Source organism: Hordeum vulgare, chromosome 3H, assembly GCF_904849725.1.
Source record: "Hordeum vulgare subsp. vulgare chromosome 3H, MorexV3_pseudomolecules_assembly, whole genome shotgun sequence".
NCBI classification, from domain to species: domain Eukaryota; kingdom Viridiplantae; phylum Streptophyta; class Magnoliopsida; order Poales; family Poaceae; genus Hordeum; species Hordeum vulgare.
Window position 1 is genome coordinate 99390939 of NC_058520.1, and position 72089 is coordinate 99463027.

The window sequence follows — 72089 nt, forward strand, 5'->3', positions numbered from 1 at the left end:
CTGGTGTCGTTTTCTTCAACTTTAGTTGAATTAGATTTGATCCAGGCGGTCCTTGAAGAGATGTTAAATAGCAATTTGCACACCTCTGTTGTGGTTTTTGCGTAAGTAAGATGCAATCATACTAGATACCCATAGTAACCACGTAAAACATGCAACAAAAAATTAGAGGACGTCTAACTTCTTTTTGCAAGGTATGCTTGTGATATGATATGGCCAAAGACATGATGTGATATATTGGATGTATGAGATGATCATGTTGTAATAGTTAATATCGACTTGCACGTCGATGGTACGGTAACTGGCGGGAGCCATAGGGTTGTCTTTAAACTAACGTTTCTGTTTGCAGATGCGTTTACTATATTGCTAGGTTGTAGCTTTAGTAGTAATAGCATAGATAGCACGACAACCTCGATGGCAGCACGATGATGGAAATCATAATGATGGAGATCAAGGTGTGGCGCCGGCGACAAGAAGATCATGCCGGTGCTTTGGTGATGGATATCAAGAAGCACAAGATCATGGCCATATCATGTCACTTATGAATTGCATGTGATGTTAATCCTTTTATGCACCTTATCTTGCTTAGAACGGCGGTAGCATTATAAGGTGACCCCTCACTAAAATTTCAAGATAAAATTGCGTTCTCCCTGATTGTGCACTATTGCGACAGTTTGTCGTTTCGAGACACCACATGATGATCTGGTGTGATATACTCAACGTTCACATAGAACGGGTGCAAAACAGTTGCACACGCGGAACACTCGAGTTAAACTTGACGAGCCTAGCATGTGCAGACATGGCCTCAGAACGCAAGAGACCGAAAGGTCGAGCATGAATCATATAGTTGATAGGATTAGCATAGAGATGCTTACAACTGAAACTATACTCAACTCACGTGATGATCGGACTTGAGTTAGTGGATTTGGATCATGTACCACTCAAATGACTTGAGGGATGTATTTTTTGAGTGGGAGTTCTTAAGTAATATGATTAATTGAACTAATTATCATGAACATAGTCAATAGGTCTTTGCGAATTATGATGTAGCTTGCGCTATAGCTCTATTGTTTTTATGTTCCTAGAGAAAATTTAGTTGAAAGATGATAGTAGCAACTTTGCGGACTGACTCCGTAAAAGTGAGGATTGTCCTCATTGCTGCGCAGAAGGCTTATGTTCTTAATGCACCATTCGGTGTGCTGCACCTCGAGCGTCGTCTGTGGATGTTGCGACCATCTGACATACACGTTTTTGATGACTACATGATAGTTCAGTGCGTAATACTTAATGGCTTAGAAGCAAGGCGCCGAAGACGTTTATGAAACGTCACGGAACATAAGAGATGTTCTAAGAGATGAAATTGAGATTTCATGCTCGTGCCCTTGTTGAGAGGTATGAGACCTCCGACAAGATTCTTTGTCTACAAAGTAAAGGAGAAAAGCTCAATCGTTGAGCATGTGCTCAGATTGTCTGAGTACAACAATCGCTTGAATCAAGTGGGAGTTAATCTTCGAGATGAGATAGTGATGTTTCTCCAAAGTCACTGTCACCAAGATGCTAGAGATTCGTGATGAACTATAACATATCAAGGATAGATATGATGATCCTTGAGTGATTCGCAATGTTTGACACTGCGAAAGTAGAAATCAAGTAGGAGCATCAGTTGTTGATGGTTAGTAAAACCACTTGTTTCAAGAAGGGCAAGGGATAAAAGGGATACTTCATAAAACGACAAACCAGTTGCTGCTCTAATGAAGAAACTCAAGATTGAACCCAAAACCCAAGACTAAATGCTTCTGTTATGAGGGGAACGGTCACTGAGGCGGAGCTACCCTAGATACTTGGTATATAAGAAGGCTGGCAAAGTCGATGGAAGTATATTTGATATACATGATATTGATGTGTACTTTACTAGTACTCCTAGTAGCACGAGGGTATTAGATACCGGTTCGGTTGCTAAGTGATAAGTAACTCGAAATAAAAGCTATGGAATAAACAGATACTAGCTAAAGGCGGGGTGACGATACCTGTTGAAAGTGTTTCCAAGGTTGATGTGATCAAAACATCGCACGCTCCCTCTGCCATCGGGATTGGTGTTAAACCTAAATAATTGTTATTTGGCGTTTGCATTGGGCATGAACATGATTGGATCGTGTTTATTTCAATACGATTATTCATTTAAAGAAAATAATATTTATTCTATTTGCTTCAATAATTACCCTTAATGGTTTATTGAATCTCGACCGTAGTGTTACACATGTTCATAATATTGGTGCCAAAAGATACAAAGTAATAATGATAGTTCCACTTACTTGTGGCACTGCCACTTGAGTCATGTTGGTGTAAAATGCATGAAGAAGATCCATGCTAATGGATCTTTGTACTCACTCATTTTTGAAACATTTGAGACATGCAAACCATACCTGTTGGTATAAACGCATGAAGGAACTCCATGCGGATGGATCGTTTGGATTCACTTGATTTTTAATCACTTGAGACATGCAAAATCATACCACGTGGAACAAGAAAGTAACTTGTTGGAAGCAATACATTTTTGACGTGTGCAGTCCAATGAGTGTTGAGGCACGCAGTGGATATCGTTATGTTCTTACTTCACTGACGATTTGAGTAGATACAGGAGTATTTACTTGATGAATCACAAGTCTGAAATATTGAAAAGTTCAAAGCTATTCCAGAGTGAAGGTCGTCGTGACAAGAGGATAAATTGTATACGATATGATCATAGAGATGAATATCTGAGTTGCGAGTTTTTGGTACACAGTTAAGACAATGTGGAACTTTTTTCGCAGTTCATGCCACCTAGAACACCATAGTGTGATGGTGTGTCCGAACGTCATAGCCGCGCCCTATTTAACATGGTGCATACTATGATGTCTCTTATCAAATTACCACTATCGTTTATGGGTTATGCATTAGAGACAACCACATTCACTTTAAATAGGGCACCACATATTTCCGTTGAGTTGACACGGTATGAACTATGGTTTGGAGAAACCTGAGCTGTCGTTTCTTGAAAGTTTGGGGCTACGACGCTTATGTGGAAATTTTTTAGTCTGATAAGCTTGAACCCAAAGCGGATAAATGCATCTTCATAGGATATCCAAAACACACTACTGGAAAACAATTTTTTGCCATCTGCCTAGTCTTTGCCGTCTGCTAGCTGATGGCAAAGAGTGTCTTTGCCGTCAGCTTCAGCAACACAGACGACAGAGTACTGGCTGATGGCAAAGAGTCTTTTTGCCATCTGTCACCTCTTTGCCGTCTGCTAGCGGACGACAAATAGTCCAGGGGCAGACGGCAAAGATATAGATAGGCCCACCTGACCGCGGGGTGGCTAGGTCAAACAGGAGTCGGACCTTTGCCGTCTGCTAGCGGACGACAAAGAGTCTGGAGGCAGACGACAAAGCGCTAACTCCGTTAACGGCTCCTCCCCCCCACCCCGCCCCTCTCTCTCTCTCTCTGTAATGGCTCACCCCGCGCGCCCCTCGCTCTCTCTCCCCACCCCGCGCGCTCCTCTCTCTGTAACGGCCGCCAGGACCACCGTCGCCCGGCCGCCCCCGTCGCGTCGCCGCCCCTATCGCTGCCCCTGCCGCGCCCCACTGCCGCCCCTATCGTCCCTGTCAGCCCCGCCGCCGCCCTCTCTCTCTCTCCACCTCGCCCCCGCTGCCGCTGCCGCTGCCCCACCATCGTCGCGCCGCCGCCCCTGGCGCCCCCGGCGCCGCCCCGCCACCCCCAACACCCCGGCCCCTCCACAGCCGCCCCTCTCGGTGAGCCCCCACATCCCCACCCCCACCCCCACCCGCATTATTTTTTAGTAGTTTTAGTAGTTGTTATTGTTAGTAGTTTTAGTGGTAGATTAAGTTAGGTTAGTAGTTTTAGTTAGGTTAGTTAGTTAGCTTGGTTAGTTAGGTGGAGGAGGAGAAGAGGAGAAGAGGAGGAGGAGGAGGAAAAGAAGAGGAGGAGAAGAAGAGGAGTAGGAGGAGGAGGAGGAGAAGAAAAATAAGAAGAAGAAGAAGAAGAAGAGGAGAAGAAAAAATAAGAAGGAGAAGAAGAAGAAAAAGAAGAAGAAGAGAAGAAAAAAATAAGAAGGAGAAGAAGTAAAGAAGAAGAGAAGAAGAGAATAAGAAAAACATAAGAAGGAGAAGAAGAGAAAAAAGAAGAAGATGTTGATTTTTTATTGTTTTGGTATTTAGTGGTAGCTAGATTCTTTTTTAGTTACTTAGTGGTAGATTCTGTTTTTGTTATAGTGGTAGATTCTGTTTTTGTTATTTTTTTGCTATTTAGTGCTATCTAGGTTTAGCGATAGGTTTAGTTAGCTTGGTTAGTTAGGTTAGTTAGTTAGTTAGCTTACTAGAAAGAATAGGAAGAAGAAGAAGAGGAGGAGGAGGAGAAGAGGAGAAGAGGAGGAGGAGAAGAAGAAGAAGAAGAAGAATAGGAGGAGGAGAAGACAAAAAGAAGATCACATGTTTGGTATTTAGTTTTTTGGAATTAATTAGTAGTTTTAGTGGTAGATTCTATTAGTTAATTAGTAGATTTAGTGGTAGATTCTGTTAGTTTATTCGCCCATCATTATTGCTTAGGTTCAAGACTACTTCAAAGAAGATCACATGTTCTTTTGTTGAAATCAAGTCTGTCAAAATAATGTATCGTCTATATTTATTGGTACCGGAGCAAAACAGGACAACTTAAATAATATTGCCATCCTCAAATGTAGAAAATATCGAAAAGTTTTATATAAACTGAAAAGTAGTATAGGTAACCTGGAAAGTCCTCTAGTTTTCCTCTAAAATGGGATAATTAGCCCATTTAGCTCAAAAAAGACATAATTAGGTAATTTAGCTCCAACAAGAGGAGAAGAGGACAAGAAATAGGCAAAATGAAAAGAAAGAAGAAGAAGAAGAAGAAGAGAAGAAGGAGAAGAAGGAGGAGGAGGAGGTGGAGAAGGCCAAGGACCTTCTATCCTTCTCATCCTCCTCCTCCTTCTTCTTGATTTCTTCTTCTTCTCCTCCTCCTCCTCTTTCTTCTCCTCTTTCATATTATCCTTGCTTTAATTAACCCAACAATGACATAATTAGCCCATTTAGCTCCAAAAATACCATAATAAGCTCAAAATGGCATAAGAACCTTGGTTAGCTCATTAATATTATATACTTAGCTTGTTTTCCTCTAAAATGGCATAATTAGCCCATTTAGCTCAAAAAATACATAATTAGGTAATTTAGCTCCAACAAGAGGAGAAGAGGAGAAGAAATAGGCAAAATGAAAAGAAAGAAGAAGAAGAAGAAGAAGAAGAGAAGAAGGAGAAGGAGGAGGAGGAGGAGGAGGAGGAGGAGAAGGCCAAGGACCTTCTATCCTTCTCCTCCTCCTCCTCCTTCTTCTTGATTTCTTCTTCTTCTTCTCCTCCTCCTCTTTCTTCTCCTCTTTCATATTATCCTTGCTTTAATTAACCCAACAATGACATAATTAGCCCATTTAGTTCCAAAATACCATAATAAGCTCAAAATGGCATAAGAACCTTGGTTAGCTCATTAATATTATATACTTAGCTTGTTTTCATCTAAAATGGGATAATTAGCCCATTTAGCTCAAAAAAGACATAATTAGGTAATTTAGCTCCAACAAGAGGAGAAGAGGAGAAGAAATAGGCAAAATGAAAAGAAAGAAGAAGAAGAAGAAGAAGAAGAGAAGAAGGAGAAGGAGGAGGAGGAGGAGGAGGAGGAGGAGGAGAAGGCCAAGGACCTTCTATCCTTCTCCTCCTCCTACACCTTCTTATTTCTTCTTTTTCTCCTCCTCCTCCTCTTTATTCTCCTCTTTCATATTATCCTTGCTTTAATTAACCAAACAATGACATAATTAGCCCATTTAGCTCCAAAATACCATAATAAGCTCAAAATGGCATAAGAACCTTGGTTAGCTCATTAATATTATATACTTAGCTTGTTTTCCTCTAAAATAGGATAATTAGCCCATTTAGCTCAACAAAGACATAATTAGGTAATTTAGCTCCAACAAGAGGAGAAGAGGAGAAGAAATAGGAAAAATGAAAAGAAAGAAGAAGAAGAAGAAGAAGAAGAAGAAGAGAAGAAGGAGAAGGAGGAGGAGGAGGAGAAGGCCAAGGACCTTCTAGTCCTTCTCCTCCTCCTCCTTCTCCTCCTTCTCCTCCTTCTTCTTGATTTCTTCTTCTTCTCCTCCTCCTCCTCTTTCTTCTCCTCTTTCATATTATCCTTGCTTTAATTTCCGCAACAATGACATAATTAGTCCATTTAGCTCCAAAATGCCATAATAACCTCAAAATGGCATAAGAACCTTGGTTAGCTCATGAATATTATATACCTAGCTTGTTTTCCTCTAAAATGACATAATTAGCCCATTTAGCTCAAAAAAGACATAATTAGGTAATTTAGCTCCAACAAATGATATATAGTTCACCACACATATACTTAGCTTGTTTTCCGCTAAAAATGACATAATTAGCTGAAAAACATCATATTTTGTTCTTCTTCTAACTTTCTTATTCACATTTTTGCAGATTGGATATACTACATGCATGGAAGCTGGCATTCATGGAGTTGAACAATGTCGATGGATGAACTTTATATGTATATCATCTAGTTTTCATTTGAGTTGATGAACAATGTCGAACTATATGTATATGTATATATGGATAAACAGTGCAATACTTGGTATGTTGGTTCTTTGGATATATGGGGATGTACATTGGTGAATCATATATGTGTGGTGAATTATATATATGTGTTGGCAAGTATATGTGTGGTGAACTATATATCATATATGTGTGCTGAATTATATAAATGTGCTGTCAAATATATATATATATATATATATATATATATATATATGCTGTGAAATAATATAAAACAAACAAAACAGGAACTATATGGTCTCTTTGCCGTCTGCCAGCTGATGGCAAAGACCTGTGCCATCAGCTGGCAGACGGCAAAGGTGCCACATGGCACCCAGTTGTGCATTCTGGTGTGTCTATGTAGTCTCTTTGCCGTCAGCCTCCAGGGTGGGCAGACGGCAAAGAAGAGGGAACAGGGGAGGGGGGAGGAGGAGGCAGACGGCAAAGAGTGGAGGGGGAGGGGAGGGGACGAGAAGGCAGACGGCAAAGATGGACGGGGAGGCAGACGGCAAAGATGGAGGGGGAGGGGAGGGGAAGAGAAGGCAGACGGCAAAGATGGACGGGGAGGCAGACGGCAAAGATGGACGGGGAGGCAGACGGCAAAGCCTCCGTTAACCCCTAAAGGAGGCAACGCCTGTCGGCTGTCGTCCCGAGCACTTTGCCGACTGCTCCTAAGGAAAGCTGATGGCAAAGAGCTTTGCCGTCCGCTTTGGTGGGGCAGACGGCAAAGAAGGTCCTATGCCGTCGTAGGCTGACACAGAAATTTTGCCGGCCGTGAGAATCTTTGCCGTCTGTGATATTGTCTTTGCCGTCCGGGATATTGTCTTTGCCGTCTGTGATGGCAGACGGCAAAGAAGCTGATTCCTGTAGTGACAGTTGGGTACATCTCCTATCTCAGATCTGGAATCAAAGTGTTTTGTTTCTAGAAACGGCTCCTTTCTCGAGGAAAGGTTTCTCTTGAAAGAATTGAGTGGGAGGGTGGTGGAACTTGATGAGGTTATTGAACCATCACTTCAACCAGTGTGTAGCAGGGCGCACGAAGTTGTTCCTGTGGCGCCTAGACCACTTGAAGTGGAAACTGATGATGGTGATCATTAAGCTTCGGATCAAGTTACTACAAACCTCGTAGGTCGACAAGGACGCATACTACTAACAGAGTGGTACGGTAACCATGTCTTGGAGGTCATGTTGTGGAACAACAATGAACCTACGACCTATGGAGAAGCGATGGTGGGCCTGGATTCCGACAAATGGCTGGAGGCCATGAAATTCGAGAGCGGATCCGTGTATGAAAACAAAGTGTGGACTTTGGAAGAACTACTTGATGGTCGTAAGACTATTAAGTAAAAGATGGATCTTTTAAAGGAATACAGAAGATGATGGTGAAAAGTCACCATTAAGAAAAGCTTGACTTATCACAAAGATGTTTCTGACAAGTTCAAGGAGTTGAGTATCATGAGACTTTCTCACTCGTAGCAATGCTAAAAGTCTGTTGGAATTATGTTAGAAGTTGTTGCATTATTTATGAAATATTGCACATAGGATGTCAAAACATTGTTTCCCCGACGGTTTCCTTGAGGAAAGGTTGTATGTGATACAACCAGAAGGTTTTTTTGATCCTAAAGATACTAACAAGTATGCAAGCTCCAGCGATCCTTCTATGGACTGATGCAAGCATCTCGGAGTTGTAATATACGCTTTGATAAGATGATCAAAGCTTTTGGGTTTATACAAGGTTTATGAGAAACTTGTATTTCCAAAGAAGTGAGTGGGAGCACTATAGAATTTCTGATAAGTATGTGTGGTTGACATATTGTTGATCAGAAGTAATGTAGAATTTCTGTAAAGCATAAAGGGTTGTTTGAAAGGAGTTTTTCAAAGGAAAACCTGGATAGAGCTACTTGAACATTGAGCGTCAAGATCTATAGAGATAGATCAAAACGCTTAATAGAACTTTCAATAAAATGCATGCCTTGACAAGTTTTTGAAGGAGTTCAAAATAGATCAGCAAAGAAGGAGTTCTTGGTTGTGTTGTAAGGTGTGAATTTAGTAAGACTCAAAAGCCCCACCACGGCAGAAGAAAGAGAAAGGACGAAGGTCGTCCCCTATGCCTTAGCTGTAGGCTCTAAAGTATGCCAAGCCGTGTACCGTACCTGATATGTGCCTTGCCATGAGTCTATCAAGGGGTACAAAGAGTGATCTAGGATTGAATAACTAAACATCGGTCAAAGTTGTCCTTAGTAACAAGTGGACTAAGGAATTTTTATCGATTATGGAGGTGATTAAAGAGTTCATCATTTTCCGATGATGCAAGCCTTGACACTAATCCGAATAACTCTGAGTAGTAAACCGGATTCGTATAGAAGAGTAGTCATTTGGAATATTTCCAAATAGAACGTAGTAGCAGCATCTATAGGATGACATAAAGATTTGTAAAGCACACACGGATTGGAAAGGTTCGGAACCGTTGACTAAAACCTCTCTCACAATCAAGACGTGATCAAACCCTAGAACTGTATGGGTGTTGGATTCGTTAAAATAACATAGTGATGTGAACTAGATTATTGACTCTAGTCCAAGTGGGAGACTATTGGAAATATGCCCTAGAGGCAATAATAAACTAGTTATTATTATAATTCTTTTCCATGATAATCTTTTATTATCCATGTTATAATTGTATTGATTGGAAACACAAATACATGTGTGGATACATAGACAAAACACTGTCCCTAGTAACCCTCTAGTTGACTAGCTCATTGATCAATTATGGTCAAGGTTTCCTGACCATAGACAAGTGTTGTCACTTGATAATGGGATCACATCATTAGGAGAGTCATGTGATGGGCAAGACCCAAATTATAAACGTAGCATGTGATCGTGTCATTTTGTTGCTATTGTTTTTTGTGTGTCAAGTATTCATTCATCTGGCCATGAGATCATGTAACTCACTACCACCGGAGAAATACATTGTGTGTATCAAACATCACAACGTTGATGGGTGACTATAAAGGAGCTCTACATTTATCTCCGAAGGTGTCCTTTGAGTTAGCATGGATCAAGACTGCGATTTGTCACTCCGTGTGACGGAGAGGTATCTCGGGGGCCCACTCAGTAATACAACATCACATACAAGCCTTGCAAGCAATGTGACTCAAGTATGAGTCACGAGATCTTGTATTACGAAACGAGTTAAGAGAGTTGTCGGTAACGAGATTGAAATAGGTATAGGGATACCGACGATCAAATCTCAGGCAAGTAACATACCGAAGGACGAAGGGAATGATATACGGGATTATATGAATCCTTGACACAGAGGTTCAACCAATAAGATGTTCGTAGAATATGTAGGATCCAATGTGGACATCCAGGTCCCGCTATTGGATATTGACCGAGGAGAGTCTTGGGTCATGTCTACATAGTTCTCGAACCCGCAGGGTCTGCACACTTAAGGTTCAATGATGTTTTAGTATAGTTGAGTTATATGTGTTGGTGATCGAAGGTTGTTCGGAGTCCCAGATGAGATCACATACGTTACGAGGGTTTCCGGAATGGTCCGAAAACGAAGATTGATATATAGGATGGTTTCATTTGGTCACCACAAAGATTTCGGGCATTACCGGCAGTGTACCGGGAGTGACGAATGGGTTCCGGGTATTCATCGGGAGGGGCCCACCCATCCGGGAGTGAGCCCAGTAACCCTAGGGTGGCGCACCCGCCCTTGGTGGGCTTGTGAGGCCATCCCAAGAGGGATATGGCGCCAAAAGATAAAAATACCAAAGGAAAAGGAAAAACAAGGAAAGAGGGAGGTGGGAAGGAAGGAGTGGACTCCTTCCCCCAAACCGAATTGGGGTGGCAGTCCACCTCCTCCTCCTTGGCCGGTGCCCTTGAGGTTCCCTTGAGCCTCAAGGCTATCCCCTCCCCTCCTCCTATATATATTGGTGGTTTTAGGGTTTCTGAGATATAACTTTTGCCACGTGCAACTCAAACCTATACCACATAGTTCGTCTTCTAGATCGAATTTCTGCGGAGCTCGCGCGGAGCCCTGCAGGAGTAGATCATCACCACCACTGGCGTGCCGTCATGCTGCCGGAGAACTCATCTACTTCTCCGTCTCTCTTGCTGGATCAAGGAGGCCGAGATCATCATCAAGTTGTACGTGTGCTGAACGCGGAGGTGTCGTCCGTTCGGCGCTAGATCGGAACGGATCGTGGGACGACAGTGATTTGAATCACGAAGCTGTACCACTACATCAACCGCGTTTCTAAACGCATCTCGCTTAGTGATCTACAAGGGTATGTGGGTCTAATCTCCTCTCATAGATGAACATCACCATGATAGGTCTTCGTGTGTGTAGGAAATTTTTTATTTCCCATGCAACGTTCCCCAATAGGACGCACCTCTCCGGAGCGATGCATAACCGTCGAGGATGTGCCAAAAGTCCTCGAAGCCCCAACACACACTACAGAAAAAACATTCCCCCCCCCGGAAGTGTCGCGTCGCCACCAAAGGTGTGCTCGGGGGCTCCGTCAGCACGACCAGGCAAAAGAGAAAAAGGAGTTGCACCCCGACGACCCCCCCTTTCCTATGGGATAGTCAAAGACTATTGGCAAGGACCTTGTCGGCGAAGGGGCTGCCGGGGGCAACGTCCATCTTGCCGGGGACATGAGGCCCCGGAAAAAGTTTCAGATGCCATGAGAAGAAATGACGGGGCGCATGATACGTCTCTAGCGTATCTATAATTTTTGATGGTTCCATGCTATTGTCATGTCAACTTTGGGTATTTTATGTGCATGAATATGCTATTTTTGGGACTAACCTATTAACTCAGTGCCAACACTACAAGGAATATGCTAGTACACGACGCTATTTTTTCGTCGCTACATCGTCACGGTTTTTCATTTACGACGATCGCACGACGAAAAACCAAGCGTTGGAAACGGAGCGTCAGAAATGAACAACAGCGACGTTTTGGTCAAAATCGTCGTAACTTTACGACGATTCCTGGATTGTCGTAACCTTTACGACGATCCTAAATCATCGCTGACAATCAAACCCAGTCCTACGTGGCAGTCTTATGTGGCAAAATTACGACGAAATCAAAACGTCATGGCTGGAATCAGCCCAACCCATTTCAATTGATCACATGGGCTCGTTTTACTTTTTTTAGGCTATTCTTATTGGGATTCTTTTGGGCCTTGCCTATTTTCAGCCACTTTATTTTTTTTCCGAATTTTTTTTATCATTCTAATTTGGGGCTGGCCTTTTAATGCCCAAATACATTTGATCGAGTTTAAGTTTTTGTCTTTTTTATTTTTAAATTCAACAACTTCTTGTTCCAAAACTTGGTTCCATTTCTATTTGTTGGGCCTTTTCAACCCAATTATTTGTCCAATATTAAATCCAACACTATTTCATATTCAAATGAAGAAAACTCCAAGTCGAATCAAAATGACCCATCATATAATATCACATAATACATCTTCCATGTTTACATAACACAATAACTCATCTCATGAATACATTTCCTTACGCATGAGTATAGCAAGAATGGACAGAATTACACAATAGAACAATGGCACATCTGCTAACAATGGAGTTTATTCCACTCTCCTATGAGCAATCAGGCTAACATCTTTTCAGTTTCAGTCTTTGCTCTTGCAATCAGGTCACGGCCCTCAAATACTGGAATCAATACAGCCCTCTGGAGGAAACAAGAAAAAACAGTAAACGACCAGGCAAATGAGCACCTCATATAGAGTAAAACAAGCAAAGTGAAAACATGTGTTACATAGTACAGAATAGTTACACGGAGAACTAATTCGTACAACTAACATCATCTTTTTACATGTTACATTATGCATTTCCTTAACGGGCATGACATAGACAATGTGTTATCATAACTTCCATAGACTTAGAAATACAAATGGAACATGCTATCTTCTGTTCAAGAAAAAAAGGTAATAAATGGCACACTGCCCCCAAGTCCCGCGCCAACTGACAATTTTTTTCCTATACTTTGTGCTATTTGTGAGAACAGGACAAGATGAATTACAATGAAATGCTACAACATAGGCGTTGTCAAATCTCACTGCAAAGCGCAGCCAACACTACAACATGACTTACAATTGAGCATCCACGCAATTAAGCGGCTCCAAAACACGACACAAATCTAGGTGCTCCGTCTTATCTACTAACTGTACAACTGAAATCTGAGGAGTATATGCTAACTGTACAACTGGCATTCAGATTTCAGAGGGAACAGATTAGCAAGTGCTATACCTTAGGGTGTCAGCCTATGAGATGATCTCCTTGATCTCTTTGGTATCATGCATTCCCTTTTCCTTCAAGGCTTGCTCGAGCTCATCTCTTGTTATGTACCTGCAAGATTTGTGAGGTAAAGCACCAGATGTAGTAAAATATATCCAAACTACAGAATTCAGCTACGTAATATGTTGATTTTGTTGCTCAGCTTGCCCACTGCAATCCTTGTCGAAGAACTGGAATGCTGTGTATAGGTGCTCCTCTCTGTCCATCTTGTTCATGTGCACCGTCGTGGTGACAAACTCCTCGTAGTCAATCAATCCATTGACATAGTCATCAGCCTGGAGAAAGTTGAAGTAGAGATGAAAACATGTCTGTGCAACGGAATCGTGTTACGTATCGATAGCTCGCTGGGGTTGAACAATATGAAATCCATGAAGACATTATGTGCCCGTCCACGAAAAAATCCATGGACAAAAAAGTATGTCCGTGTCCAAACCCGATGCATATCCATCGGGTATGGATATCCACTGGATTCTCTCAACACACACATATATAAGACATAGCACAACATTCAGATAAACACTGACATTCTCACAAAATTAAGATACATAATGTCTAAACTGTACAGATTTGAAATATTATGATCTCTAAATTATAGTGAATAGTAACTATCAAAAGAAAATATATTTTCAGTCTTTCTTCTTGTAGGGTAGATCTGCCCAGAATACAAGTGAGATTGTAATGAATCTTAATCATTCACAGCACTATCGAGAGAGAAATACACCGATGTGGTAAAACCTAATTACCGATCAGCGAACAAAAAATTACTACCTCTCTCATTACTACAGTAAACTGAAAATAATACTCAACTGCAGTCTGCAGACATACATGCAAGAGATTCAGGGAACAAGCACGTATTTAACATCCATGTACACATGCTCTAAACCCATGTACGGGAACACCCGATTTAGATGAAAGGGATTCAGGGGGCAAGAATACAATGAATACTAGGAACACCAGATTTACATGTGGTCCTCACCTTCTCAGCATACTCATGCTCCTCTTCTTGGTCTACGACCGCCTCGCTGAACTCAGTACTGCCGTGCTCGTAGTCCTACGTGGAGGAGCGCTCCCCGCGCCGGGTCGGGTTTGGATAATGTCTACCTGAATGGCGGGTTGCAGGCCCAGAATGGCGGGACGCCGGCGAGGAAGATGTAGAGCATGACTGAAGATGGCGGTAATGTTTCCTGAATCCTGAAGAAAAAGGTACAGACAGAACTCAGGCCTATGTGCTTGATTATTCAGAAAGCAGAGGTGAAAAACATTGTGAAAGTCTATTACTCTGTTTTTTTGGATCAGAAGGAAGTTGGATGGAATTTTTAACAAAGCGTTGCAATGGAATTTTTAACAAAGCGACATTCAGCAAGTGCCAAGAGAGACGCTTCCCCTGCCCTACATATAGCAAAGATAAGCAATTTCGAGAGATGTTTCTATCACATGCATATATCAGCTGTAACAATAAACATGCATATAACAGTTGATGCACCCAGGGCCAGCCCTGGCTTTATAGAGGTCCTTGTGCGAACTGCTTATAATGGGCCCTGCCATGCCCTATAAAATAGATTAAAAAAATGCTTCGGCGCCTATCATGTACTGTGAAAAGTCATTATAAAATCTGATGATACACCATGGATATATCATATATGATTCTAGGGTGTACATGCTCCAACAACCCAGAAGTGTTTTCCATCCTCATTTGGATTTTCAGTATTAGACACATTCCCATGGCAACCCAAATTTGTAGAATCATCAATGGTAACATATTCCTCAACAAAGTTTTCATCAGGTTGTTGTTCGTCAACACTATGAACAACTAATACCTCTGGATTCTCTGCAGTGGCACTTCTAAAAACGTATTTATTCATAGCACCGTTTTGAGATCCAATAAACTCATCTACAAGTTTCTTCTTTCTTCTTTTCTCACAACCAGAATCTAGGTATCCAGTGAATGAAGGAGAAGGAACATTCTTAAAAAGGAGAGGGAACACCTGAATTCTTGAATCCTGGTCATGGGAGTGAATTAGAAGAAATAGCACGCTGCTCTACGCATCCAGTTATCCAAATTCAAGCAATGCCACAACCCGAAAATCTACTGCAATGTTGTACAACAAGTGAGTGATGATGCACGTCAAACATCAATTCATCATAAGAGGAATAGATAGACAAGGGTAAAAAATTCAGATCCAAAACATTACAAGGAACTCCCTGGACACCCAGTCCCGGACCGCCTATCATCGGATAGTCAGACTCTGGCCACTTCCCACGCTGGGAGCTGCTGCTAATCTTTGCATTCATGCGAGAGCACAGGGTGCATCGTCGCTGGCCGGCTCGCCTCTATGGCTTCGTTCGCCGCCCTTGGGAATATTTAGAGGATCCAAAGAAACCCTAACCCAACCCGCCCCAATCACAAGCGCAAACAACCGAGCATCGATCTACACTGAGGGATGCGGAGGCGAACCTTGTGCTGGCGAGCATATTGACGAAGAACTCGTCGAGCTGTCAGTAATGGCTGGTGCGGCTCTTGTTTGTCTTCAAAGGCCAATTTACCATCCATGTTGTTTTTTGTTAATTAAAGTAATTAAATGGTACATTACCACACAGAAAATTAAAATACGGACATCAGGCAATGAAAAGGAAGGTTGAAAATATCTTCCCAGGATTATAGCATTGCGCCAAAACTCATAGCCACGTACAATGCGGAGCCAAACCAAGGTTCCATGAGGCGGCGCCGTGCTACGTCCACACGTTTCTCTAAGTTGAGCCCTCTTATTGCACAATATAGAGGTCGGAGCACAGTTTCCAAGTCTTGGCATTCTCTAAGGATGTGTCAAATACACGCATGAATATACTAACAAAAAAGCATCAACATGGATCTGCTATTTTTCCCAGGATTATAGCATTGCACCAAAACTCATAGCTACGTCCATTCTCATACGATGCGGAGCCAAACCAAAGGTTCTATGACGTGGCAGCGCGCTGCGCCCATACGTTGCCCTAAACCTAGCCCTCTTATTGCACAATATAGCGATCGAAAATACAGTTTCCAAGTCTTGGCATTCTCTAAGGACTAAGGAGTGTGTCAAATACACGCAAGAATATACCAACAAGAAGCATCAACATCGATCTGCTTATTTCCTTTGTCCGTTTTTGCGACTACAAAGCTGCTTCAGAAGATAGGCACTGGTACCACAAAGTAGGGAGCTGGGATAAACATTATTCCTCTTCTATTTTTGCATGTTTCCCGTCATTTATAAATCCTACACCATCAATAAGGAGGGAGGGGATAAACTATAAAGAGGCGGCAAGAAACACTCCATCCTAATGCAGTTGCGCCCAAATCCATAGCCCCCATCCCAAGTACCCGGCCCGCCATCGCCATGAGACCAGGCGGACAAGCAGATTTCTGCTTCCCCGACGCTCCTGCGCCCTTCGGAAGCGGACCCTAGCTTGCTCGAAACAGATCAGAACAAGGAATCGCATCTAGACCCAAATGCCGCAACTGGCTACTAAGTTAGGTAGGATAGCGCTATGCTCTGCAACTTGAGATCTACTAATAGCTATCTAACAACCCGCACGGTAGGTAGGGGGGACGGGAGGGAGGGACTTGGTGGAGAGAGATCCTTACGGCTTTGCTCTGGGCCCCGAGTGCGCGAGGTCGCTGAGCTCGCCGACGAACATCGCGGGGCAGGTCTCGGCGCCGTTGGAGATGAGGCCGCACCACCTGTCGCCCCGGGACGTGCCCCTGCCGTGGACGTTGACGCAGCGCAGCTTGAAGACCTAGACGATGGGCCTAAGGTTCGTGTCCCCCGCCAGGGCTGCCCCCACGCCGTTCGGGGTCAGCATTAGCCTCGCCGACGCCATCGCCGAGCGGTGGACCGGATCCGCGGAAGGGTGGGAGGGAAGCACACAGAAGAGAGGCCACTGGCAGCGAGGTTCGGGAGGGAGGAGGTGATCGGTGAGTGGCGGCGGCGATGTGGGAGACGAGGGGAGGAGTGGATTGTTCTGGTGGGATGAGATGAGGGGTGGATCGGTCTGGGTGGGACTACCCTAGGGTTTGCTTTTTTTCTTCTTTTGATTCATTGAGAGACGTTGGATCATTGGCTTTGACGGCTTAGATTAGCTAGAGTGGGTCTAGCTGCCCTCCCATGTCATTGATCCGAGAGAATGAGGTTTTAGCCAATAGGAAATCATCAAACAAAATTGTGTTTGTTTACCCTATTGCTTTTGATAAAATAAACATGTTAATATTTAGGAATTTTTCTCAAATATTTTTCCACACCTTCTAAAAATATGAGGGTAATAAAAGAAATAGAAATAGCACTTCCTTCTCAAAGGGTGCGGCGTTTTGGCTCTCGGGTGCATCTGCACCCGGGCCGACGGAAAAAATCAAAACAAATACAAAAAAAATTCAAAAAAATCCATCTTTTTTATGTGGTAGATAATTAGATGCACGAGGCCCGCTCCAATTTTGAGTTCATTTGGGGATCTGAGGCGCTCTCAACAAAAAAGACAAAATCTGGGTCTGTGAAAAAGGTTAACTGTTTACAATTTTTTTGACTCAGTTTGTGTTTTTTGCTGAGAGATGCTCGAATGTCCAAATGATATGAGATTTGGAGCGGACCTTGCGCATCAAATTGTCTACTACTAAAAAAAATTGGATTTTTTTGGTTTTTTTTAGTATTTGTTTCATCAACGGGAGCATCTGAGCCCGTGCTCAGAAGCGAATTACTCTGTGCTATTCTGAACAGAATAAAAAAATCAATATTGCTGAATTATTTTTGAACTATGGAAGGAAGTGTTTTCACATATTTGAGGAATATATGATCCAAAGTATTTATGAGAATTTTTCAAATTTTTTTGGAATGACAGAATAGTAGGTTGCTTCACAAATCAGGCGGGTTTGACGCGTGACATAGAATACACCCACGAGTGACATGTCAACATAGTTACAACATGTTACGACATTTTTATAACCGTCGTAAAAGTTATGACGATCTCATCTTATGCGGTTACGACGTTTTTGACTCACATCGTCGTAATTTATATGTATATTTGATCGCCTCAAACGGTTTACGACAGTCTTAGATGAAATCGTCATAGATTTATGACGAACTCATCAACGACGTCTTAAAAAACATCATGTATGAGCATATTTCTTGTAGTGCAAGTGCCAATTTCTGTTTTTTCCGTGTTTTTGACCTTTTTCAGAGAAGAATTTTGAACGGAGTCCAAACAGAATAAAACATGCGGGATGATTTTTTTCCATAACAAAAGATACGTAGGGGACTTGAGAACCAAGGCAGAAGACCTCGGGGGAGGTCACAAGCCCCCTAGCCACGGATTGGGGGGGCGCCAACAGGCTTGTGGGCCCCACGTGGCTCCTTTGCCCTACCTCTTTCGCCTATAAATTGTCTAAAAATCCAAAACCACAAAAGAGAGCCACAAAAATACTTTTCCGCCACCGCAAGCTTCTGTCTCCTCAAGATCCCATCTGGGGACCGTTCTGGTGCCCTGTCGGAGGGGAATTCGGACATGGAGGGCTTCTTCATCAACACCATCGCCTCTCCGATGATGCATGAGTACTTGACCACACACCTTCGGGTCCTTAGCTAGTAGCTAGATGGCTTCTTCTCTCTCTTGGATCTTCAATACAAAGTTCTCCATGATCTTCATGGAGATCTATCCGATGTAACTTTCTTTTATGGTGTGTTTGTCGAGATCCGATGAATTGTGGATTTATGATCAGATTATCTATGAATGTTATTTGAGTCTCCTCTGATCTCTAATATGCATGATTTCGTATCCTTGTAATTCTCTTCGAGTTATGGGTTTCGTTTGGCCAAGTTGATCTATAATTCTTGCAATGGGAGAAGTGCTTGGTTTTGCGTTCATACCGTGCGGTGTCCTCACCTAATGACAGAAGGGGTAGCGAGGCACGCATCGTGTTGTTGCCATCAAGGGTAAAAAGATGGGGTTTATGTCATATTGCATCAATTTATCCCTCTACATCATGTCATCTTGCTTAAGGCGTTACTATGTTATGAACTCAATACACTAGATGCATGCTGGATAGCGGTTGATGTGTGGAGTAATAGTAGTAGATGCAGACAGTATCGGTCTACTTGTCTCAGACGTGATGCCTATATGTATGATCATTGCCTTAGATATCGTCATGACTTGGCGTGATTCTATCAATTGTTCAACAATAATTTGTTCACCCACCGTAATACTTGCTATGGTGAGAGAAGCCTCTAGTGAACACTATGGCCCCCGGTTCTACTTCACATCCTATATTCAGATCTACAAAATTACTTTGTTGCACTTTTCACCTTCAGATCTCACCTTGCAAATAATTGTGAAGGGATTGACAACACCTTTATAGCGTTGGGTGCAAGTTTTTTTGTTTTTGCGCAGGTACATTGGTGCCTCATATTGATACTCCTACAAGATTGATACCTCTGTTCTAAAACTGAGGGAAATACTTTTCGCTACTGTACTGCATCACCCTTTCCTCTTCAAGGGAAAAACCAACGCAAGCTCAAGAGGTAGCAAGAAGGATTTCTGGCGCCGTTGCCGGGGAGTATTCAAAGTGGAGCATATCCAAGTAACTATCGCAAACTCATCTCTTGCATTTACATTATTTGCCTTTTGCCTCTCGTTTTCCTCTCCCCCACTTCTGAAAAAACAAAATTTACAATTTTTTTTGCCTTTTTCGTTCGCCCTTTCCTTTCGCTTGCTTTCTGTTCGCTTGTGTGGGTTAGTCTACCTATCCTTATGGCTAGTCCTATCACTTTGAATGATACTCCCGAGAGCAAAGTTCTTAATTTCAAACAAAATGAGGGAGAAAACTTATTGGATGCTTGGTATAGGATTTGCAATGCTCAGAATAGATCTACTCGTAAGCAATCTACGACCGTTCTTCTTCGCAACTTTTATGTGGGTATTTCCCCTTGGAATAGGTATGTTCTTGACACCATCATAGGCGGAAACTTCTTGGGTAGCCATACCGTTGATTCTTACGGTGCTTTAATAAATTTGGTAGGCTCACCCCCACTCATGGTTAATGGAACTGCCTTAACTTTGGAACATGTGATGCGTAGGCTGGATATCATTGAAAATAAAGTTGCTACAATAGAACTCACTAAAATATTGGATAAAAAGATCCACAATCAAATCGCTCAATACGGATCCAAGGTGGGAATGACTTTGAAAAATTTAAAGGAGAAGGAACCCACAGTTAACTAAAAACTAGGTCATGATTCCGCTAGAATTGGCAAACTAGAGGATGTTATAATCAACTTGGGTTCCGCTTTTCCTCCTGTTCAGAACGTTCCAAATTTTTCCCACAATAAAGACACTAAGTTTGTTTTTTTTCCTAAAAATAGTGGTGAACCATCTAGTAAGAGAGATGCAGACCTTAAAATGTTGAGTGTTCACCCTACTTATGGTTTGAGCACTAAAGACAACGATACTTGATTCTATCGCCTTATGCCTAGCTAAGGGCGTTAAACGATAGCGCTTCTTGGGAGGCAACCTAATGAATAAATTTATTTTTGCTTTTTGCTTTATGTTTTGTTGTGTGCACACCATTATAATTCTGTTATGATTGTGTTTTTGATGTTTATTTTAGTGTTTGTGCCAAGTAGAACCTTTATGATCAGTTTTGGTGATGGTTATTTGATCATGCTGAAAAAGACATAAACTTTGTGATCACGAAATTATTTTTAATTCCTATCCAAAAAGAGATTTTGAGTTTATTCTTTTTTTTGATGGTTGATATGCGAATTTCCCCAATTGTCAAAATTTGTCAGAATTTTTGGGATACCAGAGGTATAGGAAGTATACATATTGCTACAGACTGGTCTATTTTTGACAGATTCTTTTTTGGTGTGCTGATTGCGTATTTTGATGAAACTATGGTTAGTATCGGGGCGTACTAGACATGGAAAAGTGAGAATACAGTAATCTAACATCAATCTAAATAGAAACCAAGTTTACTACAGTACCTACAAAGTATGGTGGTTTGTTTTCTTATGCTAATGATATCACGAGTTTCTGTTTAAGTTTTGTGTTGTGAAGTTTTCAAGTTTTGGGTGATGCTCTTATGGACAATGGAACAAAGAGTGGAAGGAGCTTAAGCTTGGGGATGCCCATGTCATCCCAAGCAAAATTCAAGGACACCAAATAGACTAAGCTTGGGGATGCCCCGGGAAGGAATCCCCTCTTTCGTCTTCAATCCATTGGTAACGTTACTTGGAGCTATATTTTTATTGACCACATGATATGTGTTTTGCATGGAGCGTCGTGTATTATAGGAGTCTTTGATTTTTGTTTTGTCACAATCATCCTTGCTGCACACCTTTTTGAGAATGCACTCATCGTGAATTTTTTAGAATGCTCAATGAGCTTCACTTATATCTTTTGAGTTAGGCAATTTAGCTCATATGTGCTTCACTTATATATTTTGAGCTAGATAACTTTTCTCTAGTGCTTCAGCACGGCGGTGTCATATTTTGTAGAAACAAAAACTATCGATCTTCAATTATATCTTTTTGGGAGTGCTCTCTCTAAGTAACTTGGTAATTGGCGTGTGCTATGAAATTAGTCCTAAAAATGATAGGCATCCAAAGAGGATACAATAAAAAACTTCCATATTCAAGTGCATTGATTAGTAAGAGAAGTTTGATTCCTCATAATTAGTTTTGAAGATATGGATATGGTAATATTAGAGTTATGTTATTAGGGTGTTGTGAATCTAGAAATACTTGTGTTGAGGTTAGTGATTCCCGTAGCATGCACATATGGTGAACCGCTATGTTAGGAAGTCAGAGCATAATTGATTTATTGATTGTCATCCTTTGTGTGGCGGTCGGGATGTCGGATGGTTAACACCTACCAACCCTTCCCCTAGGAGTATGCGTTTAGCACTTGGCTTCGATTACTAATAAAACTTCCACAATAGGTATAGATGAGTTCTTCATGACTAATGTGAGTCCATGGTATAGAGGCACTTTCACCTTCCACCATTGCTAGCCTCTCTAGTGCCGCGCAACTTTTGCTAGTGCATGCACCCACCGTATACCTTCCTCGAAACAGCCACCATACCTTCCTATTATGGCATTTTCATAGCCATTCCGAGATATATTGCCATGCAACTCCCACCGTTCTGTCTCATGACATGTGTTGTCACTTCCATATTGCCATTGCATGATCGTAAGATAGCTAGCGAGATGTTTCAAAGTCATATGCTAAGCTAGATCGTTGCACATCCCGGTACACTGCTGGAGGCATTTCCTATAGACTCGTCATTTTTCTAAGTACTGAGTTGTAAGTAAATAAAAGTGTGATGATCATCATTATTAGAACATTGTCCCATGTGAGGAAATAAAAAAAGGAAAAAGAGGCCAAAGAGCCCAAACAAAAAAAAAAGAAAAAAAGAGGCCAAAGAGCCCAAACAAAAAAATTGAGAGAAAAAGAGAGAAGGGACAATGCTACTATCTTTTTCCACACTTGTGCTTCAAAATAGCACCATGTTCTTCATGATAGAGAGTCTCTTGTTTTATCACTTCATATACTAGTGAGAATTTTCATTATATAACTTGGCTTGTATATTCCAATGATGGGCTTCCTCAAAATTGCCCTAGGTCTTCGTGAGCAAGCAAGTTGGGTGCACAACCACTAGTTTTCTTTTTGAACTTTCACGGACTTATAGCTCTAGTGCATCCCTTGCATGGCAATCCCTGCTCCTTCACATTGATATCTATTGATGTGCATCTCCATAGCCTTTTGATACGCCAAGTCGATGTGACCATTCTCCACCTTTTTGCCTCACAACCTCCACCACATTCCATTCCACCTATAGTGCTATATCCATGGCTCACGCTCATGTATTGCGTGAGAGTTGAAAATGTTTGAGAAAGTAAGAGTGCGAAAACAATTATTTGGCCAATACCGGGGTTGTGCATGATTTAAATTCGTTGTGTGGGGATGATGTAGCATAGCTAGACTATATGATTTTGTAGGGATAACTTTCTTTGGCCTTGCTATATCGAAAGTCCATGATTACTTTGCTTGTATGCTTGAAGTATTATTGTTTTCATGTCAATAGTAAACTATTGTTTTGAATCTTACGGATCTGAACATTCATCCCACAAGAAAGAAGTTACAAATAACAAATATGACAGGTAGCATTCCACATAAAAAATTCGGTCTTTATCACTTCCCTACTCGGGGACGAGCAGGAGTTAAGCTTGGGGATGCTTGATACGTCTCCAACGTATCTATAATTTTGTATGGTTCCATGGTATTATCATGTCAACTTTGGATGTTTTATATGCATGAATATGCTATTTTTGGGACTAACCTATTAACTCAGTGCCAAGTGCCAGTTTCTATTTTTTCCGTATTTTTGACCTTTTTCAGAGAAGAATTTTGAACGGAGTCCAAAAGGAATAAAACTTGCGGCATGATTTTTTCCATAACAGAAGATACGGAGGGGACTTGAGAACCAAGGCAGAAGACCTCGGGGGACTTCACAAGCCCCCTAGCCGCGGCCTGGGGCGCGCACCTAGCAGGCTTGTGGGACCCACGTGGCTCCTTTGCCCTACCTCTTTGGCCTATAAATTCTCTAAAAATCCAAAACCACAAAAGAGGGCCTCGAAAATACTTTTCCGCCGCCACAAGCTTCTGTCTCCGCAAGATCCCATCTGGGGACCGTTCTGGTGCCCTGCTGGAGGGGGATTCGGACACAGATAGCTTCTTCATCAACACCATCGCCTCTCCGATGATGCGTGAGTAGGTCACCACAGACCTTCGGGTCCTTAGCTAGTAACTAGATGGCTTCTTCGCTCTCTTGGATCTTCAATACAAAGTTCTCCACGATCTTCACGGAGATCTATCCGATGTAACTTTCTTTTGCGTGTGTTTGTCGAGATCCGATGAATTGTGGATTTATGATCAGATTATCTACGAATGTTATTTGAGACTCCTCTTTTCTCTTATATGCATGTTCTCGTATCCTTGTAATTCTCTTCAAGTTATGGGTTTCGTTTGGCCAACTTGATCTATAATTATTGCAATGGGAGAAGTGCTTGGTTTTGGGTTCATACCATGTGGTGTCCTCACCTAGTGACAGAAGGGGTAGCAAGGCACGCATCATGTTGTTTCCATGAAGGGTAAAAAGATGGGGTTTATGTCATATTGCATGAATTTATCCCTCTACATCATGTCATCTTGCTTAAGGCATTACTCAATTTGTTATGAACTCAATACACTAGATGCATGCTGGATAGCTGTCGATGTGTGGAGTAATAGTAGTAGATGCAAACAGTATCAGTCTACTTGTCTCAGACGTGATGCCTATATGTATGATCATTGCCTTAGATATCGTCATGACTTTTCGCGATTCTATCAATTGCTCGACAATAATTTGTTCACCCACTGTAATACTTGCTATCATGAGAGAAGCCTCTAGTGAACACTATGGCCCCCGGGTCTACTTCACATCCTATATTCAGGTCTACAAAATTAATTTGTTGCACTTTTCACCTTCAGATCTCACCTTGCAAATAATCGTGAAGGGATTGACACCCCTTTATAGCGTTGGGTGCAAGTTTGTTTGTTTTTACGCAGGTATATTGGTGCCTCATCTTGATATTCCTACTAGATTGATACCTTGGTTCTCAAACTGAGGGAAATACTTATCGCTACTGTGTTGCATCACCCTTTCCCCTTCAAGGGAAAAACCAATGCAAGCTCAAGAGGTAATAGCGCAACAGATAAGTGACAAAAACCCTGAGTGAGATATTGAGTAGATAGATTGTTCCTTTTCAGAAAGCCTGATTTTTGTATGAAAATATGCGCGCATAGGAACCTTGCTAGGATCATTGCACCTGATTCTTTTTCGAACTAGGTCAATGTCCTGAATGGCCACAGAGCGCCTTCACACTGTTTCGAACCAGTTCAACACATCAGGCAGCTACGCATCACCATATCTCGTCTCGAGCCGTGCTGGGCATTTAAATGCGTGCACTGAGTGTGGCAAGGCGTCTTGCCGGTAATGACCCCTTCGACGAACTACTAAGGATCCATTCATCAAAGCACTAGTGGCAGGACCAGTCAAGCCCGCAAGCTTCCGGAAAACGCAAAAGACGTATCATACAAAAAGGGAAATCAAACAAACGGAAACAATATTTCATTCATTTGTTTGAGACATAGTCAGACATATTATATGGATGAGTTTCGCTACTCTAACTTAAGATACTGTCTTTGGCGAGGGATGACACCCGCAAGACGGAAGTTCAAGAAGACAAAAAACAGGGAAGTCCCCATTCCGCGCAGCCCGGTCTCTCTACTTTGGTAGCAGAGGACAGGGCGACCGAAAGGGATGAAGAAGCTGAAGCCTGCGAGCGCGCCCCCTCCTGGAACACGAGGCACCGTCACCGACTCCGGCAAGATAACCCCGTCGGGCGGGGGAGAGGCATGAGCTGACCGTGATGGTGCGGCCGATGGTCAGCCAGAGCTCGGGGTGTAGTTCTCCTACTTGACGCCCCGAGATCCTGACCCGTCGCGAACACCGCCACCATCACTGCCCTCCTCGTTGATGTCGCTCGAGGAGGGACATTCGGCACCGCTCGAACTCTCTTCGCAACAGCCGAGACGCACACCTGAGCGCCCATAAAACTTGACGGATAGCATATCATCCTCCGTGAGTTTGAAGTGGAGGACATGCCCGTCCTCAAGACCATTCACGCGGGTGAAGGCCTTCTAGCCACGCCCGAGCAACATGGAACGACGTTTCGAGTAGTCCATTTTCACCTGCATGGCACCGTGGGATCAGCCGTACGCCTGCAGCCACAAGACGGAATTGTTAGCAACCTCCATTTCCCTGGCAAAAGGGCGAGGGAGGTGCAGATGGCCTTGAAGAACACCGTGTAGCTCCACGATGAACTCCAGCGCCGTCGCGTCCGAATGGCTTCCCCTTGAAGAAGAGGATGGCACCGGGGAAGAAGGCGAGGTAGAACCCCGTCTTCCATGTCCATGGCCTCCGCGGCGACCACGGCCCCTCGCCCCTCCGCCACCTCGGGTGCTCGGGCCATCCTCCGCGGCTGCGGCACCTGAAGCTGTAGCATGATCCGAATGGGATCCCCTTGGCACTTTGGCGGCGGACAGTGGCCGCCCTCGTCCCCTAAGCATAGTTAGGGGCGAGCGCCACGTGAAGCTAATGAAGACACTAAAGAACAGGCTGGAGGTGTTGTGCGTTTGAGGACTGGGATGGATGAGCGATGCCCCCTCACAAACCCCCTGATTTATAGCGCAAGGCACGTGGGCTAGCCCTCCTCTCTCCAGAACCACCGCCCCTCTTGGCCAATCGCCCGTGATCTCGGGCGAACAGGGAACCGCCCTGGTGCACTAATTCATACAAGGGTGGTCCCTGCCACGACTGCAACTTTTAAGGCCACGATCGCCACTTGTCCGACCGTTTATGCGCATGCCTCGCACGTGGCGGAAATGCTTGAGGAGGTGGGACGATAACTACGCGCACGCCTCCCCACTTCGTGCGTTCAAGGCGTGACGTGGGGAAAGAAAACTAGCAACGGCTCCATCCTACACGGTCTCCTACCATGAAGGCACGTGCACCATTTTGGACCTGGCCCAACAATGCTTCGCATGCGTGTGTGGCCCAGGGCCGGGGGCTCGTGTCGGTGGACTGAAGACTAGGGTCTCCAGTACCCATGACTTGTGCACGGGCCCCGACAGCCCCTTTAGCGACAAGGCACGTCGAAGACCAACAGGAAGATCGACCACAAGATTCACCAAAGCCACACCCCTCCAGGGTGTGAGAGGCAAGACCAAGTCACAAGGCCCCGGCAAGCCCTCCTCAACTGGAGCACATAGAAGGCCCCGGCAAGCCCTCCTTGCGGGGAAGATAGGCTAGGCCCCGGCAAGCCCTCCTTGCGGGGAAGATAGGCTAGGCCCCGGCAAGCCCTCCTTGCAGAGAAGGTAGACTAGGCCACTGGCGGGGCGCCACCCCGACAAGCCCACTTGGCCCGGCAGGAGTTCCCTCCTGCCACTGTGCCACCGACTGCCACAGCGCCAGCGCATCCCTCATGCGTCAGGACAACACCCAGGTGTCGTAACACCTGGGTACGTGTTGATACCCTCCTGGTACAGGCCGGGAGAGTGATGAAGCATTCACTGCCCCTGACACCGCAGTAGATGGATGGATAGTGAACCTTGTTCACTGTATTGCTCGTGAACCCACTGTTAAGCACTGTTGGTGACCCCTTTGCCTATAAAAGGATGCCCAAGGCTCAGTTCGAGGTTGTTAGACACTCTCCGCATTGGCCAGCAAACAATAACTGTAGCAGGTAATCCTATAGTAAGCACCTATGCAATACACAAAGCAGGAGTAGGGTTTACGCTCTAAGCGGCCAGAACCTGGGTAAAAACGACTCCCGGTGTTGATAGCTAGCTCTGCTCTTGGCGCCGCCCCTCTCCCTGTCGAACGATCATGGGATCCTTGGAGGTTCCCATAGGTGTCGACCGACAATCACCATGATAGGTCTTTCATGTGCGTAGAAATTTTTTGTTTCCCATGCAACGTTCCCCAACACTATAGCCACTTGAGCAGAGTCCAATAGGTAAGTTTCTCCATTTTTCATTTTTCTAATTGATTTCTTTCTGCTTTTTTATATGCTTCTATTTTGATTAAATTTTAGCACTAAAAGGATTTTTTAAATTATGGGGTATTGGCCGAATCAGTACTTTGAAATATTTAACACTGCTACAAAAGTTTGGGGGCAATTGAAGTAAGTTCGGAATTTTTCATATAGCAAAAGGAAATTTAAATAATGTTTTGGCACGTGCTTTAATTATTTTGGGCATGTATACAGTTTATAAAATGTTGGTTTCTCCGCGATAATTAACTATGGATTATTTGCAACATTAGGAACATTTTAGATTTTATGTTTGAAGAAATAATAATTTGACTTTAATTTAAATTTGAAATTTGGCTTTGATTTTATTAAGTGAAAATCTGGCTTAGTTAAACTTGATGACCTAGCATCATTAGTGTGTGGTTACTGTAGCTTAACTACCGGGTTGTTACAAATCTCCTCCACTACAAGAAATCTCGTCCTGAGATTTGAGAGGTAGAGTAAGGGAGAAAGTTCTGGTTACGAAATTCTAACGAGTCTTACCGGTCTTGGTTGCTCTTCTCGAAGACATTGATCCCTTTCATTGATGTCTTCAATTCTCTGTTTCAGGTCATCCTTATTAAGTTGTCATCCTTTCTTCGAGATTTCTTCGTCCTACGTACGCGATAAGAAAGAAAACTCTCGAAGAACGTATCTCCACAATCTTGGGCATCTAATAGTGAACTTAGGGTGGAAAACATAAATTATTTCTCGAGTTGTAACTCAAGGAATTGATTGAGAGAAATATGCGTTGGTACAGAAGTTTCAAACAAGTAGGTAATGATTCGATGCCTAATTAGAAGGTCAAAGGGCGTTCAGAGCAACGAGAATGAATATTGCGTGTGATGCTAGGATAGGTCATCCCTTGGACGGTGGCTTGGGAATTACATATGAAGCCATGTGCAAAGGATACTTTGGAATCAAATATGTATGTGAGAGTCAGGTTTCGATCCTATGGAACTATGAGTTATGGCCCCATGATACGTCCATTTTGCATCATGCTTTCATGTTGATATTTATTGCTTTTTGGGCTGTTATTTCACTTCATGGTATAAAACTTATGCCTTTTCTCTCTTATGTTGCAAGGTTTACATGAAGAGGGAGAATACCGGCAGCTGGGATTCTGGCCTGAAAAAGGAGCAAGTTTGAGATGCCTATTATGCGCAACTCCAAAAGCCGTGAAAATCAACGTGGAATTTTTTGGGAATATATAAAAAATACTGGGCGGAAGAAGTACCATAGGGGCGCCACCTGGAGGCCACAAGCCTGCCAGGCCCGGCCTACCCCCCTGGTCGGGGCTAGAGGGCTTGTGGGCCCCCTGTTGCCCCTCTGGCGCTCATCTTTGGCTATATGAAGGGTTTCGTCCGGAAAAAATCAGAGCGGAGATTTTTCATGGATTCACCGCCGCCACGAGGCGGAACTTGAGCAAAACCAATCTAGAGCTCCGGCAGGACGATCCTGCAGGGGAAACTTCCCTCCCGGAGGGGGAAATCGTCGCCATCGTCATCACCAACACTCCTCTCATCGGAGGGGACTCGTCACCATCAACATCTTCATCAGCACCATCTCATCTCCAAACCCTAGTTCATCACTTGTAACCAATCTCCGTCTCACGACTCCGATTGGTACTTGTAAGGTTGCTAGTAGTGTTCATTACTCCTTGTAGTTGATGCTAGTTGGATTATTTGCTGGAAGAGTTTATGTTCAGATCCTTGATGCTACTCATTACATCTCTAGTCATGAATATGATTATGCTTTGTGAGTAGTTACTTTTGTTCCTGAGGACATGGGATAAGTCATGCTAATAGTAGTCATGTGAATTTGGTATTCGTTCGATATTTTGATGTGTTGTATGTTGTTTTTCCTCTAGTGGTGTTATGTGAACGTCGACTACATAACACTTAACCATTATTTGGGCCGAGAGGAAGGAATTGGGAAGTAGTAAGTAGATGATGGGTTGCTAGAGTGACAGAAGCTTAAACCCTAGTTTATGCGTTGCTTCGTAAGGGGCTGATTTGGATCCACTAGTTTAATGTTATGGTTAGACTTTGTCTTAATTCTTCTTTCGTAGTTTCGGATGCTTGCAAGAGGGGTTAATCATAAGTGGGATGCTTGTCCAAGTAAGGGCAGTACCCAAGCGCTGGTCCACCCACATATCAAACTATCAAAGTAATGACCGCGAATCATATGAACATGATGAAAACTAGCATGACAGAAATTCCCGTGTGTCCTCGGGAGCGTTTTTCCTCCTATAAGACTTTGTCCAGGCTTGTCCCTTCCTACAAAAGGGATTGGGCCACTTTTCAGCACTATTGCTACTTTTATTACTTGTTGCTTGCTACGAATCACCTCACCACACAATCACTTGTTACCGACAATTTCAGTGCTTGCAGATATTACCTTGGTGAAAACCATTTGTCAGATCCTTCTGATCCTCGTTGGGTTCGACACTCTTACTTATCGAAAGGACTACGATTGATCCTCTATACTTGTGGGTCATAAAGACTCTTTTCTGGCGCCATTGCCGGGGAGTGAAGCGCCTTTGGTAAGTGGAAATTGGTAAGGAAACATTCATATAGTGTGCTGAAATTTATTGTCACTTGTCACAATGGATACTAATCCTTTGAGGGGCTTGTTCGGGGTACCTTCACCTCGAACGGAAGCACAAAGAGTTGCTCCTCATCCTTCTGCACCTACTGAAAATATTTGCTTTGAATTTCCTTAGGGTATGCTTGAGAAACTGCTGGCTAATCCTTTTATAGGAGACGGAACATCACATCCAGACTTGCATCTAATATATGTAGATGAAGTTTGTGGTTTATTTAAGCTTGCAGGCTTGCCCGAGGATGAGGTCAAGAAAAAGGTCTTTCCTTTATCTTTGCAGGATAAGGCGTTGACATGGTATAGGCTATGTGATGATACTCGATCATGAGACTACAATCGGTTGAAATTGGAATTTCATAAAAAGTTTTATCCTATGCATTTAGTACATCGTGATCGGAATTATATTTATCATTTTTGGCCTCGTGACAGAGAAAGCATCGCTCAAGATTGGGGGAGGCTTAAATCAATGTTATATTCATGCCCCAACCATGATCTCTCGAGAGATATTATCATTCAGAACTTCTATGCTCGGCTTTCTCATGATGATCGCAGCATGCTTGATACTTCTTGTACCGGTTCTTCTATGAAGAGAGATATTGACTTCAAATGGAATTTATTGGAGAGAGTTAAACACAACTCTGAAGAATGGGAGCTTGAAGAAGGTAAGGAGTCAGGTATGAATTTCCAGTTTGATTGCGTTAAATCCTTTGTTGAAACAAATACTTTTTGTGACTTTAGCGCTAAGTATGGACATGACTCTGAGATAGTAGCTTCATTGTGTGAATCATTTGGTGCTCATGTTGATCTCCCCAAATAGAAGTGGTTTAAATATCATCCTCCTTTAGAAGTCAATGTAGTTAAACCCAATCCAGTTGAAGAGAGAGTCATTGCCTATAATGATCATGTTGTTCCCGGTGCTTACATTGAGAAACCACCTTTCCCTGTTAGGATAAAGGATCATTCTAAAGCTTCAACTGTGATACGTAGAGTCTACATTAGAACACCTACACCCCCTGAGCAAATTCGAGTTGAACCTAACATTGCTATAATCAAAGATCTTCTGTCCGACGATGTTGAGGGACATAATAATCACTTTTGTGAAGATGCTGCTAGAATTGCTAAACCTCATGCTAGAGACAAACATAGGCCTGTTGTCGGCATGCCTGTTGTTTCTATTAAGAGAGGAGATTATTGCTATCATGGCTTATATGACGTGGGTGCTAGTGTTAGTGCAATAACTCAATCCTTATATGATGAAATCAAAGACGAGATTGCACCTATTGACATAGAACCTATTGATGTCACTATTCAGCTTGCCAATAGAGATACTATCTGCTCTGTGGGAATTGTTAGGGATGTTGAAGTCTTGTGTGGTAAAACGAAGTTTCCTGCTGATTTCCATGTTCTTGCTACCACCCAAGATAGCTTTTGTCCCATCATATTTGGCAGACCTTTTCTCAATACCATCAATGCTCATATTGATTCTGAGAAGCAAACCGTCACTGTTGGCTTTGAAGGTGTGTCACATGAGTTCAGTTTCTCCAAGTTCGGTAGAAAACCTCATGAAAAAGAGTTGCCTAGTAAGGATGAAACTATTTCCTTAGCTTCTATTGCTGTGCCTCCTACTGATCCCTTAGAGCAATACTTGCTTGAGCATGAAAATGATATGCATATGGATGAAAGGAATGAGATAGATAGAGCTGTCTTAGAACAATATCCTATCCTTAAGAATAACTTGCCTGTTGAACTGCTTGGGGATCCACACCTACCAAAGGCTGATCTCGTGTTCGAGCTTAAACAGTTGTCTAATACTCTTAAGTATGCTTATCTTAATGAAAAATAAATATATCCTGTTATTATTAGTGCTAGCCTCTCAAAGCATGAAGAAAAGAAGCCACTAAAAACTCTGAGAAAGCACCGTGCTGCTATTGGATATACTCTTGATGATCTTAAGGGCATTAGTCCCACTCTATGCCAGCACAAAATCAAAACTGATCCTGATTCGAATCCATTTGGTGATCATTAAAGGAGATTAAATCCTAAGATGAAAGGAGTAGTGAGAAAAGAAATACTAAAGCTTCTAGAAGCGGGTATTATCTATCTTGTTGCTCTTAGCGATTGGGTGAGTCCGGTGCATTGCGTTCTTAAGAAGGGAGGCATTACCATTGTCCCTAATGATAAGGATGAATTGATCCCGCAGAGGATTATTACTGGCTATAGGATGGTGATCGATTTTAGGAAATTGAATAAAGCCACTAGGAAAGATCATTACCCTTTGGCTTTTATCGACCAAATGCTAGAAAGACTGTCTAAACAAACACACTTCTGCTTTCTAGACGGTTATTCTGGTTTCTCCCAAATACCAGTTGCACAATCTGATCAGGAGAAAACCACTTTCACCTGCCCTTTCGGTACCTTTGCTTATAGACGTATGCCTTTTGTCTTATGTAATGCACCTGCCACCTTTCGAAGATGTATGATGGCTATATTCTCTGACTTTTGTGAAAAGATTGTTGAGGTTTTCATGGATGACTTTTCCGTTTATGGGTCTTCTTTTGATGATTGCCTCAGCAACCTTGATCGAGTTTTGCAGAGATGTAAAGACACAAATCTTGTCTTGAATTGGGAGAAATGCCACTTTATGGTTAATGAAGGCATCGTCTTAGGATATAAAATTTCTGAAAGAGGTATTGAAGTCGATAAGGCTAAGCTTGATGCAATCGAGAAAATGCCATACCCCACAGATATTAAAGGTATAAGAAGTTTCCTTGGTCATGCTGGTTTCTATAGAAGGTTCGTTAAAGACTTCTCTAAGATTCCTAGGCCTCTTACCAATCTCCTGCAAAAGGATATTCCTTTTTTTTTGACGATGATTGTGAGGAAGCCTTCGAAATACTTAAGAGGGCTTTGATAATTGCACCTATTGTTCAACCACCTGATTGGGACTTACCCTTTGAAATCTTATGTGACGCTAGTGATTACACTGTTGGTGTTGTTCTAGGGAAAAGAGTTGATAAGAAGTTGAATGTTATTCACTACGCTAGTAAAACTCTAGACAGTGCCCAAAGAAACCATGCTACTACGGAAAAGGAATTTTTAGCAATCATGTTTGCATGTGAAAAGTTCAGGTCTTACATAGTTGATTCCAAAGTCACTATTCACACTGATCATGCTGCTATTAAGTACCTCATGGAGAAGAAGGACGCTAAACCTAGACTTATCAGATGGGTTCTCTTGCTACAAGAATTTGATCTGCACGTTGTCGACAGGAAGGGTGCTGATAACCCCGTAGCAGATAACTTCTCTAGGTTGGAGAACGTTCTTGCTGATAGCTTTCCCGATGAGCAATTGAATGTCATCAATGCTTCATGTAGTGCATCGTGGTATGCTGATTATGCAAACTATATCGTTGCCAAATATATACCACCTAGTTTCACATATCAGCAAAAGAAGAAATTCTTCTTTGACTTGAGACATTACTTTTGGGATGATCCTCACCTTTATAAGGAAGGAGTAGATGGTGTTATTAGACGTTGTGTACCTGAACATGAACAGGGACAGATCCTACAGAAGTGTCACTCCGAGGCCTACGGAGGAGACCATGCAGGAGATAGAAGTGCACACAAGGTATTGCAATCAGGTTTCTATTGGCCCACTCTCTTCAGGGATGCCCGTAAGTTTGTCTTCTATTGTGACGAATGTCAAAGAATAGGTAATATTAGCAAACGTCAGGAAATGCCTATGAACTATTCACTTGTCATTGAACCATTTGATGTCTGGGCTTTGATTATATGGGACCTTTTCCAAAATCCAACGGGTATACTCATATCCTAGTTGATGTGGATTATGTCACTAAGTGGGTAGAAGCTATCCCCACTAGTAGTGCTGATCACACCTCTATCAGGATGCTTAAGGAAGTTATCTTCCCTAGATTTGGAGTCCCTAGATATCTAATGACCGACGGTTGTTCACATTTCATTCATAGTGCTTTCCGTAAAACACTTGCTAAGTATGATGTCAACCATAGAATTGCGTCTCCCTATCACCCTCAGTCCAGTGGTCAAGTAGAGGTGAGCAATAGAGAGATTAAACTGATTCTGCAAAAGACTGTCAACAGGTCTAGAAGGAATTGGTCTAAGAAGCTTGATGATGCAATGTGGGCTTATAGAACTACCTATAAGAATCCAATGGGCATGTCTCCGTACAAAATGGTGTACGGTCAGGCATGTCATTTACGTTTTGAGCTAGAGCATTAAGCTTAGTGGGCAATCAAAGAGCTAAACTTTGATTTCAAACTTGCCGGTGAGAAGAGGTTATTTGACATTAGCTCGCTTGATGAATGGAGAACTCAGGCATGTGAAAATGCCAAGTTGTTCAAAGAAAAGGTTAAGAGGTGGCATGACAAGAGGATACAGAACCGTGAGTTCAATGTATGTGATTATGTCTTGCTATACAATTCTCGTTTAAGATTTTTTGCAGGCAAGCTTCTCTCTAAATGGGAAGGTCCCTATATTGTTGAGGAAGTATATCGTTCTGGTCCTATCAAGATCAACAACACGGAAGGTAATTGTCCGAGAGTGGTAAACGGGCAAAGAATCAAGCATTACATCTCAAGTACTCCCATAAATGTTGAGAGCAACATTATCAATACCATAACTCCGGAGGGGTACATAAGGGATATTTATCAGCCTGTTTCATACTCCGAAAACGAGGAGGTATGTGATTCGGTAAGTAAACCGACTCCAAAACTTTTCCCATAGCAATTTTCCTCCATTTTGGAATATTTGAAAAAATAGAAATATTTAAATCAGTCCGGAAAGTGCCCGAGGAGGCAACAAGCCTCCTAGCCCCAGCCTACCCCCCCTCGCCGGGGCTGGAGGGCTTGTGGCCAACTGGTGTGCCTCCCGGACTCGGTTTTCGTGCGGAGTACACCTTCTGGTTTGGAAAAAATCAATATATATTCTCCCGAAAGGTCTGACCTCTGTATCATGCAAATTCCCTCTGATTTCGTTTCGAGCTTGTTTTCTGCCACAGATCTAGGTGAAGCTGTCTTCTCAGGATTCAGAGGGGGAGAGCTATGTGGCTGATTACCTCGCTAACTCCAAGGTCTATGGGGACTTGGATCCTTATGGCTGGACCACTGATGACGAAGAAGATTATGATCCCAAGGGAAAGGAACAAACAAGTTCCGATGAAGAGGAGGCTCCTCTACCTCAACCTGGACACACGCATATAGAGTTCAAGAAGTCGAGCCTCCCTGATTCAAGGAAGAAACCTAAGACTCTGTTTATCCCTTCTCGTTTCTTGCAGGAGAGTCAGCAGGAATTATGCCAGAGGGTGTTGAAGCTTGAAGAGGAAAATGATGATCTAAGGAAGCAAAATTTTATGCTCAGGTGGAAATTAAACAAGCTCAAGACCTCTTCGACAACTCCACCACCATCACCTCCAAAGGAAGACAACTGAGCATAAGTATGGGCAATCCCCTTGGCTTGTACCAAGCTTGGGGGAGTTGCCCCGGTATCGTATCACCATAATATCTTTTGCCTTTACCTTTGTTTTAGTTTGTTTTTTTCAGTTTTCTGTTTCTCTAGTAGAATAAAAGTCTTAGTGTTTTAGTCTTGATTTTTGCTTTGTGTCACCCCCGATGTATTCGAGCTCGTGAGCCATATAATAAAGAGTACCCTCGTTGAAGGGCTTTGCCTCTTGCCATGATCAAAAGATCGAGAAAGAACAAAAGCATGAAAGATCATATAGTGATCTTATGGGTAGTGATGGCTTCACATATAGAAAGGATGATGATTGAAACTTGTTGAGGGTAGACAAACGTAAACCTTGATCATTGTTGCAATTAATAGGAAGTGATAAAGAAGGAGAGGTTCACATATAAATATATCATCCTTGACACCATCTATTATTGTGAACACTCACTAAACTATTACATGCCTAGAAGTAGATGTTGGACAAGGAAGACAACATAATGAATTGTGTTTGCTTGGTTCCGAACAATGTTATATGATTAGAGATCCCTTAGCATGTGACGATTGCTTCCACCTCATATTATCCAAAACTCCCGCACCAAGTAGAGATACTACTTGTGCGTCCATAAACCTTCAACCTAGTTTTGCCATGAGAGTCCACCATACCTACCTATGGATTGAATAAGATCCCTCAAGTAAGTTGTCATCGGTGCAAGCAATAAAAATTGCTCTCTAATATGTATGATCTATTAGTGCATGGAAAATAAGCTTTGTACGAACCTGTGACGAGGAAGACATAAAAGAGACGGACTGCATAATAAAGTTCTTTATCACAGGAGGCAATATAAAGTGACGTTCCTCCGTACTAAGAGTTCACGCATCCAAACCTGAAAAGCGCATGACAACCTCTGCTTCCCTCTGCGAAGGGCCTATCTTGTACCTTCACTTTTTGCCCTTGAAAGAGTCTTGGTGATCTTCACCAATTCCTTGTTTCGGCTTTATCTTGCCTAACGTCACATGGTAGGGAAAGATCTATATTCATATGTCAACTTGGAGGTAAGTATCCATGAACTATTATTGTTGACATTACTCTTGAGGTAAGCAGTTGGGAGGCAAAACTATAAGCCCCTATCTTTCTCTGTGTCCAGTTGAAACTTTGATCTCATCAGTACCACGTGAGTAGTAGAAATTGTAGAGAATGAAAAGATGATTGAGTATGTGGATTTGCTTTACAAGCTCTTATTTTACTCTTTCTGATGTTGTGATAAATTGCAATTGCTTCCATGACTAAAGGCTATCGGTTGTTACCTCTCGTTAAGGTTCTCGATTCATGCTTTACTTTGTGAAGAATTTATCACTTTAGCATGAGAGATTATATGCTGGTATTGCTGTTCTAATATTGGTCATGATGCCTGCATGTTCGTATCTTGTTTTTTCGACACCTCTCTCCCTAAACATGTGGTCATGTTTATTGAGCTAGGCTTTCGCTTGAGGACAAGCAAGGCCTAAGCTTGGGGGAGTTGATACGTCCATTTTGCATCATGCTTTCATGTTGATATTTATTCCTTTTTGGGCTGTTATTTCACTTCACGGTACAATGCTTATGCCTTTTCTCTCTTATTTTGCAAGGTTTACATGAAGTGGGAGAATACCGACAGCTGGAATTCTGCCCTGAAAAAGGAGCAAGTTTGAGATGCCTATTCTGCGCAACTCTAAAAGCCGTGAAAATCAACGTGCATTTTTTAGGGAATATATAGAAAATACTAGGCGGAAGAAGTACCAGAGGGGCGCCACCTGGAGGCCACAAGCCTGCCAGGCCCGGCCTACCCCCCTCGCCGGGGCTGGAGGGCTTGTGGGCCCCCTGTTGCCCCTCTGGGGCTCATCTTTGGCCATATGAAGGGTTTCGTCAAAAAAAAAATAGAGGGGAGCTTTTTCGTGGATTCGCCGCCGCCACGAGGCGGAACTTGAGCAAAACCAATCTAGAGCTCTGGCACGACGATCCAGCCAGGGAAACTTCCCTCCTGGAGTGGGGAATCGTCACCATCGTCATCACGAACACTCCTCTCATTGGAGGGGACTCGTCACCCTCAACATCTTCATTAGCACCATCTCATCTCCAAACCCTAGTTCATCACTTGTAACTAATCTCCGTCTCACGACTCCGATTGGTACTTGTAAGGTTGCTAGTAGTGTTAATTACTCCTTGTAGTTGATGCTAGTTCGATTATTTGGTGGAAGAGTTTACGTTCAGATCCTTGATGCTACTCATTAACTCTCTAGTCATGAATATGATTATGCTTTGTGAGTAGTTACTTTTGTTCCTGAGGACATGGGATAAGTCATGCTAATAGTAGTCATGTGAAGTTGGTATTCGTTCGATATTTTAATGTGTTGTATGTTGTTTTTCCTCTAGTGGTGTTATGTGAACGTCGACTACATAACACTTCACATTATTTGGGCCTAGAGGAAGGCATTGGGAAGTAGTAAGTAGATGATGGGTTGCTAGAGTGACAGAAGCTTAAACCCTAGTTTATGAGTTGCTTCGTAAGGGGCTGCTTTGAATCCACTAGTTTAATGCTATGGTTAGACTTTGTCTTAATTCTTCTTTCGTAGTTGCAGATGCTTGCGAGAGGGGTTAATCATAATGGGATGCTTGTACAAGTAAGGGCAGTACCCAAGCACCGGTCCACCCACATATAAAACTATCAAAGTAACGAACGCGAATCATATGAACATGATGAAAACTAGCATGACAGAAATTCCCGTGTGTCCTCGGGAGCGTTTTTCCTCCTATAAGACTTTGTTCAGGCTTGTCGCTTGCTACAAAAGGGATTGGGCCACTTTGCGGCACCGTTGCTACTTTTGTTACGTGTTGCTTGCTACGAATCACCTCACCATACAATCACTTGTTACCGATAATTTCAATGCTTGCAGATATTACCTTGCTGAAAACCACTTGGCAGATCCTTCTGCTCCTCGTTGGGTTCGACACTCTTACTCATCGAAAGGACTACGATTGATCCCCTATACTTGTGGGTCATCAACCCACCATGTGGGTTAAGAGTAGGAAGAGCGATGACATCTTGCATGGTCTTGGTAGCAAGACATGTCAGAGGATAGCATGTCAGTTATTTTGGCAAAAAGTCGGTTCCAAGGGCGGGGGAAGAATATAACCATTTTCCTGCTAGTTGAAACGAGGCGGACCAATAGGCAAATTTCTCATACACGAACGTCTTCTTGGATGTTATCCATAAGAGTAACAGGGTCTTACTGACAGAGTTGTACTCACAACTGTTTACCTTGGCAGGGAATTACAGCTGCTCAGATAAGTTAGATTACAAGAAAGGTTAAACATACCAATGGGAAGGAAAATGTGATTATCATATCAAATAGACAAAGGTAAAGGAAAATGTGTTCAGACACAAGTATTAGAGTATACCTTTCCCAAGGAAAACAGAGCATGGTATACATGATAGGTCACCAAGTACATAACCATTTAGATAAAGGGGCTAGGTGAATCATGATGTTTAATCATACCATACTCGTTGGATAATTGATCAAGAACATATTAGCATTGCGCTTTTGATGTTTTTGTTGACATTTGAACTACCACATTCGTGCTTCGGGAAAGCATCGACATGGTCGTGAGGTAATGACCGAACTTTGGGTACACAAAGGATCCATCACGAACAACTTCTAAATAAGTCATACAATTTCCTTGTGGGAGAATGGCTAACCTTACTAAGGAAGATAATATAACAATAGGTCCTCCGGTGAGGTGTACTAGACAAGACAACACATTACCGTGTTACATAAAGAACAAATTTATAATTATTGAGAAATGTTCCAACCATCATATCTTCCCGAGATTCAGATCTGATTGCTGTGAGGATACCTTTGACTTATGGTGCCTGAGAATAAAAGGGGGGAACAAATAATTGACGCGATGATGATGCAACATTCTCAGGATATGAACTATGGAAGCAAGTCTTGAATCATGAGTTTGATTGTAAGACACAAGAGAACATTGTCAATACATTCGTGCCACTTGAAATTCTTAGAACAAAATGCAGTCGGGTTCTGATTTGGGAACCATCATCAAGGGTATCTATCCTTCGTGACTCCATAGCGTTCGCTCAACAGGCGGTCAGTTCTTCTCGGGCAGGATCATTGAGGTCCCGGTGGGCAGATCAATCGAGCCGACCGACGGCCTTCAAGTCCCACCGGGAATGGGCTGCCCGCCATGGAATGGAGAGGATAATCGTAGCCAAGGCCTATATCATGGAGGAAATGGCATAGCCGAAGGTGGCTAATGCGACGATGTGGGCGGACACACAAGAGGAAGACAGCTGCGCTCTTGTTTTGAACAAAAATGACAAAGGAAGAACACACATGCCCTCGCCGGCAAGCAGAATCAGAGGGGCACATGGTGGAACAAAGACTTGCGGTGGCGGAAAAATTCTCTTGGGAGGCACCCTAGGGTTTTGGGGTATTTGAGAATTTATAGGACGAAGAGGTACGCTTGGATACGGCCAAGGGGGAACCACACAACAGGGTCCACCCTGTTGTGTGTTCGTCCCCTCATGCAGCCTCCGATGTGCTCCCGAAGCTTCCAAGTCTTATTTTGGTCCAGAAAAAATCATAAAAAAGTTTCAGGGCAATTGGACTTTGTTTGGTAGAGTAAACCTGAAAATCCAAAATTATGCAGAAAAAAACAACTAGTGCTAGGCACTGGATTAATAGGTTAGTGCTGAGAAATAATATTAATTGGAATATAAACACCCAAAAGCATCCTAGAATGATAATATTTTAGCATGGAACAATAAAAAATTATACATACGTTGGGGACATATCAGCATCCCCAAGCTTAATTCCTACTCGTCCTCGAGTAGGTAAATGATAAAAACAGAACTGATGGGACATGCTACCCAACATGTAATCTCTTGTAGGTTTGATCATTTGGGAATAATGAATTAGGAAATATTAACATAGTAATATTCATAAACATAAGCAACACAATCATAAAGTTTCAAAATATACAATCCTTAGAGAATGTAAAACCCTATTAATTTTATCATATAAGTTGTCGGTGTTCTGGAAATGAGGGTACCCAGACCTTCCTGCTTGTGGCCCAGGGTTGGCCCACTTCATCAACCAAGCAAAATCGAGCATGACACCACTCAAGGCAAGGGCCTCGCGAGGGGCAAAGCCTCGCGAGGAAGAACAACATCAAGACCCGCGGGGGCCTCCTCAGGACCCTTCCGGAGCGGCGGATGTTCCGAGGCGATACCCGGACTCAGGAGTCAAGGATGGGGTGGAAGAAGGACAGGCGAGCAGCACACAGCAGAACAGTGCAGTTCCCCCTTTAGTGCAAACGGGGCAAGGTCGTACGCGGGTTACCAAGGCATCTTCCAAAGGTTTCCATTCTGGTGCAACGAGGCCTCAACCACGCGCCGGCAGGACGAATGTCATCCCTGGGCGCGCCCTATAGCGCGGGCAGCTACTTTGCAGGCGAAGAACACCTTTGGGTAGGGGGAGCATGTTCCCTTGTACCCCTTTAAAATTGGCCGTTGTGGGATCCCTTCCCGCCGAAACGATAAGGAAAGAGGACCAGGGCCGCCACTATATATAAGAGATAGGTTACTTCATAGAAGGGGACTTCAATCCATTCATTCGCTCACTTCCCCCACACAAGGGCCACCAAGCCTCCGGAGGCACTCGAACACTATACCAGTTCATCCACCGACCTCCACGAGAGGCAATCCAGCAAAGCAGGAGTAGGGTATTACGCTTCACAGCGGCCCGAACCTGGGTAAACTGTCATGTCCTCTATCTTCCTCACCATCGAGTGAGTTCCCTGCCATTCTCAGCGAGTAGCAAGTTAGGCAAGGCGAGTTCGCGTGAGATCTTCGTACATGCCCCTAAGTTCGAATCTCTAGGGTTTTGCGGAGCCCGAAATCCGACATTTGGCGCGCCAGGTAGGGGCGTGTCGAGGTCTTATCCGAGCCTCATCTTCCCTAGGCCACGCAATTCTGATGACCAGCGCCCAACAAGATTCCTCGAGCCTCGCTGGGTTGGCCTTGAACCGTCATACTATGGCGGCCGAAGGCACGCACTCCGGCGTTCTGGTACCACGTGGCTCGTACCAGATCATCAACATCATCTCTACCGTCGCAACCACCCACGCGACCTAGGCGCACAGCGGCTTGGCGGCGCCTCCGGCGTCCACGATGTGTCGCACCAACTTGGGGGGCCTCAAGGCGCACGATGCGCTGTAGATGGCAAGAGAGATGCTCCGCCGTCGACCGACGCAAGGGGGATTTGACGCCTGGGTGGACCACGTCACGGAGCTGATCACCATCGCCTAGAGAGCCATCCGACCCCACTCTTCTTCAAGGCCGCACGCGTCGGGTACCGGGGGATCACACCTTGTGTCAGTCCCCGGGACTGCAAGTCATGAGGACCCTCTCGCGCTGAGCGGGGCCGAGAGAGACGCACCGCGCATTTCCCTCCTCCTCCTCCAGGTTTCGGTAGGCGGCCTTGAGGCGCAGGATGCCGGTAACCATTAGGGACATGAAGAGAATAGTCGGACGTTCGATGCACACACCAGTGCGCACCACCAAGACCCCGTCAACCCCCGGCTACCCGGGGCGGCCAGGCGGGAGCGCTCCCTCAGGCGCAGCCAGCGGGCGGCGGAGGCGTCAGCACGAGCGAGCTATGGCGACGGAGGCACGCCAGGGTATCAAGGGGGAGGGCTACGTCTGGCAATGCCAGGCCCACCCTACGGCGGTAACAGGAGCAAGCGACTACACGCGGAGGCCCATCGGAAGAAGATCTCCGAGCAATGCGACCAAGGGGACCTTCCCACGCTGCCGAGAGAGACCGCCACCGTCGCGCTGCTGAACGGCTTTGGAGGCCAATCGAACAAGTACGTGGAACCTTACATAGCATGCTATGTAACACTACCTACCCCACCCATCAAGGAGGAGCCCCAAGCATCAACCCCAGGCACCAGCCCCCCTCGGGAGTAAGGGGCGCTCAGGGCACCCCCCTCCAGAGCCAGACCCGAGGGCTCCCACTTACGGAGCACTGGACACAAGTGGTGCGGGTCACCTGCAGTGACTACAGCGTCGACATGACCCCTGAGGGCCAGACCTCACGAGGCTTCCTTCGGGTGCATGAAGCTATGCGAGGTAATTTTTCGGGTTCGCTACGCTAGAGGTTGTCTATTGGCCGCATGAACTTCAAGTATTCAGGGCACCACCTTGCCTAATGCTTTGTTTACGCATGCTTCGATAATTTCTGTTGCGTCCATCATAGAACCTGACATCGTACCTTGGTTGCATCTTTGTGCGATCCACTCCCCACACTCGGGGGCTCCGGACGCTGCACGTAGCCCTGTCACGGAACCTGGGGAGGCCCCACGGCCTCCCGAGGCAATAGTCAACAGGATGAAATGGGGGCCGCTTGAGCGTCAAAAGGGGACTCCTGAGCATCGAGCCTTAGGACCCTTATCGTTCATAAGGCCACTTTCCACCCATGATGCATCCACGGACACTCGGTCGTTATCAGGGGTGGCAGGGCTTGACCCCATAGCTGCGTCCGTCCATTCAGTCGCAAGCAACGGCGGTTGGGAAATGCACGGGACCGGGTCCTGGGGACGCATAGCCACTCGAACGTCAAAGGGGGCTCCTGAGCATCGAGCCTCGGGAGCCTTACCGTACATAAGGCCACTTTCCACCCTTGATACCGTCCACGGACATTTTGGTCGTTATCGGGGGGTGGCAAGGCTTGACCCCGTAGCTGCGTCCGTCCATTTGGTCGCAAGCAACAACGGTTGGGAAACGCGCGGGACTGGGACCTGTCGACGTAGAGTAATAGAAAAGTCCTCAACCAATCTCAGGAGAAGGAGCAGGCGCGGCCTCGAAGGGCCCCATCTAGAAAAGAGATTAGGGGCAAACCGCCCTAAGGAGGAAACATCACCAGGACAAAGCACATTTGCATCGTCCTTCAATCCTTTCGAAACCTACTTCATCCCATGACACTCTCACATAATAGGGAGCAGAGGCTGTATATGCCAGGGCCCCCCGAGTTCGCGGAGGGGTCCCTCCCACGCCTAGTGGAAGCCCTAAGCTCCTCGTTGGGGGGAAAACCGTGACACTCTCACATAATAACAAGCCGAGGTTGTATACGCCCAGTGCCCCCCGAGGACGCGGAGGGGTCCCTCGCACGCCTAGTGGAAGCCCTATGCTCAGGGCTGGGGGGATATTGTAACATCCCAAAATTTTAAATTTTGGAATGTTATAAACAAATAAATAATTAGGATTTTTTTGTTTGTTTGAGTGATATGTGATTGATTGTTTGAAATTGAGTGGAATTTGAAAATTTTAAAAAATTTAATGAGAGGGAACAAAATGCAAAATTTTCTATCTTGAATCCCTATTCAATTTTTGAGTTTGAATATTTTCAAAATGCTATGATAAAGAAAATCAAATGAGAAGAGGAAAATGAGATTCCAAAATCAGAGACAATGTCTTGATTCAAATTTTAAGTATTTGCAATTTATTTGAAATTTAAATTTCTTTTCATTTTAAAGTTATTGCAAAAAAAATTAAATATTTTATTTGGTCTTGAAAATATCAATTGTAGGAAATTTTATTCTGAAAATTTTGATATATAATATGCCTATATAAAATATTCTCTTAATTTCGTTTATATCTTTTTTCCGTTGTTTATTTTCAAAAATAAAAAGGCACTATTCATCACGAACACTGTTCATCCGAAAAAGAAAAAAAAAAGAAGGCTGGCCTATTTGCGTGGTGAGCCGGCCGAGTTGGATTTGGCCCATGCGACACATTTCTCCCTCCTTTTTCTATTTTCCCTACAGTTTGTATATGTTTAGTCCCACATTGCCTATCTATTGACCTTTAGACCTTCTTTTCACCTATAAATATAGATCCTTAGGAGCATCCAAAAATCATCTACTTCGGGTTAAGTCAATCTTTTGGTTTGACTAGGTTTATTTAATAAAAATAATTTCTTCTCTCCGACGGGATTTCTGAAAGTGGTCTCCTCTTTGGAATTAATTCTTACTCTACATTCAAAAGGTATTTCCCTTCGTATTTTTCTTTTATACTCCCATAGTTTATTATTTCTAGACTAGTATTCCTACACTAGTATACGATAGAGTAATTAGATTTATCAATTATTCTCTTATTTACACATTAGTCCTACAATTCTTTTAGACATAGCACTTTTCTTCCGTAAAACAGCTTGATCCTGATTTTTCAAATAGTCATAACTTTTTACTCGTTTATCCGAATTAGATGAAACCAACGCCTAGAGTTTCGTCTTGATCCCACCTATGTGGTGAACCTATCATATGAGATTTTTGAAATATTCAAATTTCGAAATTTGTTCACACTCATATTCAAACTTCTTTTGATCATATCTTTTTATCCGGAGCTCCGTTTTAGATGAATCCAATTGTGTCGGATTCGTATCAAAGTAATCTTCCCGGTTGTACCATTAGTTTTAACTTTTCAACTTATAATTTTGATCAAATCAGATTTATCTATTAGTGCCCAAAAGTGTTCACCTCGTTCTAAGTTGATTCAATGTTATATTGAAGTATTTGTATCTTTGGATCTGCTATTCAAAATCTAGTAATTCTTTTTTCTACATATTCATATTGACCTCCCATTTACAGTAGCTTCATCAGTTTCAACCTTTGAACCTTTCAAATTTGAGCAATGAAAATTTGAATTCAAACCTTCGTTGATCATACCTTGCAAACAATAGCACCTTTTCCATTGATTTCTTTTGCCCCTAAACACTCGTGTTATCTACTCTTTATTTATAACAACCAGGCTCCAATTCAAATACTTTTGACCTTTATGGAATTCAAATTCTATTCATACTTCAATTCGCTATAACTTGCGTTGTAGTGCCCCATTTCAATTAATTTTTTATTTTGAAACTGAATTCTTATGCCCTATGCCATTTGTCATTCATGTTGTTCTCCGCTTACTTGGAATCATCTTTCATAGTATCTCCACTCTAAACGTATATATCAATAGTTCATCATCCATTAACTCTTTTGATCTCATTCCTGCACCTTCACTTTACAACACACATATAACCTATTTTTTTATTAAACCTTAGTATGTTGTTATTTTGCACAAAGACATGTTTTGTTCTGATGTTATTTTGGTTCTTCATTTTGGCATGGATGTTTATTGAATGTTATTCGTTTACGATAGATTGCTCCGAGTGTGACGAGTAGAATTATCAGGATTATGAGAGCGACTATCTTCATCAAGTAATACCAGGCAAGTTCACATTGATCATATTTTTACCTATGGTTTTATTGCATTAGTTTCAACCTTCTTCATCCACTGCATGCAAGTAGGTACTTGGAAACTTTGGTTATTGAGTAGTATGTTATGATAGGCACCCCTGAACCCTTGTTACTTTGGCCGGGACGTTATTTTTCTATGCTCCTAGTAGACGGGGTTTGGTTGAGTGTTTATCATGAGTCTTGTGAGAAACTTAACAATCAAGACCTGAAGACTCCAAGATTTGCAAGACCTCGGAATGAAATATACCTCTGGGTGAAGGACAGTTTAGATGGGCTTCCTGGGAAAACCAGCGGAGGACCCGGGATGCATGGAGAAGCGCCATGACATGTTGCGGAAAGCTTCATCCAGGCTCAAAGAGATGGATGAATATTTCAAGACCCAAGGCTTACCTGCATAGCCACAAGTCATTATCGGCTCTGGCTTGGTTGGACAACATGGTGACTCTGGACGGGCGGTGCTACGAGATGTAGAAGAACGGTAGGATTGGATGGGCACAAACAGAGGCTCAGAGGAACCCGTTGAAAGACCATATTTTGATCATCCGGTTCTCAAACACCCTGAAGTGTTAGGACTTCAACGGAGGCGATCAAATCTTGTGGGGAACGTGTGCAAAACTCTGTAGAGTACTCAAACCTAATCGATTCGCCGTGTCCACGGTCATCGACAACTTGAGCCGAAGGAACTGAAACTATCAGGAACTCTCAACACCATTAATTATTTATGTGGGTAATATTAACTTGGGTATGAGAATTGGTTGGTGGAACCTTCTCATTAAGAACCAACAATGTAGTAAATTTGGCTTTTACCCCCTCTCCCGTTGTAGGAAAATTTGCTTTATGCAAAACTTAAACTATAGCCCCACCTGCCATATATGCATATAGTATAGATGATATTTACACCTCTCTTTTGTGACTTGTCGGCATATTCAATATGCTGACCTACACGGCTGCAACGTCTTATGTTGCAGATACTTTCTTTGACGAGTAAGAGTATGATTCAGGGTTATGGTCTGTACTCAACTTGCCTTTGGTGTTTATTGGGACTCCACTCCCTTTGACTGTTTCCGTTGAGATTTTGAGGTATATATCAGATTTACATTATTTACTTGTGATTGCACTTTGATATATACATTGATGTACTGTGTGTGCCAGCATACTGATCCAGGGATGGCACAGATACACAGAGTCTTGACTCTTTTTGAGTCGGGTCGCTACAGATATGGTATCATAGCACATGTTTACTGTAGGACGTGACCCTAGAAACTGGAAATCCCTTAGGAAAGGATCTCTCTAAAATTTTATTTCCAAGAACATTCTTTACTTCTCATCTCTTCTGATTTCATCAAATGTTCTCTTTCACCTCGAATAGTTAGACAATACCCTTTCCCCTTTGATCGCATGAAGGATCAACTGAGTACCACTTCAAATTAAAGAGGATTTCACCATGCATTTGAAGAATTGAAGTTGCACCAATTGAAGACTCTGAAGACCCGAAGAATTCGAAGACCCTGAAGCTTTCCAATATTTATATGTCCATTGGAAGTCCAAACCCCAGTTATATAGCCACATTAGATACGATGATTTGTGAGCCGTCAATTGTGTGTGTTTTCCAACAGCCGCAAATAAAACCTATTCTCAAAAGTATTGTTTGTATTGTGTGTTTCTCCCTCTTTCCCTCTCTCTCTTACCCATCTCATCCCAAAAATGTGGGACCCAATAGATGGCGTATGAAGCTGGACTTGTAATCTTTGGACCAATGACCCAGCTGGAGGCTAAAATATGGATTGAGAACATGGATAACCACTTCGGGAGCAATTTGATTTCTAGGAAGTATGAAGTTGCACACGCTCTTCAGTACTTTACCCGAAGTGCTGTTATTTGGTGGAAAATGAATCATGCCAAATAAGGATTTAGTGGACCAGAAACTTGGGACGAATTCAATAAGACTCCGTTAAGATGCCGTCTTATTCAAAAGTGCTATGATGGCCCGATGAAGAAGCACTGTGCATACAAGATCTATGGAGAAATAGGACACACCCAGAAAGAACACAAGGAAGGTTGCCCTCATTGTGAAGAGAATCACCCAGCAGAGGAATGCCCAACTAGTCAGGTGACTTGTTTCCTGTGTGAACGAATCACCCACTACCCAGCTCAGTGTCACATTTACCCCAAGGTGCAACAAGTTGTCAAGCAGCAGAAAGAAGCAATGAAGGAAATGCTCAAGAAGAAGATTTTAGAAGAACATGTGATGAAGGAAAGTCTTGAAGACCCTGATGGATAGAGCCTAACCAAAATTTTCTCCAATGCATGATACTCATGTGGAGAAGAAGGACATTACTCACAGGATTGCATGAAGGAAAGCCATAACTATCTGGGAGACTTCCCGACAGAAAAAGCAGAGTTGGATCCATTTGAAATGGAAGTACTAACCAGAATGAAGCAGTCCGGAAAGAAGAGAAAGTACACCACCCAGAGTCAAATCCATACACATAAAGACCTCAGTCATATGAGATGTTTCAAGTGTAAGGAATTGGGCCACTACAACAATATGTGCCTAGGAAGGAAGCACGAAACTCAAGGAGCAACAACAAACACCAAGAAGCCCCGAGACTTGTCGGAACTCATTTGTTTTCGTTGCAAGGAAGCAGGACACTTTGCTACTAAATGTCCACAGGGGAAGAAAGCTAAAATGGAGTAGTTAAGTTTTGACAATGGAAATAAGTGTAACATGAAGCACTCCTTCTCATGATATTATGGAGTTGGATTTTGTAATGGAAGACTCATAGATTGTAATAACGTCATGAATCAATGGAATTTATTGTGTCATGATTTCCTATGTTCAAATTCTATGGGTTGTTTCTCTATGAACAAAGATCGCTGACCATTTTCGAGGATATGAGCAAATATGGTCTATGCAAGCATGAGTATATTTCATTTTAAGTGTGGTAGTAATCGGTAAACCCACGGGATCCAATGAGTAGGAATGTACCATGCATACCAAGGAGCCAAATCCACTGAAAACCATTGAAGGAAATGTTGGACCATATCAAAGTATGGGGGTGACAATATTTGTAACCAAATACTTTTGAAGTGGAATTTCGAGAATAGAATGAGGATGAAATGAAGGAATTATTATGAGGAACAAACACTTTTATTAGTACACAGACCAATTGAAAGGAAAATGAGTTCAAGCAATTCACTCAGTACCAAGGATGCATCTCAAGATTTTCATGAAGGTTATCCTAAGAGCATGAAGGGATAAGCTACGATGGATCAACAAACGTTTTCTTAGGATCATACGAAAACCTGAGAGTGGTGAAGAACACGATAGATGTTTTGTTCAGCTTGCAGAACCATTGGATTCATACGAACTCCGTTCGTGTACAAGAGAAATTCTGCAATGCTTGTGAGTATGCCCAAGTGTTAGAATACGAGATTCTCTAAACCCTATACAATTGAATGATTTTAGTGCAACATGGCTTGGCCACCATGACAACTTACTCTTATCATTTCTCTTGCTATTCGGAATGTTAATCTGAGAGACTTACCCATAGCGAGAGAGCACGTTTTTTGAAGCTTTTGATTAAGCCTTAGAATGGTATGATGAAAGCCCCATGTAGATGGCATTATTTGTCACGTGTAGGAAGATTTTATGGTGAGGATGAAGCCAAGACCCTTCTCACTGCAGGATAACCACAAATGGTAGACCACCATGAGAATCATCGATAGGTTATTTAGAATGGTTACGAGACTTGTGAGTTAAGAAGGCCCAGTGCCGGAAGAAGCTTACAACGAAAGAGCACTCGATTTTGATGGAAAGCATTATGAGTATAATGGAATATCATCACCAAAGGAGTTACCATGAATAATGTGAGGAGCCAGATGCCAAGATCCCAGAGGATTGTTAAAAATTTGAGGGACCGGTAACTCTCATTTTAAGTGTGGTAGCACCCCACTTTGCAAGAGGTTGGATTAGTTCGAAGACCTCCAAAACATTAACCTTTTATTTTTAGCCTCTTCGAATCTCAAGGACGAGATTCATTTTAAGTGTGGTAGTTTGTAACATCCAAAATTTTAAATTTTGGAATGTTATAAACAAATAAATAATTAGGGATTTTTTGTTTGTTTGAATGATATGTGATTGATTGTTTGAAAGTGAGTGGAATTTGAAACTTTTTAAAAATTTAATGAGAGGGAATAAAATGACGTTCCCAAAATTTTCTATTGAATCCCTATTCAATTATTGAGTTTGAATATTTTCAAAACTCTTGGATAAAGAAAATAAAATGAGAGGAGGAAAATGACACTCCAAAATAAATTTCTTATGTCTTATACTATTTGTCAAATAACATTCATGTTGTTCTCTCAATATTTTTTATCATCTCCCATAGTGTATGCAAGTGAAGCTTATATAGCGATAGTTGATCATCCTTTAACTCTTTTCAGTTGACCCCTTTCACCTTTCCTTTTACAACACCATAAGGCCCTATCTTTTCTTATTAAATCTTGGTATGTTGTTATTTTGCACCAAGACATGTTTTGTTATTATGTTCTTTTGGTTCTTCCTTTTGGCATGAATGTTTATTGAATGCTATTCATTTACGATCGATTGCTCGGAGTGTGACGAGTAGAATTATCAGGATTATGAGAGCGACCATCTTCATCAAGTAATACCAGGCAAGTTCACATTGATCATATTTTTACCTATGGTTTTATTGCATTGGTTTCAACCTTCTTCACCCATTGCATGCAAGTAAGTACTTGGAAATTTTGGTTATTGAGTATAGTATTTTGATAGGCACCCCTAAACCCTTTTTACTTTGGTCGGGACATTATTTTGCTATGCTCCTATTAGACGGGGTTTGGTTGAGTGTTTATCATGAGTGTTGTGAGAAACTTAATAATCAAGACCTGAAGTCTCCAAGACTTGCAAGACCTCAGAACAAAATATACCTCTGGGTGAAGGAAGTTTCAGATGGGCTCCCTGGGAAAACCAGCGGAGGACCCGGGATGCATGGAGAAGCGCCATGACATATTGCGGAAAGCTTCACCCAGGCTCAAAGAGATGGACGGATATTTCAAGACCCAAGACTTACCTGCACAGCCACAAGTCATTATGGGCTCTGGCTTGGTTGGACAACGTGGTGACTCTTGACGGGCGGTGCTACGAGATGTAGAAGAACGGTAGGATTGGATGGGCATCGACAGAGGCTCAAAGGAACCCATTGAAATACCATGTGTTTGATCATCCGGTTCTCAAACACCATGAAGTGCAAGGACTTCAACGGAAGCGATCAAATCATTGTGGGTAACGTGTGGAGAAACTCTGCAGAGTACTCAAACCTAATTGATTAGCCGTGTCCATGGTCATGGACAACTTGAGCCAAAGGAACTGAAAATATCTGGAATTCTCATCACCATTAATTATTGATGTGGGTGATATTAATTTTGGGTATGAGAAATGGTTGGTGGAACCTTCTCATTAACCACCAACAACGTAGTAAATGTTCCTTTTACCTCTCTCTTGTTTTAGGAAAATTTTGCTTTACACAAACCTTAAATTTCAGCCCCACCAGCCATATATGCATATAGTATAGATGATATTTTCACCCCCTCTCTTTTGTGACTTGCCGGCATATTAAATATACTGACCTACACGGCTGCAACGTCTTATGTTGCAGATACTTTCTTCGATGAGTAAGAGTACGATTCAGGGTTACGGTCTGCACTCAACCTGCCGTTGGTGTTTATTGGGACTCCACTCGCTTGACTGTTTACGCTGAGATTTTGAGGTATATATCAGTTTTACATTATTTACATGTGATCGCACTTTGATATATACATTGATATACTTTGTGTGCCAGCATACTAATCCAGGGATGGCATAGATACACAGAGGCTTGACTCATTTTTGAATCGGGTCGCTACGGATATGGCGGCGGAGAATAACCTAGGTGCTGGACGCGGCATTTTCTTGCTTTTTCCTCGAACTTGAATTCCCACTACTGGATCTAAGTTTGACAGTTTCGAGAGTTGATGTTTGAAAAAATAAAAAGGGGGGAATCGCTGGCTTTGGAGCTTTCTTTTCTGGATGACATTTTCCGGGGAGCAGAACGCTCCACGCCGCCCCTAGGAGCCGCGGAGCATGGAAGCGAGGACTTGTCGCCTCAGGGGCAAACATTTTCGGCAGTCGACCCGCGCTCGGGGGTTCTGATCAAAACATGGTATCGCCACAAAGAGTCTGAGGAGGCCTCAGGGCGTCCCGGGGCGATGACCAAAGGGACGGAATGGTGAATCGCTCGAGGGCCAAGGGGGGCTTCTGAGCAACGTGCATCAGGAGCCTTACCAGTCATAAGGCCACTCGTCACCTCTGGAGTGGTCCTGGAATTCCGGTCGGCCTTAGGAGCGGCGGGGCCTCGCCCCGTGAGTTGCGCCCTGGTACATCTCAAACGTATCTATAATTTTTGATGGTTTCATGCTGTTATCTTGTCTTCTTTGGATGTTTTATGTACCTTTTTATATCTTTTTTGGGACTACCTTATTATTTCAGTGCCAAGTGCCAGTTCCTGCTTTTTCTGTGTTTTTGACTCTTTTCAGATCTGATTTTGGAACGGAGTCCAAACGGAATAAAAACCCTGAAATGATTTTTTCCCGAACGGAAGAACATCAGGGGGCCTCTGGGCCAAGCCAGGTGGGCTCCAGGGAGCCCACAAGCTCCCACTCCGCCACCAGGGGGAGGCGGCGGTGTCAGGAATTCTGGCCTACCTCGCCACCCCCTGACCTAGATCCTTGGCCTATATATTCCCAAATATTCAGCAAAAAATCAGGGGAGCCTCGAAAATACTTTTCTGCCGCCGCAAGCTTCCGTTTCTGCGAGATCTCATCTGGAGACCCTTCCCGGTGCCCTGCCGGAGGGGACTTTGGAGTTGGAGGGCTTCTTCATCATCATCATCTCCCCTCCAATGACTCGTGAGTAGTTCACTTCAGACCTACGGGTCCGTAGTTAGTAGCTAGATGGCTTCTTCTCTCTCTTGGATCTTCAATACAAAGTTCTCCATGATCTTCATGGAGATCTATCCGATCTAATCTTCTTTGGCGGTGTGTTTGTCGAGATCCGATGAATTGTGGATTTGTGATCAGATTATCTATGATATATATTTGAGTCTTTGCTCCTTTCTTATATGCATGATTTGATATCCTTGTAAGTCTCTCCGAGTCTTGGGTTTTGTTTGGCCAACTAGGTCTACGATTCTTGCAATGGGAGAAGTGCTTGGTTTTGGGTTCTACCATGTGGTGAGCTTTCCCAGTGACCGTAGGGGCAGCAAGGCACACATCAAGTAGTTGCCATCAAGGTTAAAAAGGTGGGGTTTTTATCATTGGTTTGAGATTATCCCTCTACATCATGTCATCATGTTACTCTGTTCTTAAGGCGTTACACTAGATGCATGCTGGATAGCGGTCGACGTGTGGAGTAATAGTAGTAGATGCAGAAAGTATCGGTCTACTTGTTTTGGACGTGATGCCTATAGATATAATCATTGCATAGATATCATCACGACTTTGTGCGGTTCTATCAATTGCTCGACAATAATTTGTTCACCCACCGTCTACTTGCTTTCATGAGAGAAGCCACTAGTAAACACTACGACCCCTGGGTATATTCACATCCATCGTTTACACCTTCGCATTTACTTTGCTTTGTTACGTTGTTGCTTTCAATTCTCACTTGGCAAACAATCTATAAGGGATTGAAAACCCCTTCATAGCGTTGGGAGGAAGCATTTGTGTTTGTGCAGGATCTTGAGATACTCCTCCACTGGATTGATACCTTGGTTCTCAAACTGAGGGAAATACTTACCACCGCTACGCTACATCACCCTTTCCGCTTCGAGGGAACACCAACGCAAGGCTCCAAGGCCACGGGGGAAATACTTTGCATACTTGCCTAGGAAATCCCTTAAGGCATAGCCGCATTAGAAGGATCAAGCCAAGTATTCTCCCGTCAATGTGCCTATTGTTGGCGCCATTGGAAGGTCTTTTGTTGCAGTAGCAGAAGTATTTCTAGCGCCGTTGCCGGGGAGGATAAATCAAGATCTATCCAAGTAGGTCTCACAAACTCTTCTCTTGCATTTACTTTTGTTGCCAGTTGCCTCTCGTTTTCCTCTCCCCACTTCACATTTGACGTTTTCATTTGCCTTTCTCCTTCGCCGTTTTCTTTTGCCTTTTTGCTGTTTTCTTTTGCCCGTTTCACTCTCTCTTCCTGCTCGTTTGTGTGTGAGATAGTCCATCAATGGCTAGACCCACCACTCCAAATGACACGCCTGAAAATGAAGTTCTCAATTTCAGGCAGAATGAGGAAGAAAATTTGAAGGACGCTTGGTACAGGATTTGCAATGCTCAAAGTAGATCTACTCGTAAGCAATCCACTACCATCCTCCTTCGCAGTTTCTATGTTGGAATTTCTCCTTGGAATAGGTATATCCTTGATACCATTGTAGGCGGGAACTTTTTGGGGAGCCATACTGTTGACTCCTATAGAGCTATCATTAATTTGGTAGGCTCACCCCCGCTCATGGTTAATGGAACTATCTTGACCTTGGAACACGTGATGCAAAGGCTTGAATCTATGGAAAACAAAATTGCCACAGTTGAACTTATTGAGGGTTTGGATAGAAAGATCCAGAATAAAATTACTCAGTACAGATCAAAAGTGGGAAACTTTTTGAAAAATTTAAAGGAGAAGGAACTTATAGTTAATGATTCTTGTAGAATTGGCAAATTAGAAGATCTTATAAGGAACTTGGGTTCCGCTTTTGCCGATGTGCAAAATACTCCAAATCTTACTCTCAAAAAGACCGTCAAGCCTGTTTTTGTTCCTAAAGCTAGTCATCCAATAAAGATGAAAATCTTACGATGATAAATGATCACACTACCTATGGTTTGAGCACCAAAGATGACTATACGTGATTCCATCACTTTTTGCCTAGCTAAGGGCGTTAAACAAAAGCGCTTGTTGGGAGGCAACCCAACGAATCTATCCTTTTTCTTTCAGTTTTGTGTTTTCCACAGTTTCATAATTCTGTTATGATTCTGTTTTTTGTGTTTCTTTTTGCGTTTGTGCCAAGCAATACCGTTATGATTAGTCTTGGGGATGATCGTTTGGTCATGCTGGAAAAGACAGAAACTTTCTGCTCACGAAAAGAATTTTCATTTTTTTCTGTAAGAGCTTTTGAGTTTATTATTTTTGTTGCTTATTTCTACGCACATTCTCCAGACTTTCATAATTTTTCAGAATTTTTGAGGTACAGAGGTATACGAAATATACAGATTGCTACAGACTGGTGTGCTGTTAACAGATTCTGTTTTTTGTTGTGTTGGTTGCTTATTTTCATGAAACTATGGATAGTATCGGGGGGTATTAGCCATGGCTTCTTCTCTCTCTTGGATCTTCAATACAAAGTTCTCCATGATCTTCATGGAGATCTATCCGATGTAATCTTCTTTGGTGGTGTGTTTGTCGAGATCCGATGAATTGTGAATTTGTGATCAGATTATCTATGATATATATTTGAGTCTTTGCTGATTTCTTATATGCATGATTTGATATCCTTGTAAGTCTCTCCAAGTCTTGGGTTTTGTTTGGCCAACTAGATCTATGATTCTTGCAATGGTAGAAGTGCTTGGTTTTGGGTTCTACCATGTGGTGACCTTTCCCAGTGACGTGCCTATTGCCTAGGAAGTCCCTTAAGGCGTAGCCGCAGCACAAGGATCAAGCCAAGTATTCTCCCGTCAACGTGCCTATTGTTTGCGCCATTGGAAGGTCTTTTGTTGCAGTAGCACACCCCTGCAGTCGTACGTAATGGCGGAGGGGAAATTTTGCGGCACTGGGGCCTGAGGACGTACAGCGGTTTGAGTGTCAAGGGAGACTCCTGAGCAACATGCCTCACGAGTCTTACCGGTCGCAATGCCACTCGGCCGCCCAGGTGCCGCTCATGTCGGCACCAAGGGCGTCGAGGCTTTGCCCCGTGAGGAACCACCTTATTAACAGGTCACGCCTCACGGTGGCAAGGAAATGTACGGGACTGGGACCAGCAGACATAGAGTGCTGAAAGGGTCTCCATCACGTCCCACTGACCAAGCAGGAGCAATTCAGGAGGAGCTGCGGAAGAAACCGGCACTAACCCACGAGCTAAGTACACCGCAGACCCAGGCGAGGCCCAAGTAGCTTCCCGTCGAATGAATAACAAATCAAAAATAAACGTACTAACGAGAGGATGTAGGCCGTGGGATTAAGCTACGGCGAGCGATGAGGTCATCGACCAAGCGTGCGACGACGCGAACGACGCCTCGGGAGAAGGGAACCCCCTGAGGGTCCTGATACGTCCATTTTGCATCATGCTTTCATGTTGATATTTATTGCTTTTTGGGCTGTTATATTACTTGTGGTACCATATTTATGCCTTTTCTCTCTTATTTTGTAAGGATTATTTGAAGAGGGAGAATTCAGGTAGCTCGAATTCTGAACTGGAAAAGGAGCAAATCCTAGTCCACTATTCTGCACATCTCCAAATGCCCTGAAAATTTACGTGGCTTTTTTGTGGAACATATTAAAAATACTGGGCGAAAGAACTACCGGAGGGGGGCCATGAGGGCCCCACAAGCCCCTACTCCGCCACCACCCCCCTGGTGGCGGTGGGCAAGCTTGTGGGCTGCCTGAAGGCATCTAGCCCCCTTCTTTTGCTATATGAAGCGTCCTGGTCTGGAAAAAATCAGGAGGGAGCTTTTTCGTGGTTTCGCCGCAGCCACGAGGCGGAACTTGAGCAGATCCAATCTAGAGCTCCGACAGGACGATCCTGCCGAGGAAACTTGCCTCCCGGAGGGGGCAATCATCGCCATCGTCATCACCAACACTCCTCTCGTCGGAGGGGAGGCATCTTCAGCAACATCTTCATCAGCACCATCTCCTCTGTAATCCCTAGTTCATCCCTTGTAACCAATCTTCGTCTCGCAACTCCGATTAGTACTTGTAAAGTTGCTAGTAGTGTTGATTACTCTTTGTAGTTGATGCTATTTGGATTACTTGGTGGAAGAGTTTATGTTCAGATGCTTGATGCTATTCATTACACCTCTGGTCATGATTATGATTATGTCTTGTAAGTAGTTACTTTTGTTCCTGAGGACATGGGATAAGTCATGTAAATAATAGTCATGTGAATTTGATATCCGTTCGGTATTTTGATTTGCTGTATGTTGTTTTTCCTCTAGTGGTGTTATGTGAACGTCGACTACATAACACTTCACCATATTTGGGCCTAGAGGAAGGCATTGGGAAGTAGTAAGTAGATGATGGGTTGCTGGAGTGACAAAAGCTTAAACCCTAGTCTATGTGTTGCTTCGTGAGGGGCTGATTTGGATCCACTAGTTTAATGCTATGGTTAGACTTTGTCTTAATTCTTATTTTGTAGTTGCGGATGCTTGCGAGAGAGGTTAATCATAAGTGGGATGCTTGTCCAAGTAAGGGAAGTACCCAAGCGCCGGTCCACCCACATATCAAACTATCAAAGTAACGAACGCGAATCGTATGAACATGATGAAACTAGCATGACAAAAATTCCCGTGTGTCCTAGGGAGCGTTTTTCCTCCTATAAGACTTTGTTCAGGCTTGTTCCTTGCTACAAAAGGGATTGGGCCACTTGCTGCACCATTCCTACTACTTGTTACTTGTTACTTTTTGCTCGCTACGTTTCACCTCACTACACCATCACTTGTTACCGCTACTTTCAGTGCTTGCAGTTAATACCTTGCTAAAATACGTTTATCAGAGCCTTCTGCTCCTCGTTGGGTTCGACACTCTTACTTATCGAAAGGACTACGATTGATCCCCTATACTTGTGGGTCATCAAGACTCTTTTCTAGCGTCGTTGCCGGGGAGGCTGGGTAAGCATCACTAACATCCCGTCAACGAAGCTCTTTTCTGGCGCCGTTGCTGGGGAGGTTAGCGCTTGAAGATATATCTTTAGATCTTGCAATCGAATCTTTTTTTTCTTGTTCTTTCGCTAGAAAACTACAAAGAAATGGAATTGAGGATGCCTCATATGCTCCATCTTTTCATTGTGTTTCGTGAGCATGATGGGAAGGAAAATTGTGCTCAAGTGCTGAAAGAAGAATTACATAGAGTGCTTGGCATAGAATATGTGAATGATGAGCATGATTGCAATGTTCTTAGCATGAATTCTTTGAATAACCATGATGCTAATGATATGCAAAGCCACAAGCTTGGGGATGCTATATTCGATGAAGATGATCTTTTTAGTTCTTCCACTTTGAATGATCAAAATCATTTTGATGAAAGCATGCCCCCTATGTATGATGATTATTGTGAGGATACTTATGCTTTGAAGAAGAAGGATGATAAAGCTTGTCATACTTTCGAAAACCCCTTCGCTAAACCTTGCTTTTTCATTGTCGACACAATTTGGAGTGCTCAAGTCTTTTACGATACTCCCACTACTATTCTTGAGAATAGATTTCCTTATGTGGAGAGTAGTAAAATTTCTATGCTTGTAGATCATGAAAAGAAAGCCTTCGGTGCTGGTTATATTGTTGAATTCATTCATGATGCTACTGAAAATTACTATGAGAGAGGATCATATGCTTCTACTTATTGCAATAGTATCAAGCTTCCTCTCCATATGTTGAAATTTTTGAAGCTATGCTTGTTTTGCCTTCCTATGCTAGTTGATTCTTGATCCAATAAATTGTTTGATCACGAAATCCCTATGCTTAGGAAGTGGGTTAGACTTAAATGTGCTAGCCATTTTCTCCATGATGCTCTCGTTGTGTTTCAATACTTACCTTTTATGTGAGCATCATTGAAATCAATGCCTAGCTAAGGGCGTTAAACGATAGCGCTTGTTGGGAGGCAACCCAATGAATAATTTTTTCTTTGCTTTTTGCTTCCTATTTTCTTTTCTCCACACCATCATAATTCTGTTATGATTGTGTCTTTTGTGTTTCTTTTTGTGTTTGTGCCAAGCAAAACCGTTATGATTAGTCTTGGTGATGATTGTTTGATCATGCTGGAAAAAGACAGAAACTTTTGGATCACGAAAAGAATTTTAATTATTATTCTGTAAGAGCTTTTGAGTTGATTCTTTTTGCTTCTGATTTCTAAGCAAATTCTTAAGACTGTTGAAATTTTTCAGAATTTTTAAAGTACCAGAGGTATACGAAATATACAGATTGCTACAGACTGGTCTGCTGTTAACAGATTCTGTTTTTTGTTGTGTTGGTTGCTTATTTTGATGAAACTATGGATAATATCGGAGGCTACTAGCCATGGAAAAGTTAAAACACAGCAACCCAACACCAACATAAGTAGAATTTCAGTTTGCTACAGTACCTAAGGAAGTGGTGATTTGCTTTCTTATACTAATGTTATCACGAGTTTCTGTTTAAGTTTCGTGTTGTGAAGTTTTCAAGTTTTGGGTGAAGTTTTTATGGACAAAGAGATAAAGAGTGGAAATAGCTCAATCTTGGGGATGCCCAAGGCACCCCAAGATATTCAAGGATGCCGTAAAAGCCTAAGCTTGGGGATGCCCCGGGAAGGCATCCCCTCTTTCGTCTTCAATCCATCGGTAACGTTACTTGGGGCAATATTTTTATTCACCACATGTTATGTGTTTTTGCTTGGAGCGTCTTGTATCGTAGGAGTATTTTTTTTTTGTGTCACAATCATCTTTTCTGCACACCTAGAGAGAGAGACATGCACACACCGTGATTTTGTCGAGCTTCACTTATATCTTTTGGTAGACAATTCAGCTCACATGTGCTTCACTTATATCTTTTGAGCTAGATACTTTTGCTCTGTGTGCTTCACTTATATCTTTTAGAGCACAGCGGTGCATGGCTTGGTAGTTGATATATGCTTTGAAAGTAGTCTCAAAAGGGGTAGTTATCCAAAGGGATACGGAAACTTCCACCTTCATGTGCATTGAATAGTTAGAGAAGTTTGATTCCTCTCAATTAGTTTTGAGATATGGTTGTGGTAATACTGAAGTTATGGTAGTAAGGTGTTGTGGATTTGGCAATACTTGTGTTGAAGTTAGTGATTCCCGTAGCATGCACGTATGGTGAACTGCTATGTGATGAAGTTTGAGCATGATTAGTCTTTTGATTATCATCCTTTGTGTGGCGGTCGGGATCGCGCGATGGTTTAGACCTACCAACCCTTCCCCTAGGAGTATGCGTTGAATGCTTTGTTTCGATTACTAATAAAACTTTTACAACAAGTATATGAGTTCTTCATGACTAATGTTGAGTCCATGGTTTAGATGCACTTTCACCTTCCAACATCACTATCTTCTTAGTGTCGTGCAACTTTCGCCGGTGCACAAAACCCACCATTAGCCTCCCTCAAAACAGCCACCATACCTACCTACTATGGCTTTTTCAAAGTCATTCCGAGATATATTGCCATGCAACTACCACCATGACATGTGCCACATGTCTACATTGCCATTGCATGATCGTAAGATAGCTAGCATGATGTTTCCATTAATGTCTATGCCATGCTAGATCATTGTCACGGTACACTACCGAAGACATTCCATATAGAGTCATTGTTGCTCTAAGTTTTGAGTTGAAAGCGTAATGATCATCATTAATGGAGCATTGTCCCATGTGAGGAAATAAAAGAAGCCAAAGATGCCCACCAAATAAAAAAAAGAGGCCAAAGAGCCCACCAAAAAAATATGAGAGAAAAAGAGAGAAGGGACAATGCTACCACCTTTCCACACTTGTGCATATTAAGCACCATGATCTTCATGATTGAGAGTCTCTCGTTTTGTCACCACCATATAGCTAGTGGGAAATTTTCATTATATAACTTGGCTTGTATATTCCTATGATGGGCTTCCTCAAAATTGCCTTAGGTCTTCGTGAGCAAGCAAGTTGGGTGCACACCCACTAGTTTACTTTAAGAGCTTTCACATACTCTTAGCTCCAGTGCATCATTTGTATGGCAATCCCTACTCATTCACATTGATATCTATTGATGAGCATCTCCATAGCTCATTGATATGCCTAGTCAATGTGACCATCTTCTCTTTGTTTGCCTTGCAACCTCCACCTCACTCCACACCACTTATAGTGCTAAAACCATGGCTCACGCTCATGTATTGCGTGAGAGTCGAAAAGGTTTGAGAAAGTAAAGGTGTGAAACAATTACTTGGCCAATACCGGGGTTGTGCATGATTTAAATTCGTTGTGCAATGATGATTGAGCATAGCCAAACTATATGCTTTTGTAGGGATAACTTTCTTTTGGCCTTGTTATTTTGAAAGTTCATGATTACCTTGCTAGTTTGCTTGAATTATTATTGTTTCCACGTCAATAGCAAACTATTGTTTTGAATCTAACGGATCTGAACATTTATGTCACATGAGAGAAGTTACAAAGGACAACTATGCTAGGTAGCATGCAACATCAAAAATTTATTCTTTATCACTTCCCTACTCGATGACGAGAAGGAGTTAAGCTTGGGGATGCTTGATACATCTCCAACGTATCTATAATTTTTGATGGTTCCATGCTATTATATTATCAACTTTGGATGTTTTATATGCATGAATACGCTATTTTATATCTTTTTTTGGACTAACCTATTAACTCAGTGCCAAGTGGAAGTTTCTGTTTTTTCGTGTTTTTGGCCCATTTTCAGACGGAGTCCAAATGGAATGAAACTTTACGATGATTTTTTTTGGACCAAAAAAGACCCCCAAAGCTTTCGGAGAAGGCCAGATGGGCCACGAGGGAGTAACAAGCCCTCACGCCGCCACCACCCCCCCCCCCCCCCCGGTGGTGGCGAGCAGGCTTGTGACCTCCTCGTGGGCCCAACTGACGCAATTCCACCACCATAAATTCCTATGAATTGAGAAACCCCCAGAAAGAAACCTAGATCGGGAGTTCCGCCACCGCAAGCCTCTGTAGCCACCAAAAACCAATCTGGAGCTCGTTCCAGGACCCTGCTGGAGGGGGAATCCATCTCCGGTGGCCATCTTCATCATCCCGGCGATCTCCATGAAGAGGAGGGACTAGTTCTCCCTTGGGGCTGAGGGTATGTACCAGTAGCTATGTGTTTGATCTCTGTCTCCCGTGTTCTTGAGATGTCTTGATCTCGATGTACCACGGGCTTTGCTACTATAGTTGGATATTATGATGTTCTTCCCCCTCTCCCTTCTTGTAATGAATTGAGTTCCCCCTTTGGAGTTATCTTATCGGATTGAGTCTTTGATAACACTTGATGTATGTCTTGCACGTGTCTATCCGATGTGATCAACTTGCGGGTTTGTGACAATTGGGAACCTATGCATATGGGTTGGCACACGTGGATTCATGTGAGTACTTGATGTATGTTTTGGTGATCAACTTGCGGGTTCGTGACATTGTTACTCTATGCACAGGGGTTGGCACACGTTTTGACTCTCTGGTAGAAACTTTGGGGCACTTTTTGAAGTTCTATGTGTTGGTTGAATAGATGATTCTGAGATTGTGTGATGCATATCGTATAATCATACCCACAGATACTTGAGGTGACAATGGAGTATCTAGGTGACATTAGGGTCTTGGTTGATATGTATCTTAAGGTGTTATTCTAGTACGAACTCTATGATAGATCGATCAGAAAGAATAACTTTGTGGTGGTTTCGTACCCGACAATAATCTCTTCGTTAGTTCCCCGCTATAGTGACTTTGGAGTGACTCTTTGTTGCATGTTGAGGGCTAGTTGTATGATCCAATTATGTTATCATTGTTGAGAGAACTTCACTAGTGAAAGTATGAACCCTAGGCCTTGTTTCCACGCATTGCAATACCGTTCGTGCTCACTTTTACCATTTGTTACCTTGCTGTTTTTGTAATTTCAGATTACAAAAACCTATATCTACCATCCATATTGCACTTGTTTCACCTTCTCTTCGCCGAACTAGTGCACCTGTACAATTTACCATTGTATTGGGTGTGTTGGGGACACAAGAGACTCTTTGTTATTTGGTTGCAGGGTTGCTTGAGAGAGACCATCTTAATCCTACGCCTCCCGCGGATTGATAAACCTTAGGTCACCCACTTGAGGGAAAATTGCTACTGTCCTACAAACCTCTGCGCTTGGAGGCCCAACAACGTCTACAAGGAGAAGGTTGCGTAGTAGACATCAAGCTCTTTTCTGGCGCCGTTGCCGGGGAGTGAAGCGCCTTTGGTAAGTGGAAATTGGTAAGGAAACATTTATATACTGTGCTGAAATTTATTGTCACTTGTCACTATGGAAACTCTTCCTTTGAGGAGTTTGTTCGGGGTATCTTCACCATGAACGGAAACATCAGGATTTTCTCCTCAACCTGAGGTACCTACTGAAAATATATTTTATGAAATTCCTTTGGGTATGCTTGAGAAACTGCTAGCTAATCCTTTTACACGAGATGGATCTTCACATCCAGACTTTCATCTAATCTATGTAGATGAAGTTTGTGGTTTATTTAAGCTTGCAGGTTTGCCCGAGGATGAGGTAAAGAAGAAAGTCTTTCCTTTATCTTTGAAGGATAAGGCGTTGACATGGTATAGGCTATGTGATGATGCTGGATCAGGGGGCTACAATCGGTTGAAATTGGAATTTCATCAAAAGTTCTATCCTATGCATTTAGTACATCGTGATCGGAACTTTATTTATAACTTTTGGCCTCGTGACAGGGAAAGCATAGCTCAAGCTTGGGGGAGGCTTAAATCAATGCTATATTCATGTCCCAATCATGAGCTCTCAACAGAAATCATCACCCAAGACTTTTATGCTCGGCTTTCTCATGAAGATCGTACCATGCTTGAGACTTCTTGTGTCGGTTCTTTTATGAAGAAGGATATTGATCACAAGTGGAATTTATTGGAGAGAATCAAATTCAACTATGAAGATTGGGAGCTAGAGGAAGGTAAGGAGTCAGGTATGAATTTCCAGTTTAATTGCGTTAAATCTTGTGTTGAGACAAACACTTCTAGAGATTTTAGCGCTAAGTATGGACTTCACTCTGAGATAGTAGCTTCTCTATGTGAATATTTTTCTGCTCATGTTGATCTTCCCAAAGAGAAGTGGTTTAAATATCATCCTCCTGTAGAAAGCAACGTAGCCAAAACCAATCTAGTTCAGGAGAAAATCATAGCTTTTAGTGATCCTGTTGTTCCTTGTGCTTACTCTGAGAAACCACCATACCCTGCTAGGATAAAGGATTATTCTAAAGCTCCAACTGTGATACGTAGGGGTTACATTAGACCACTTGCACCCCCTGAGGAGATTAGAGTTGAACCTAGTGTTTGTATTATCAAAGATCTCTTAGCCAAAGACATAGACGGGCATGTTATCAAATTCTGTGAGGACTCCGCTAGAATTGCTAAACCTCACGTGAAAGACAAACACGGACCTGTAGTTGGCTTGCCCGTTGTTTCTGTTAAGATAGGAGATCATTGTTACCATGGTTTATGTGATATGGGAGCTAGTGTTAGTGCAATACCCCGTTCTCTATATGATGAAATCAAAGATGAGATTGCACCTGCTGAGTTAGAACCCATTGATGTCACTATTACACTAGCTAATAGAGACACTATCTGCCCTCTGGGAATTGTGAGAGACGTAGAAGTCCTGTGTGGTAAGATGAAGTATCCTACTGATTTCCTCGTCCTTGGTACTGAACAAGATAGCTTTTGTCCCATCATATTTGGTAGACCCTTTATAAAGACTGTCAATGCTCACATTGATTGCATTAAGCAGACTGTCACTGTAAGTTTCGAGGGTGTGTCTCATGAATTTAACTTCTCCAAGTTTGGAAGACAACCCCATGAAAGAGAGTCGTCTGGTAGAGATGGAATCATTGCTCTTGCCTCTATTGTCGTACCTCCTATGGATCCTTTAGAGCAATATCTGCTTGAGAATGAAAATGATAAGCATATGGAGGAGAGAGATGAGATAGATAGAATTGCCTTAGAACAATATCCTATTCTCAAGAATAATCTGCCTGTTGAACTGCTTGGGGATCCTCCCCCACCAAAGGGTGATCCGGTGTTCGAGTTTAAACAGTTGCCTGATACTCTTAAGTATGCCTATCTTGATGAGAAGGATATATATCATGTCATTATTACTGCTCTCCTCTCAGAGCGCGAAGAGAAGAAGTTACTAAAAACTCCGAGGAAGCACCGTGCTGCTATTGGATATACTCTTGATGATCTTAAGGGTATTAGTCCTACTCTATGTCAGCACAAGATTAAAACCGATCCTGACTTTAAACCAGTTGCCGATCATCAAAGGAGATTAAATCCTAAGATGAAAGAGGTCGTTAGAAAAGAAATATTAAAGCTTCTCGAAGCAGGAATCATTTATCTTGTTGCTCATAGTGATTGGGTAAGTCCAGTATATTGCGTACCTAAGAAGGGAGGTATCACCGTCATTCCTAATGATAAGGATGAACTAATCCCACAAAGGATTATTACCGGCTATAGAATGGTGATAGACTTCCGGAAACTGAACAAGGCAACCAGGAAAGATCATTATCCTTTGCCGTTCATCGACCAAATGTTAGAAAGGCTATCAAAACACACACACTTCTGCTTTCTAGACAGTTATTCAGGTTTCTCGCAAATACCTATTGCACAATCTGATCAAGAGAAAACCACTTTCACCTGCCCTTTCGGTACCTTTCCCTATAGACGTATGCCTTTTGGCTTATATAATGCACCTGCCACCTTCCAAAGATGTATGAAGGCTATATTCTCTGACTTTTGTGAAAAGATCGTCGAGGTTTTCATGGATGACTTCTCTTTTTACGGGTCTTCCTTTGATGATTGCCTCAGCAACCTTGATCGAGTCTTACAGAGATGCGAAGAAACCAACCTCGTCTTGAATTGGGAGAAGTGCCACTTTATGGTTAATGAAGGTATCGTCTTAGGACACAAAATTTCTGAGAGAGGCATTGAAGTTGATAAGGCTAAGGTTGATGCAATTGAGAAAATGCCTTGCCCGACAGATATCAGAGGTATATGAAGTTTCTTAGGTCATGCTGGTTTCTGTAGAAGGTTCATTAAAGACTTCTCTAAGATTTCTAGGCCACTTACCAACCTCTTGCAGAAGGATGTTCCTTTTGTTTTTGATGAGGATTGTGAGCAAGCCTTCGAAATACTTAAGAAGGATTTGATAACCGCACATATTGTTCAACCACCTAACTGGAACTTGCCCTTTGAAATCATGTGTGACGCTAGTGATTATGCTGTTGGTGCTGTTCTAGGACAAAGAGTTGACAAGAAGTTGAATGTCATTCACTACGCTAGTAAAACTCTAGACAGTGCCCAAAGAAACTGTGCCACTACGGAGAAGGAATTTTTAGCAGTCGTGTTTGCATGTGAAAAGTTCAGATCTTACATAGTTGACTCCAAAGTCACTATTCACTCTGATCATGCTGTTATTAACTACCTCATGGAGAAGAAGGACGCTAAGCCTAGGCTGATCAGATGGGTTCTCCTGCTATAGGAATTTGATTTGCACGTCGTTGACCGAAAGGGTGCTGATAACCCTGTAGCAGACAACTTGTCTAGGCTAGAGAATGTCCTTGATGACCCACTACCTATTGATGACAGCTTTCTTGACGAGCAATTAAATGTCATCCGCACTTCACTTAGTGCACCGTGGTATGCCGATTATGCAAACTATATCGTAGCCAATACCACCCAGTTTCACCTATCAGCAAAAGAAGAAATTCTTCTTTGATTTGAGACACTACTTTTGGGATGATCCTCAGCTTTATAAGGAAGGATTAGATGGTGTTATTAGACGTTGTGTGCCTGAACATGAACAGGGACAGATCCTGCAGAAGTGTCATTCCGAAGCCTACGTAGGACACCATGCTGGAAATAGAACTACCCATAAGGTATTGCAATCAGGCTTCTATTGGCCCACTCTCTTCAAGGATGCCCGTAAGTTTGTCTTGTCTTGTGACGAATGCCAAAGGATAGGGAACATCAGTAAGCGTCAAGAAATACCTATGAACTATTCACTTGTCATTGAACCATTTGATGCCTGGGGCTTTGATTATATGGGACCCTTCCCGAGTTCCAATGGGTACACTCACATCTTAGTTGCTGTGGATTACGTTACTAAGTGGGTAGAAGTTATCCCCACTAAAAATGTTGATCACCACACCTCTATTAAGATGCTTAAAGAAGTCATATTCCCAAGATTTGGAGTCCCTAGATACTTGATGACTGATGGCGGTTCACACTTCATTCATGGTGTTTTCCACAAGATGCTAGCTAAGTATGATGTCAACCATAGAGTTTCATCTCCTAATCATCCTCAGTCTAGTGGTCAAGTGGAGTTGAGTAATAGGGAGATCAAGTTGATCCTACAAAAGACCGTCAATAGATCTCGAAATAAGTGGTCTAGCAAACTTGACGATGCACTATGGGCTTATAGGACTGCTTATAAGAATCCCATGGGCATGTCACCGTATAAAATGGTTTACGGTAAGGCCTGTCATTTACCTCTTGAGCTGGAACACAAGGCTTATCGGGCAATCAAAGAGCTCAACTTTGATTTCAAACTTGCCGGTGAGAAGCGGTTGTTTCATATCAGCTCGTTAGATGAATGGAGAGCCCAGGCATATGAGAATGCCAGGTTGTTCAAGGAAAAGGTTAAGAGATGGCACGACAAACGAATACAGAAACGAGAGTTCAGCGTAGGTGATTATGTCTTGCTATACAATTCTCGTTTGAGATTCTTTGCAGGCAAGCTCCTCTCTAAATGGGAAGGTCCCTATGTTGTCGAGGAAGTATATCGTTCCGGTGCCATCAAAACAATAACACGGAATGAAATTTTCCTAGAGTTGTAAATGGGCAAAGAATCAAGCATTACATCTCTGGTACTCCCATAAATGTTGAGACCAATATCATCAATGTCATATCTCCAGAGGAGTACATAAGGGATGTTTATCAGCCTGTTTCAGACCTTGAAAACGAAGATGTATCTGTTTCGGCAAGAAATTGGACTTCGATACTTTTCCAATAGGAAACTTCCTCAGTTTTGGATTTTTTGGAAAATTAGAAAAATAAAAAGCGGTCCGGAGAGCGAACGAGGCAGCCACAAGGGCCCACTCCACCACCACCACCCCTGGTGGCGGTGGGCAAGCTTGTGGGCACCTCCTGTGCCTCCCAGACTCCGTTTTCTTGCGGAGGACTCTTCTGGCCCAGAAAAAATCAATATATAGTCGCACGAAGGTTTTAATCTCTGTATCGCGTAGTTTTCTTATGTTTTCGTTTCGGGCCTGTTTCTGTGACAGATCTAGATCATCTTGAATTCCCCAAACGCTCCTAAGGACAAGATCTTCGAGAAGATCATCAATCCCTACCTCACGGAAGTGCTGAAACACCCTCAATCTATCAAGATGAGCGAGGGGATGTTGCACATCCGTGATGTTGAGGGGCCTAAGAAGACCGGGAGCATGGAGATGAGGCTCGAAGAAATGGAGCAACAAGTCTTCAAGTGCCAAGGGATGGTAGAGCGTGGACTCAACGCCAACCACACGATGATCACGGAGTTCACTAGCAATCACAAGATGGATGCCATTGATATTGGGAAACACCTCTCCAGGCTCTACGATAGGGTTGACCAACTTCAGGGCCAGATCTATGACCTGCAGAATCAAAACTCTGAGTATGAGTACAGATTTAAATCAATAAGGTTGGCTGCAGATTTGAGGATTCCGGCGACTCGTTCATCCTGCCATGATGGAGCACCTATGCCTTGGAAGACGGAGGATCAGACCGCTCCAACAACACCACCATCACCACCAAAGGAAGACAACTAAGCATTGGTATGGGCAATCCCCTTGGCTTCTGCCAAGCATGGGGGAGTTGCCCTGGTATCGTATCACCTTTATATATTTTGCTTTTACCTTTGTTTTAGTTCTTTCCTTTTCAGTTTTTATTTCTTCTCTTAGAGGAATAAGTCTTTAGTTTTTAGTTTGAGTCTTTTGCTTTTGTCTCTCCCCCGATGTATTCGAGCTTATGAGCTATATAATAAAGAGTGTCTTAGTTAAGGGCTTTGCTTTGTGCCATGATCAAAAGTATGAAAAGAACGATAGCATGAAAGATCATGAGACGATCTTTTGGAAAGTGATAACTTCACTTATGACACGTATGATGATTGAAACTTGTTGAGAATAAATCAACATAGACCTCAGCCACTGTTGCAATTAATAAGAAGTAATAAGGAAAGAGAGGTTCACATATAAATATATCATCTTAGACACTTTTTACAATTGTGAACACTCACCAAACTATTACATGCCTAGGAGTAGATGTTGGACAAGGAAGACAACATAATGAATTGTGTTTGCTTGGTTCCAAACAATGTTATATGATTAGAGATCCCTTAGCTTGTGACGATTGCTTCCACCTCATATTAGCCAAAACTCCCGCACCAAGTAGATATGCTACTTGTGCATCTATAAACCTTCAACCCAATTTTGCCATGAGAGTCCACCATACCTACCTATGGATTGAATAAGATCCTTCAAGTAAGTTGTCATCGGGGCAAGCAATAAAAATTGCTCTCTAATATGTATGATCTATTAGTGTGTGGAAAATAAGCTTTGTACGTAACCTGTGATGAGGAAGACATAAAAGCGACACACTGCATAATAAAGTTCTTTGTCACAGGAGGCAATATAAAGTGACGTTCCTCCGCACTAAGAGGACACACATTCAAACCTCAAAAGCGCATGACAACCTCTGCTTCCCTCTGCGAAGGGCCTATCTTGTACCTTTACTTTTTACCCTTGTAAGAGTCATGGTGATCTTCACCAATTCCCTTTTTGCCTTTGTCTTGGCTACCGTCACATGTTTGGGAAAGATCTATATTCATATATCAACATGGAGTTGAGTACTTATGCTTTATTGTTGTTGACTTTACCCTTGAGGTAAATGGTTGGGAGGCAAAACTATAAGCCCCTATCTTCCTCTATGTCCAGCTGAAACTTTGACACCATGAGTATCATGTGCGTAGTAACAATCATGTAAAACAAAAGAGATGATTGAGTATGTGGGTTTGCCTTACAAGATCTTATTTCACTCTTTCTGATGTTGTGATAAATTGCAATTGCTTCAATGACTAGGGACTATTGTTGGTTACTTCTCGGTAAGGTTTTTGCTATATGCTTTGCTTTGTGAAGGAATTGTTACTTTCCCATAAGAATCTTTATGATGTATTGCTGTTCTATGTGTGATCATGATGCCCTCATGTCTGTATTATGTTTTATCGACACCTTCGTCCCTCAACATGTGACATGTTTATGGAACTCGGTTTTCTCTTGAGGACAAGCGAGGTCTAAGCTTGGGGGAGTTGATACGACCATTTTGCATCATGCTTTCATGTTGATATTTATTGCTTTTTGGGCTGTTATATTACTTGTGGTACCATATTTATGCCTTTTCTCTCTTATTTTGTAAGGATTATTTGAAGAGGGAGAATTCAAGGAGCTTGAATTCTGGACTGGAAAAGGAGCAAATCGTAGTCCACTACTCTGCACATCTCCAAATGCCCTGAAAATTTACGTGGATTTTTTCTGGAATATATTAAAAATACTGGGCGAAAGAACTACCGAAGGGGGGCCACCAGGGCCCCACAAGCCCCCACTCCGCCACCACCCCCCTGGTGGCGGTGGGCAAGCTTGTGGGCTGCCTGAAGGCCCACTAGCCCCCCTCTTTTGCTATATGAAGCGTCCTGGTCTGGAAAAAAATCAGGACGGAGCTTTTTCATGGCTTCGCCGCCGCCACAAGGCTGAACTTGAGCAGATCCAATCTAGAGCTCCGGCAGGACGATCCTGCCGAGGAAACTTCCCTCCTGGAAGGGGAAATCGTCGCCATCGTCATCACCAACATACATCTCGTTGGAGGCGAGGCATCTTCATCAACATCTTCATCAGCACCATCCCCTCTCCAATCCCTAGTTCATCCCTTGTAACCAATCTTCGTCTCGCAACTCCGATTGGTACTTGTAAGGTTGCTAGTACTGTTGATTACTCTTTGTAGTTGATGCTAGTTGGATTACTTGGTGGAAGAGTTTATGTTCAGATCCTTGATGCTATTCATTAGACACCTGGTCATGAGTATGATTATGTCTTGTGAGTAGTTACTTTTGTTCCTGAGGACATGGGATAAGTCATGTTAATAATAGTCATGTGAAGTTGATATTCGTCCGGTATTTGGATTTGATGTATGTTGTTTTTCCTCTAGTGGTGTTATGTGAACGTCGACTACATAACACTTCACCATATTTGGGCCTAGAGGAAGGCATTGGGAAGTAGTAAGTAGATGATGGGTTGCTGGAGTGACAGAAGCTTAAACCCAGTCTATGCGTTGCTTCGTGAGGGGCAGATTTGGATCCACTAGTTTAATGCTATGGTTAGACTTTGTCTTAATTCTTCTTTTGTAGTTGCAGATGCTTGCGAGAGAGGTTAATCATAAGTGGGATGCTTGTCCAAGTAAGGGCAGTACCCAAGCGCCGGTCCAACCACATATCAAACTATCAAAGTAACGAACGCGAATCGTATGAACATGATGAAACTAGCATGACAAAAATTCCGTGTGTCCTCGGGAGCGTTTTTCCTCCTATAAGACTTTGTTCAGGCTTGTTCCTTGCTACAAAAGGGATTGGGACACTTGCTGCACCATTGCTACTACTTGTTACTTGTTACTTTTTGCTCGCTACGTTTCACCTCACTACACCATCACTTGTTACCGCTACTTTCAGTGCTTGCAGTTATTACCTTGCTGAAATTCGTTTACCACAGCCTTCTGCTCCTGTTTGGGTTCGACACTCTTACTTATCGAAAGGACTATGATTGATCCCCTATACTTGTGGGTCATCAGGTCCTGGCGGCCAT